The sequence below is a fragment of the Ranitomeya variabilis genome, chromosome 6, assembly GCF_051348905.1.
Source record: "Ranitomeya variabilis isolate aRanVar5 chromosome 6, aRanVar5.hap1, whole genome shotgun sequence".
NCBI lineage: Eukaryota > Metazoa > Chordata > Amphibia > Anura > Dendrobatidae > Ranitomeya > Ranitomeya variabilis.
This window is the reverse complement of record NC_135237.1, coordinates 492,002,337-492,074,425: the sequence shown is the minus strand read 5'-3', so window position 1 is coordinate 492,074,425 and position 72,089 is coordinate 492,002,337. Positions and strand designations below refer to the sequence as shown.

At 42.8% G+C, this 72,089-nt stretch overlaps 1 long non-coding RNA gene across 1 annotated transcript; it reads right to left on the bottom strand.

The window, feature by feature from the left end:
• Positions 1 to 34,329: 34,329 nt before the first annotated feature.
• Positions 34,330 to 50,232, bottom strand: LOC143781393 (uncharacterized). The gene is made up of 3 exons (XR_013216688.1): positions 50,110 to 50,232; positions 47,160 to 47,292; positions 34,330 to 34,357 (listed from the first exon to the last, which is right to left on the bottom strand). It is a non-coding gene; the product is annotated as an uncharacterized LOC143781393 (long non-coding RNA).
• Between the last annotated feature and the right edge of the window lie 21,857 nt (positions 50,233 to 72,089).

Here is a 72,089-nt window from a genome sequence, read left to right as displayed (position 1 = left end):
TCACTATTCTATCACTTAATAAGGCAATTGAAATTTAGGTCTGAGTATTAATCCATTCTCGACATATGAACTATATTTACGTCACATGGCTTGTCCCTGACTAGCCCCGATGCAGAGGCCAGCATCTTTCCCTGCACATAACAGCTGATTTAATCAGAAAATATAATACTCACCTTGCCCCCAGCTGTCTTGTCACCACAACTCTTGGCCCAGTCCACCAATTGCTTGTTTCCTCCCTCCAGGCCAGGTCTTCTCTCTCATCATCACTTTTTGTTGCCTCTAGCACTGACTAGGCCTCCATTGTCTTCATGACGTTGCAGGATAATGCATGTCATGACGTCACATGATGCCTAGACAGCATCAAAGGAGCTGAAGAGTGAAGAAGACAGAAGAGTGGAGGCAGAGGAAGGAAACGACCACGTAAAGACAGGTAGCTGCATTGCCAAGACAGTTGATGGGTGAGGGGAGTATAATAATTTTAATTTTTAACCTTTATGTTTATTATGCTCTGGGCTTTATATCGACCTTAAAGCATAACAATTGAGTTTTTTTAGCATTTAAATTAACTTTAAATTGAATTTCCTAGCTGAATCTCCTTGTGAATCTAGTTAATCGAATATCGGCCAGTTAGGACTGTTACTCTGGAAAAGTTGAGGTTTTCATTCCATTTCATTTCATTATATATTATATTGTATTAACATAAATTTAATTCTTCTAACTATAAACCCTGTTGTGAGTAATTTGAGTCATACAACATGAATGCTGCTTCTTGCTGTTTCACCAGAATCACTTTGTGTGAATGAGTAACACAAAAACAGGCAAGTCAGGTTTTTGCCACTTCTCGTCTTCTAAACAGCCATGAGCAATGTGTATATTCATGATATCACTGACATACTTACAACATGTCATTTGATCTATGTGGCAGTAGAATTTGGATGCTATGTTGACTAGTGATGAGTGAGTGTGCTCGTTACTCGAGTTTTCCGAGCATCCTCTGGTGTTCTCCGAGTTTCTTGGGTGTGCTTGTAGATTATGTTTGTGTCGCGCCGCATCTGCATGATTTGCGGCTGTTAGACAGCATAAACACATCTGGAGACTCCCTAACAAACAGGCAATCCCTGCATGTGTTCAGGCTGTCTAACAGCTGCAAATCATGCAGCTGCGGGGACACAAACATAATCTATGAGCACGCCCAAGATACTCGGAGAAAACCCGTGTATGCTCGGAAAACTCGAGTAACGAGCACACTCGCTCAACACTAATGTTGACATCAATAGGAATAAAATTATAAACCATTCCACCGCCTTCATGTGGGAAGTGGTCAGCATGTGCATTGGGTGATTGTAGTTCTTATTTTATGGCAAGAGAATTTTTTTTAAATACAGTTAATAGATGTGAAATGATATGTCCTATATATCTATATTTAAATCCTACTTCGTGTTATAAAAAAAACAACTATAGTGTATCAGTTCACAGCAAATTTTATATTAATTTTTCTAAATCTAAAGTTGCAGCTCAGCAAAGCAACATCTATAAGTAGCCATTTGTGATTAGGCTTACTGTAAATATATTGAATTGTGCAGTGGAAATGTTGGAAAGCATTCTTGTAGGCTATTGCTTTTCCAGCTTATCCTGGGAAACACATAGAAAACACTCTGAGGTTTCCTAGGAGTGTATTAAACCCCTTTCCAGTTCAAGTAACTTAACCTTCAGTGGCATGTAAAAGTTTGGGCATCCTGGTCAAAATTACTGTTATTGTGAACAGTTAAGCAGGTTAGAGATGAAAAGAACTCTAAAATACCTAAGGTTAAAGATGACACATTTTGTTTGTATTTTAGGCAAGAAAACATATATATTTTCATCTTTTACATTTTAAAAATTACTAAAAGGAAAATGGGCAGATGCGAAAGTTTGGGCACACTGCGTGGTTAGTATCTAGTAGTGCCAACTTTTGAAAGTTGCAAAGCTTGTCAATTCTTTTTTTAGCCAGCCAAGAGTCTTTCAATTCTCGTTTGAGGGATTTTCATCCATTCTTCTTTGTTAAATTCTTCCAGTTATGTGAGATTCCTGGATCGTCTTGCATGCACTGCTATTTTGAGGTCTAGCCACAGATTTTCAATGATGTTCAGATCAGGGGAATATGAGGGCCTTTGTAAAACCTTCAGCTCGTACCTTTTGATAAAGTGCTTTTGTACAGATGATGTTATGTCTGCATCAATAATTTATTGTTATTTCATTTAATCCATTCTTCCCTCTGCCCATGAAATGTTCCCCATGATATTAGCTGCAACATAACCTCAAACCATGCTTAATTGTTGGCAATATGCTGTTTTCCTGAAATTCTGTGCCATTTTTTCTTCACATATACCTTTGATAATTATGGACAAAGAGTTCTATTTTAACCTCACTGGGCCACAGGACTTGTTTCCAAAATGCATTATGATTCTTAATAATTTACATAGCACCATTAATTCCATGCTGCTGTACATGAGAAGGGGTTGCATGCAAAATACAGGTATAATTTACAGTAAACATACTAACAATGATAGACTGGTAGAGATGGAAGAGGACTCTGCCATTGCGGGGTTAAATTCTATAGGATGAGGCTTGTTTAGATGTTATTTTGCATACTTCTGATGCTGAATTTTATGATGAGGATGCAGGAGAGGTTTTCTTCTGTTGACTCTCCAATGAAGGCCATATTTGTGCAGGTGTCTCTGAACAAAACTCCACAGTCTGTTAAATCTTTCTGAAGGTATTTGCAGTCAGGCAGGGGTTCTGATTTGCCTCTCTAGCAATCCTACAAGCAGCTTTCACTGAAATTTTGCTTTGTCTATCACACCTTATCTTGACCTCCACTGTTCCTGTTAACTGCCATTTCTTAATTACATTTTGAACTGAGGAAAGGTCAACTTGAAAATGCTTTGCTGTCTTCTTATAGCCTTCTCCTGCTTTGTGGGCCTTCATCATGTTCATTTTCAGAGTGCTAGGTTAGAAGAACACATGGCTGCTATTTTTTGGTACAAGGTTAGAGGAGGCTGGGTTTTTATAGATCTGGGAAATGTGTGTTACCTGGCATTTCCTAATGATGATCATGAACAAGTCAAAACCCTAACTGGCTAATTAAGATCTCAAACCTTGGTCAAAGTCAAAGCTGAGTACACAAATCTCCAAGGGTGCCCAAACTTTTTCATCCCCCGATTTTCCTTTATGTAATTTTTAAAATGAAAAAATGACAATATTTTTTTTTCCACCTAAAATACAAAGGAAATTTGTCATCTTTAACTTTAGGCCATTTAGAGATCATTTAATCTTCAATTTGCTTAGCTGTTCGCAATAATAGTAATTTTGACCAGGGGTGCAAAAACTAAATTGAGCTCTTTGGATGCCATAATACTCATCATGTTTGAAGACCAAAAGGCACTGCATATCACCCCAAAGACACCATACCAACAGTGAAGTTTCAAGTGGGAATATTTTGGTCTGGGGCTGTTTTTCACCATTTGACACTGGAAAACTTCACAGAATTGAACTAAGAATAAATGGACAAATGTACAGAGACATTAGTAAAATATGCTGCCATCTACCAGGATGATGAAGATGAAATGAGGGTGGACATTTCAGCAAGACAATGATCTCAAACACATAGCCAAGAAAACCCTTAAATGGTTTCAGAAGAAGAAAGTAAAGCTGCTAGAATAGCCAAGCCAATAAGGAAAAAGAAGCGACATGTGCATGAAATTTCAGAAATCTCATTAACCTTATCAGTTAAATGCTGCATTTTTCAAGTCACAAACGAGACATAAAAAATCACTTTAAAACTAGAAAAATGCAATGTGTGAACATATTCTTACACTATTGCAAAATGCAGGATCCTCTTCTACTGGTAGCCATATTGACCATATTTAGCTATGTATAGCTTCTCTCCAAAAGTAGCTATGTTGTGGAGGTCTATCTTTTGATTTCAATATTGAGTCGAATAAAGTTCAATTATTTTCTTAAACTGCTCAAACTACCACCCAATCTCAGTATATTTAGAAATAAAAATAACCCATTTAGAAAACTCAGAAGTATTTATAATTGTAAACACATACATTTAATACAATTTCACACAAACTACATGGTTATTGACGTTTCAAAAGTGAGAATTGAAATTTTGGAGAATTGCTTAAAGCAATGCCTGTGTGCAGTCACAATTGATAAAGTCAACTGGTTACAGCATATAAAAAGGTCTCTGTTCAAAATGAAATTAAAATATACAGCCGGGGCTGTCTAGCTCTATTTCACTCTCTAATATCCCTACTGTGTTGAGACATTATTGTATTGAAGAAGAAAGAAACATAGATAAAAATAACCCAAAGAAAAGCTAGAATTTTTGATGTTTCTGCATGACAGTACGGCAAAGACGGGTCCTGATCACTGAAGAGGAGCATTGCAATTCCCAGATAATGAAGTCTTGAAGCTGAAATCATGTTAGCTTCGACTGACAGACACATTTTATGTCTGGCAAGAATGTTTCCATATTCTGTTATAAAGAATAAATGCATTTTCTTAGGAACAATTTCACTTTGAAATGTTTTCAAACAGGAGCACATAAAGTACAGCACTTTCTGATGTTTCATTGTTTTCTTTCTCGCTTTTGTTGAGCTTATTACTTTTGTCGGTGCGCTCATTATAGTGATATTAAGTCAAGAAAACAGCACATGATAGCAATATTTTATTTTACATAAATTCTGACCATAGACGTAATGTAGTGGATGAAAGTTAATTGTAATTCCAAAATAATAGCAAACTTTCTGAGTAAAAAGCCCAAGATGCACCAGGGTTTTGCTTTTGTTAACTAGGCACAAAGTGGCATAGTTCTTGATCATGGCATAAACCAGATGTTTCCTCCCTGTGTCTCTTCATCAGCCGCAAAATAAAAACTCCTAGCCTGGCCTCACAGCTGCAGGTGAGTGGATGATTACTTATATTAAACGGTCCTACACATTCTATTTCTGATTATTTTTGTACATTTTTAAACAAGTGAGGCTGTGTTTTTTCCCAAAGTTGGCATTAAGTTAACGAGGTGATATCACCAGGTCAAAAGTGAGCAGTCATTGATCTTAATTTATTTAAACTGGTTTCCTTTGTATTTTGTTTTTAGTTTTATATATTCCACTATTATGGTCAAGAGAAATGGGTCTTTTTATTTAGTGCTAATTCTTATAATATTTCTGAGGGAGCATTTCTCATATTGTAATGATGCCTAGAAAACATCGCAAAAAAAAAAAAACAACTCACAAATCTTCCCATTCATGGAGGAGGTAGTTGCCTAGCACTAAATATCCATCCTTTTCCCCCTCATATCTGATCTTTTTAACCAATTATCTGGAGCTAATTGGTTTTCCAAACTCGACTGAAGAGGGGTATATAACTTTATTTGTGTTCATCAGGGTGTCCATGTCATTATTGCCTCTCAAGTTAACCAATGCTCTGGAAGTCTTCCAAATTGTCGTTTTTTGTCTTCTAGTCGGTAGATTTGTGGTAATTTACATGGATGATATTTTGATTTACTCGCATATCAGGAGGAGCATCTTGAGCATGTCAGATTCTCCAGAACCTACGTGATAATAATTTCTATATTTATTTTCTATGGTGGTAATACAGTCGTGTGGGTGGTGGACCATTTTAGCAAGATTGTTAATTTGGTCTCATTGAAAAAATTGCTAACTGCTAAGAGTTTAGCAACCTAATTCATTACTTATATAGTTAAATTGCATGGTGTTCCCAAACACAATATTTGTAATAAAGAGGTTCAATTTCTGGATAGCTTTTGGAATAGCTTTTCTTCAAGATTTGGTATTAAGCTGTCTTTTTCCTCATGTTATCATCCTGAGATTAACCCCTTTCTGACCTCGGACGGGATAGTACATCCGAGGTCAGAAGCCCCGCTTTGATGCGGGCTCCGGCGGTGAGCCCCCATCAAAGCCAAACACCAAAATTTCACCAAATTTTTTTCCCGTTTTCTAGTACACGACATGCTAAAACCAATGATGTCATTCAAAAGTACAACTCGACCCGCAAAAAATAAGCCCCCACATGGCCAAATTGACTGAAAAATAAAAAAGTTATGGCTCTGGGAAGGAGGGGAGTGAAAAACGAACACGGAAAAACGGAAAATCCCAAGGTCATGAAGGGGTTAATAAACAAAAAGGATGAACTAAGAGGTAGATCAGTATCTGAGATGTTGTACTTCTTCTAATCAGGAAGGTTAGGTGGGATTTCTGCCCCAACTGCTTCTTTTTGCTGCTGGGGTTTTCATCCAGTGTTTGGGAACTTTTCTGAGTTATAATCCTCTGTGCCAGAGTAAGATATATTTTCATCCAGATTAATTAAAATCAGAAAGGAGGTCAAAAAGGGTCTTTTGCTAGCTAGTGACCGAGCCAAAAGAGGTGCTAACCACAAATGTAGAAAGGCTCCTGTCTTTAGGGTGAGGGATTTTGTGTGGTTATCCTAAAAATATCTACTTTTAAAAGGTCATATCTATGAAGTTTGCTCCTAAATTCGTAGGTCTTATAAAATGACTAACATTTTCAATCTTGTGACCGATAAGTTGCAGCTTCTGATTACCTGAATAATCAATAATTTCTTCCACTTTTCCCATTTGAAAAAATTTGAGGGGACTCCTGGTCCTGAAGACACAGTTGAGGTGGACTTGGAGGAGGATCAGGAGTATGAGGTTGAGCGCGTTTCTGGGTCAGGCCATCTACAGTATCTCATTTAGTGGAAAGATTATGGTCCTGAAGATAACTCCTGTGTTGATTTGTAAATCTTCATGCGGATCACTTGGTGAGGGAGTTTCATCAACGACATCAGATGATGGGGACTGCTGGACCCTCGTAGAAGGGGTACTGTTGTTGCTCAATTTTGGAATTTGATCCAGTGTCCTTTTTTTCCTCCATGGTTCATTCTCCTGCCTGCTGAGCTATTGCCCTTTTCTTCCCTGTCCTTATGATGATGTTTCCTATTGTCTTCATTTTTCCTTTTTGGGTTTGCTCCTCTTCAGGAGTTTCCATTGTACCATTTTGGTTGCCGTATCATAATCTAGGTTGGACTATATATATATTCTCCCTTCACTACACTTCCTTGCTGGCTATGCTTCTAAGTGGATTAGTGCAAAGGAGTTCCAACCCTACAGCAAAGTTATTTTCCTATTTCTGATGTGTTTGTCTGAGTCCTTGTGTGCCTTTATACACTTTCCCTCTCCTGGTTAGCTGTGCACAGCTGCCTCCCCTCTGTTTCAGCAGGAGATGCAAGAAACCCATCCTGCCTTTCAGGGAACCAGTTCCGAGGTGATGTTTTTAGTTGTGCGGCTAGGGATTGTCCAGTCTGAACAGAGATCAGTAGGTTGTGGATGTGGCTTCTTTGTATTGTAGGCTTTTTCTATTCCCATTACCCTTGTATGAGTGAGTTACATGCATATAAATAACTTAAAAAAATAGGAGCTTACTACATATAGTTTTATTTGTATTCCACTATTCACTATGTGCACAGTTATTGGACAATTTGTATTTTTGATTATTAATTTTTAGTGAACAACAGTGCTGTTAGTCCAAAAGGTTAATAAACCTGAAACCTAAATATTTAAGAAAGTAAAATGGAGGTTTTGTCTTTCTTAGAAGAAAATCTATGTGTGCAGAATTATTAGGCAACTATTAGTGTCATTAATATTTAAGGCCTTTACTGGCTAGCCAAATTGTGGAGACTTCAACGCATGCAATAAAGCATTGTCCTACATAAAAGTCATGTTTTTTTCTAAGTTGAGGTGTGTGTGTCACGGGGATATAAGGAGGGCGAGAGCTAATAACCCGGGCCCCTGCAATTTCCCTCAGACTAGGGAAACCCTGTCTGACCCTCTACCTGAAGTTTACACTGAAGGTGTGCATGTTCAGGCCTCCACCCTCACCCTGACTCCTGATTCAGCCCTAGACTGAACACAACCGCCCACCACCCAGTGAATGCAATAGACCAATACCAACAGTTATAACAAACAAGAATAAAGGAAAATATACACCACGCCGCAGTCAATCAGGAATACACTATAAAGGTGCAGGGCAAAATAAATACAAATATAGGAAGGAGTAAATAAGACAAAGGAAAATACACCACCAGCAACGATACTCCAACAACCAGCTCTCCACTCCGGACCGAGATAACTACGGATAAGACAGAAGCTATAATCGGCGACGCCCAAAGATCAGGAGAATCATTTAAAGGAAATGGGCATGGCCCAGCTTCCAATCCGAGGATCAGATAAATTAACCCCGGAGCAGCCAGACGAAAACTAGCCGACGCCAATGAGCAAACAGTGGTCAAACGCGGAATTACCGCTGTCTGTCAGACGATCTGGTCTGGACAGTGTCCGACATGACAGTGTGTCCATTACTGAGCAGTAGTGATGAGCGAGTATACTCGTTGCTCGAGATTTCCCAAGCATGCTCGGGGGTTCTCTGAGTATTTGTAAGTGCTCGGAGATTCAGTTTTTGTTGACGCAGCTGAATGATTTACATCTGTTAGCCAGCATAAGTACATGTGGGGGTTGCCTGGTTGCTAGGGAATCCCCACATGTAATCAAGCTGGCTAACAGATGTAAATCATTCAGATGCGGTGATGAAAACTAAATCTCCGAGCACTAAAAAATACTCGGAGGACACCCGAGCGTGCTCGGGAAATCTCGAGTAACGAGTATACTCGCTCATCATTACTGAGCAGTGAAAGGCCCATCTATCTGGTATTTTCACTGACTAATCCAATTGGAGTGAAGAAGAATTAATATTAACCTAAATGACAGAATACAAACAAAAGGGGAGAAAATATTACATTGCTATAATTAAATTAAATAACATTTGCTCTCCAATTGATAGGGCACGATACCTTATTGTTTATCACAATCTATTAGATTGTTTAACGTCTGTGCTGTGCTGAAACCGCAGATCTCAGTAAGGATATCACTGGAATATCGCAGTTGACCAGGCACTTTTGTGTGTTTTAATAATAGTATAACGAAAATTTTACATAAAAGTTGTCATTAAAAGTTATGTTTTAATATTAATTCTTCTTCACTCCAAATGGATTACGATACGATACGATACGATACGATACACTTTATTGATCCCGTGGGAAATTATGGTATCACAGCAGCACAACTTACATCATAAGAATCATAAAATGAATTACTTAATTGACATGACAGTGTAGTTGACAGAAGGACATTATACATTAGAATAGGACATACACCGCAGGTAAACTGAAAAGTAGAAGGAATAAAGCAGACATTCACCTTGATGATTTAACTCTAATGTTATTGTTGTACATTCCCATCGCAGTTGGCACAAACGATTTCAGGATTAGTCAGTGAAAATTTAAAATGTATTCTTTTTGGAGAAATTACAAATATTAGTTCCATGTGAAACTATTTGCCCATCTATCTGGTCCATCAAGTGTCACTTTCATCAGTCCTTTCATCAGTTTTTTCCTTTGAAAAAACTGACTTCAGATACTTCTTGGCCCTGTCTTGACATTTCAACTTCTGTGTCTTGTTCAATTGTGTTCGGGTTTCAGCCTTACTATGGCTGTGTCTCTGAGCACTGAACACCTTGTACTTCTGGACACTACTGGAAAGTTGTAGTTCTTGAATATGACAGAACTGGGGTATATTGATATCCAGGTTGCTTCACGTTTAATTCTTTTCAAATCTTTGGCAGTTAATGGGTGTCTTTTTTTCTCAATATGCTGTTTGCGACCCTGCTGACTATTTGCAACAAACGTTTAATGCTTTTGTGCTCACGTCCCAATTTCTTACCAATTTCAAGAGTGCAGGATCCCTCTTTATGACTTGTAACAACTAACTTTTCAGATTCAGTTAAATCACTTTTTTGACCCATTTTCATGAGGAAAACAAGCTGCCTACTAATTCTGCACACCTTGATAGGTATAAAGCCATTTTCAAACATTCAGTATTTGATTAGTATTTTACTTCAGTACTTGTAAGCCAAAACCAGGAGTGGGTAAAAAATGCAAAAGTGGTGACGTGTTTCTATAAAGGTACCTTCACACTAAACGACTTTGCAGTGATAACGACAGCGATCCGTGACGTTGCAGCGTCCTGGATAGCGATATCGTTGAGTTTGACACGCAGCAGCGATCTGGATCCTGCAGTGATATCGCTGGTCGTTGCTGAAAGTTCAGAACTTTATTTGGTCGTCAGATCGGCGTGTATCGTTGTGTTTGACAGCAAAAGCAACGATGCCAGCAATGTTTTACAATGGTAACCAGGGTAAATATCGGGTTACTAAGCGCAGGGCCACGCTTAGTAACCCGATATTTACCCTGGTTACCATTGTAAAAAAAAAAACACTACATACTCACCTTCTGATGTCTGTCAAGTCCCCCTGCGTCCGCGCTGCTGCTCAGAGCTTCCTGCACTGAATGTGTCAGTGCCGGCCGGAAAGCAAAGCACAGCGGTGACGTCACCGCTGTGCCCTGCTACTGCCGGCGCTTACACAGTGCAGGGAAGCGGACGCCGGGGGATGCGAATGTAAGTATGTAGTGTTTGTTTTTTTACATTTACACTGGTAACCAGGGTAAACATCAGGTTACTAAGCGCGGCCCTGCGCTTAGCAACCCGATGTTTACCCTGGTTACCCGGGGACTTCGGCATCGTTGGTCGCTGGAGAGCTGTCTGTGTGACAGCTCTCCAGCAACCACACAGCGACGCTGCAGCGATCGGCATCGTTGTCGATATCGCTGCAGCGTCGCTTAGTGTGAAGGTACCTTTATACTTTTCCTTTGATTGCTTCACTACTGATTTTGGCGTACAAATACTGATGTAAAATACTGACCATATACTGAATGTGTAAACGAGTCCTAGAAATGATGATATGGTCAAAATACTCACTTGCCTAAAAATAGTGCATCCAATGTATAGGACATTTTTTAATGAAGACCTGTCGTGTTGGACGCTATTCACACTAGGGCGTCCGACAGACAGCGGTAATTCCACATTCGTCCACTATACGCTCAGTGGCGCCGGATAGACTTTATCCAGGCTGTCCGGGGTTAATCTAGCTGGTAATCGGGTTGGAGGCTGGGTCACGCGCGTGGCCTTTAAATAGTCATTCTGGACTTTGGGCGTCGACGATTATAGCTTGTGTCTTATACCTGGTGATCTTGGTCTGGAGTGGTGGTCTAGGAGAAGAAATATCGTATCTGGTGGTGTATTATCCTTTGTCATATTTCTCCTTCCTATATTTGTATTTGTTTTGCCCTGTGCACATTATAGTGTTTTCCTGTGAGTCTGCGGCGTGGTGCGTTTTTAGTTTTCCCTGTCTGTGCTTTCTGTAGGGGTTAGTGTGTGGTCTAATCACTGGGTGGCGGGTTGATGTTTCAGCACAGGACTGAAACAGGAGTCAGGGTCAGGCCTGGTGGCCCAGACAAGCACACCATCAGTGTAAATTCTGGGAGAGGGACAGACAGGGTTTTCCCTAGTCTGAGGGATATCGCAGGGGCCCGGGTAATCAGCTGTAGTCTACCCAGTACCCACATGACAAGACCTTTCACCAGTTTGAACATGTCAAACTTGCCACATCATGGAATAGAGGCTACAAAGCTGAATAAAACTTCTATTTTATTTTTTTACTTTCGTATTTCTGTTGTGTAAATATTAACTAATAAAGTTTAGGTTACAAACTATGTTACGCCGAATGGCGTGCTGTTATGCTCTGGTGACCTTGGAGCCGCATGAAAACTTTCTCGGCAGTCGGTGGAACCTGTACTGACCGCAAATCCTGAACTAACACCGCAACCAGAAGTAGCCGTGGGGTGTGCCTAACAAACCCTAGACACCTCGACACAGCCGGAGGACTAAATACCCCTATAGATGGAACTAGGAATGCTATCTTGCCTCAGAGCAGACCCCCAAAGGATAGGCAGCCCCCACAAATAATGACTGTGAGTAGGAGAAGAATAGACACACGCAGGTAGAAAACAGGATTTAGCAAAAGAGGCCACTCTAGCTAAATAGGAAAGGATAGGACAGATTACTAGGCAGTCAGTATTAAAACCCTTCCAAAAATATCCACAACAGATAATACAAAAAATTCCACAATCTAACTAAAGACATGGAATGTATATCTGCCACTCCAGAGAATCCAACAAGACTGAGAAAATACTGACACAGTCTAAGCTGGACAAGAAAACACAAAGAATAGCACTGAATTGTGAAGCACACAGCATGTGAGCCACAGGAAAAAAAAAACAGACACTTATCTTTGCTGATTTGGCAGAAAGGCAGGAGGAACCAGACAGGGGTCCATCACCTCCCAACAACAATTGACAACTGGCAAGGACTAATGAATCCTGCACACCTAAATACCCCAGTCAGAACTGCAATCAGCAGACACACCTGACCAGGACTGCAACCCAGGGACAACTGCATTACCACCTACTACCACCGGAGAGAACCCAAAAGCAGAATTCACAACAGCGTGCTAACAGAGCTTTTTCATTCAGGATAAGTACTAATGTTGACCAATCATAAGCAGGCAGCAACATATTGTCTAAAAAAGAGCACTCCTTATGCCTCCGCAATAGTTTCAAACAGGTTTCTCAGTGTGAGGCATACAGTGTGTGCCTTGCCACAATTCTGTCTCTGAGCTTCTTGGCCAGTTCCTTTGACCTCACGATTCTCATTTGGTCTGACATGCACTGTGAGCTGTGAGGTCTTATATAGATAGGTGTGTGGCTTTCCAAATCAAGTCCTATCAGTTTAATTAAACATAGCTGGACTCCAATGAAGGAGTAGAACCTTCTCAAGGAGGATCACAAGGAAATGGACAGCATTAAATATGAAAAAATCCAAGAAGAAGTTAAACCGCACCCTATGTCCATACAGCCTCCATGTGCAGAAGGGCGCACGTCAACACCAGGTGATCCAACCCGGATACAAGTCCATATTCAAAAGAGAATCAGAAAGACAGCGCCACAATGGACAGTGATAATAATCTTACATTTTAATCTGCCTCCTGCGGCGACGTTTCGGTCCAAGGTCCTTTATCAAGCATTAAATATGAGTCTCTGAGCAAAGTGTCTGAATACTTATGACCATGTGATATTTCAGTTTTTCTTTTTTAATACATTTGCAAAAATTTCTATATTTCTGTTTTTTTCAGTCAAGATGAGGTGCAGAGTGTTAGGGCTAGCGGAAAGCACCAAATAATTATAAGGATGGAATAAGGTGCGTTCGCAGCCCGGGGTCCACCATGCAGAGATGGAACCTGCTGCTGAGTAATGACGGACTATATGGAGGTATAATGTGAGTACACACATGGGTTAGCTTCACCCGGTATGAAGGAAGTGAACCCTGTTGCGTCACAGGGCCGCGGTACCGCACAAAGAGTGCAAGCAAAGAGTCACAGAACTCTGTCCCAAGACTCAGGGAAAGCGTTCCTGTAGACCTCTTGCGCTCGACACTGCTACTGGGGTGTCAGAGATTAATAGAACTAATAATTTACTGCACAAGAGTGGGTGCAGTGCCGCTCTGACGGACGCCACTAACCACCCAGACTTGGGCCAGGAAAGCGCTCTATTAGCGCATGGCACTGCACTGGCGGTCACTGCTATCAGACACTGTAGCGTGTGCTAGCTGTGCGGGATAGCACTGTCAGGTGCTAGGTAGCTTCCACCATTCGCGAACAGTCAACAACACTAGGGATGGGATTGATTCGGAGCTTTCATACATCGGCAGGCATACATCCACACACACGATAATAAGTTTTCACAAGCGCATGGCCATGCGGCCATGCGAACCTTTTATAGCGGAAGCACTCTGGGACCTTCCTAGTGGTCCAATAGGAGCTGCTACAGGACCTGAGCATGTGACCCCCGACCTCCAAAGAGAGGTCGTCCCTTGGGCATGCTCAGAAGAAGAAAAGCAGGACTTAGTCCCAGGGACGCCCGCGTGCCGCTGATCAGTACTGGTTACAATGGCTGAACCTGGAAGGACAGCAGTAACCAGCCGCATAGTATCAGCTTGAGCCAGACGCTGGGACCGACATCTCTGCTGATCAGGCTCCACTGCAGCTGGAGGAGAATGGGAGACCGCAGAGGAGATTGTTAGAGTTTCCCCCTTGCAGCGGCAGGAACTTGACACCTAACACAGAGTATGCATTAATGAGAAAAAAAAATAACTTTTTTGAATTTACCAAATGGCTGCAATGAAACAAAGAGTGAAAAATTTAAAGGGGTCTGAATACTGTATAATGACAGACTGTCAGTTCTCATTGATCTCAAGGCAGATCAATTATAAGTTTCGAAAACAGAGCGGAGCCGAGTGTGATTTACATACACATTCCAGCTTTCATCTCTTGGCAACCAATGGATGAGCAGCTCTGCTATATCCCCCTTCCCGCACACTGACTGCTGTGTGATGAAAAGTGTTTGTAATCAGACTCAGCTTTTCTTTGCTCCTGGCACTTTGTAATCACACACAGATCTGCAATGAGATCAGTGAGGAGTACATCTGTCATTACATGTGTTACACTAAGAAACCTGCTCAATACTCTTTTCTTTTTTCCCCTGTATTTTGCTGCCTAATTTTGATTTGTCAACCTCATGCAAGGAAAGAAGTACACACCCCCAGTGAAACATTTCTGATAACTTCACCTTGAACTTAGTGTAAATTACAATAGAAACTTTACAAGCTAATATCTCTGCAAGATAATATATTTTAAAGAAGAAATTAAAAATAAAAGTTATATTTTACACAACCCTGCAACCACTGTTACATGATATGGCCACTCCATTTTAACATGTTCAAACAGGTAAAAGATCCTCTTCAAGCTTCTTCCAGTGCGGGAGTGCACAACACGTCATGCTACTTGTTGCTCCTGTCTTGCTAAACAGAATCATTGATCATCTGCCTATCTGATCATCTGTGTCTCTGCATGAAGATCCCAGTGATTGGCTTCTGCATGGCTGCAATGAAGGAAATCACTTATTGAGCTCTCTGTTGTGCGAATAGAGTGCCTCCAACAATGTTACAAGAGATGTTAGAGTTTTTTCTATTACTAATACCTCCTTTTAATGTGGCCCATTTTATGCCAACATGTCAACATGTTATCCCTCATTAACCCCTTGGCATCACCCTATGAACGCCTGCTGTTCTGGGCTGTGTCTACACCCATGGTGGAATCTTTTTAATTAAATAAATTTTGTCTTTGGAAGTTGGATCATCTCTTTCCATCTTTGTCCTACAAGTAGTCCCTTGCAGTTCTGTGTTTCCTAGGATGCCTAGCTGGGGTGAGATGGTTAACTTTACTTTTGTTCAGGGCTCTACAACCCTCTGCTGAGGACTGATTACTGCGACCCACAGAGATTCTGAGAACTGGGATTATGAAGAACTCCATGTGTATAAAGTGGAGGTCAATCATGCACATTGCTGCTCCATTCATCTTTATGTAATTACCAGACCAGCCAAATGCACCACTCCCAGTTGCAGCAATAAATATATGTATTTGATGGTGATTTGGGGTACTGTATTAAAGGGTGCACTGCAAATAGTATATTAAGATAAGATTTAAACACAAAGGTAGTTAAGGATGAAATTTTGCTTTAAGAAAAGCATGTCTTGGCTGTTGTAAATTTGTTCCAATGTTCCGTACAAAAATGTTTTTAGTCAATAATAAGGTTAGTGTAACCTTTACAGCTTATTTATCCATGTCCTTTTCCATAAAACATAAATGACTGCTTCCTTCTATTCATTTAGCCCAAGGGTGCGCTACACAGGACGGTTCCTTCTGCTACACTGTATTCTAATAGTCACTAATATGAGAAAGATATGCAGGCAGAATTATAAATACATGTACATTAAAAAATTCAGTAATGTTCTTCTCAGTTCTGGTTTTCAAAATTTTAAAGTCATCAGCAGGTATAGTGCTAACAAGTTGCTATTCCGTAGTTGTGATCTTAGATTTCAGTTCAGTGATTTCTTTCTGTTAAAAATCGATGGTTAGTAGGATAATGTCCGTAGAATACTTGTTTATTATGGCTAGTGATGAGCGAGTACCGTAATATTCATAATCGCTATACTCGTAACGAGTACTTTGTAAAAATCGCGTATTCATTCTGAATATCGAGTACAATGCAAGTCAATGGGAAATGCTAGTAATTTTCTGCTGGACCCTACAGAGGGATCTGGGGGCCTGAGGAAAAGACTGAAATGGATGGAAAGTGATTAAACAGAATGGGAAGAGCCTGGAGAATATGCCTGCATGCATTTTACAGATACACAAGAACAACTACCAAACCTAGATTTCTATCCAATATATATCCCCTATCTCGGTCACAATGTGGGACAACCTGTCACAAGGACCTCCAATGACAAATATTAGTATGGTAGGACCATTCTACATTCAAGATTTGCCACTGCACAATGTGTATAGGGTTTGTAAAAATTAGCCCTATGGGCTGAGTCATGGTTGACGCAGGAAGCCACCATCCCAAGGGCCTCCAAACACAAATAGTAGTTAGGTTGGAGTAAGAATACTGTCCTGGTTTGTCCAATGCACAATGTGCATAGGGTTTGTAAAAATTAGCTCTATGTGCTGAGTCATGGTTGACGAAGGAAGGAAACCGTTTTTTATGGGTAGCGGCTGACGTTAATAGTAGTAGCTTGAATCAGCATTTTTGGTGAATTTAGGTTGCCTTGCTGTCATCTGGAGGAATTTCAAACTGTGGAGATATCCAGTCCTTGTTGAATTTAATTATAGTAAGTCTGTCTGCATTTTCCATGGAGGGGCGAGTGCGCCTATCAGTGATGATTGACCCAGCGGAACTGAAAACACGCTCTGACATCACACTAGCAGCCGGGCAGGCCAGTATCTCCAAGGTGTATAAGAAGAGGTCGGGCCAAGGGTTCAGCTTGGACACCCAATAATTAAAGGGAACTGAAGCATCAGAAAGGAAGCACGTATGGTCACCTAAGTACCCCTTGACCATGTTCTGCAACTTCTCCCTCCTTGGCATTGTTACAGGCACAGACACCCCTTGCTGTTATGCTGGTTTATTGAAAATTGCCCAATTTGTGCACATTTTTCCCCCCACCTCTGTTGGACCTGGTGTTCATGTCTCTCCCCATTATGCCTTGGTGTTGAAAACAGCCGCTACCTCTGCTACCAGCATTGTCTGAGGGTGATGTTTTCAGCAACTGATCTACAACAGCCCTCTTAAACGATTCCATTGTAAAACTCTTTGGTGACTCCAAAAGGAGAGAAGGAAATTTCTCCTTGTACCGTGGATCGACAAAGGTGGCCAGCCAGTATTGGTTGTTGGATAAAATGTGTATCACGTGAGGATCTTGCCACAGACACTTACACATGAACGGTGCCATGTGTGCCAAGCTGCAAAAAGACAAATGTTCTGTGTTCCCAACAGTAGGAACAGTACCCATCCTCTCCTCACGCTGACTCGCCTCCTCCTCCTCCACCTCCTCCTCTCCAGCCCATCCAGGCTGCACAGACATGAAACTTGGGTTGGGTGTCCCCTCTGTAGTATTAAGAGTCACCTCGGTAGCACAGAAAAACAAGTCCTCTCCCTCCTCATCATCACCCAATGTTGTCTCCTCAGAATATTGGCTGGGCTGGGTAGTATCACCCATTGTGAAATCTGGCTCCATACAAACATGCTGAGCACTCAAAGCTTCCTCTTTGAGATTATAATAATAATCTTTATTTCCAGTTCACCACCTGACAGCACCATTGGAGGATGTCCATCTTACCCTCAGTGGGACAGGAACAACAAGCAGTTAAAAGGACCCTCCCCACTCCACCCACCAGTGTTTTTCCTGTCCCACTGTGGATAGGAACGGCAAGCTTATCCTCCGAAGGTGCTGTACAGATGGTGGGGATCATGGGGCCCAGCCTTTCCCTTCCCCACCGCAAGACATCTGTTGCTGATACCTGCCATGGGGGGTCCCTCAGCCTCCCCAGTGTAGCGCTACTCCTGGGGTCAGGTCCGTTTCCTCCATACAGGGGGCTCTTGGTCCGGGCGCCTGTCTGCTGGGGGGTGTATGCGGCAGCCATCTCCAACACGGCGGCTGATCCCAGCATGCGGCCGCTTCCATTTGCAGCAGCCGCTCTCAGCGCGGCAGCCGCTTCCAGCCTCCAGGTCCAGCGGCCGCGTCACTTCCGGTCACGACGAGCGCCAGAGAGTGGGACGCCAGCAGCAGCGCTGGCCTCAGGAGAGGCCTTCCAGCACGGTCAGACCGCGTGGGACACGGTAAGGAGGGCAGGATCAATGGAGGAGTCGGATCAAGAAGAAAGAGAAGAACCATTAGGACTGCTGAGGGGAACTTGGGAATCCTCGGCGGCAATAATATGGGCCAATATAGCGGCAACCTCGGTAGCCCGGTCCATGCTTTTATGGATGGACGATCTGGAAGAACATCTCAAGGCTAAAACTTCTAGAGATGTTATCCTAAAATCCCTACCGTTACTAAAGCTGGCAACAGGTTTCATGGCGGAAGCTTCAGTGGAATCTGTATGATTCGCCGCCAGAAGCGAATCCTTATCCAATGCAGCCAGAAGAGCTATCTGGCTAAAGACTTGGTTGGGCGATATTCAGTCAAAGAATAAACTTTGTGGGATCCCGTTCTCAGGGGGTAAAGTGTTTGGGCCTATTCTAGATGACATACTGTATTAGAAAAAGCCTCAGACAGAAAGAAAGGGTTCCCTGAGGAAAATACTAAAAAATACCAGCCCTTTCGTAGATCCCGGCCTAGTCAGAAGACAGACTACAGGGGGAAAGGGAAGACTGGGAGATGGTCCTATCCCAAAGGTGGAAAAAGTAGAGACTCCATCTTCCAGGGTTCAGGTTCAGGAAAACCGAATAAATGACATCAGAGTGGGAGGTCGATTACAAAGATTTCTAGGGGGTTGGCAGAAAATATCCAAAAACCCAAGAATTCTGCAGTTGATTGCTCAGGGTTACAAATTAGAATTCGCCAGTCCTCCTCCAGAAAGGTTCATAGTAACCAGATCTTATCCCCTCTTAAACTCTCCTATGTGGCCAGATATCCAGGAGTTGTTAGAAACAGAAGCGATCGTCCTAGTACCCATCTCAGAGAGAGGCAAGGGAGAGAGAGGCAAGGGCGATTATTCACACCTATTTTCAATAAAAAAAAAACACCGGGAGACTCCCGGACGATTATAAATCTGAAACCCCTGAACAGATGGATAAGGTACAGGAGATTCAGGATGGAATCTATAAAGTCCACAATACCTCTCATAGACAAAGACATGGTGATGTGCACCTTGGATCTAAAGAGTGCATACTACCATGTCCCAATACACGCTTGCTACCAGAAATTCCTGAGATTCGACCTGACGAACAGAGGGGTAGTTTATCACTTTCAATTCAAGTGTCTCCCCTTCGGCCTAGCCTCGGCCCCAAGGATATTTGCCAAACTAATGTCAGAGGTAGTAGCCTATCTAAGGAATCAAGGTATTGCCATAGTACCATACCTAGATGACTTTTTGATAATGCGAGATCAGAGAAGCTTCTCAAGATCGACCACAACTTCACACTCTCCATTCTACAAGATCTGGGGTGGATTGTGAATTGGGAAAAATCATGCCTAGTTCCAAATTTCAGAATAAAATTTTGGGGGGTCATATTAGATTCCAACGCCAGAACATCTTTTCTACCAGAAGAAAGACAGAAGTCTTTAATTGAGAACATATACCGGTTCAGAAAAAGCACTTCCTCTATAAGAGAAGCAATGAGGGTCCTAGGCTTAATGACGGCCTGTATTCCCTGTAAGAAATGGAGCCAATTTCACTCACGGGGGTTACAGAAGCAGATTCTGAAATCTTGGGACAGAAGGAAAAATTCTCTGGAGAAGATGATTCTTTCTCCTTCGGTAAAGAAGTTTCTAACCTGGGGGGCCATCCCGGAAAACCTGAAGGTGGGAGTTCCATGGATCCTCTATTCCTGTGTCACTGTTACCACAGACGCCAGTTATTATGGATGGGGCGGGCACATAGGAAGGACATACTACCAAGGGAAGTGGAGTCCAGAAGTGTCGGCCAAGTCATCAAACTTCAGAGAACTTTATGCAATTTGGAAAGTGCTCTACCAGGCCCAGTCTCAAGTCAGAGACAGACACGTGAGGGTTCTGTCCGACAATGTGACAGCAGTGGCATTTCTAAGGCACCAAGGAGGCCCAAGACACCCATTTCTACAGCACTTGGCAGACCAGATTTTCAGATGGGCAGAGAAATCCGTAAGGTCCATCTCAACAGTTCACCTGGAGGGTGCCAAAAACCAGGTAGCAGATTTTTTAAGCAGAACGACAGTAGATCCTAGAGAATGGGAATTGAATCCAGAAGTGTTCAGCAATCTGTGCCAGCAGTGGGGGACGCCTTGAGTAGATCTCTTTGCCACCAGGTCAAATGCAAAGACCAGAGCATTTTTCTCTCTCAATCCTCTAGAGGGAGCAGTGGGAGTCGACGCACTGTCTCAACATTGGGGAGAAGGTCTTCTGTACGCTTTTCCACCCCTTCCACTGATCCCGAGAACACTCAGGAAGATACGGGACAAAAGAGCAACAGTAATCCTGGTGGTTCCGTTTTGGCCCAAGAGGAGCTGGTTTTCCAGAGGCCTGTCAGAAGAGGTTATCACCACACTCCAGGCAAGCAGGAAGCCGGTGACTTCAGTGATCTATAACAAGATCTGTAAATGGTATTGCTCTTTTCTAGGAGAGGTCCCAATAGATACCTCAAAACCAGACATTCCTAGAATCCTTGACTTTTTTGGTTTTAAGAAAGGCCTCTGGCCTAGTACCTTAAAAGTACAGATTGCGGCCCTTAGTTTGTCCTTTTAACCGCTTGTTGTTCCTGTCCCACTGCAGGTAAGAAGGACGTCCTCCAATGGTGCTGCCAGGATGGATTCCTGGAAATACAATTACCAGTAGGTCTAATTACCGTTTTTTATATAGCGCTAACATATTCCACAGCGCTTTAAAGTTTGCACACATTATCATCGCTGTCCCAGATATGGTTCACAATCTAAATTCCCTATCAGCATGTCTTTGGAATGTGGGAGGAAATCGGAGTACCTGGAGGAAACCCATGCAAATACGGGGAGAACATACAAACTCTTTGCAGATGTTGTCCTTGGTGGGATTTGAACCCATGATTCCAGAGCTGCAAGACTGCAGTGCTATCCACTGAGCCACCATGCTTCTCTTATTACGCAGTGATTGTTTCAAGAGACACAGCAACATGATGGTTACGCTGATAATAGCCTGATCACCATTCACGAGCTGGGTTCAGTACTCAAAGTTCTCGAGAACCTCACAAATGTCAGCAATCCACACCCACTCGACAGTTGTTATGTGTGGTGGCTGACTCTCAGTCTGACGGGCATGTTGAAGCTGGTATTCAGCTACTGTTCTCTGCTGCTCACTGATCCTCACCAACATATGATAGGTTGACTTCCACTGCGTGGGCAGGTCACAAATGAGTCAGTGACTTGGCAAACTCAAGCACTTTTGCAGCGCTGTAAGACCTGCAAAAGCGGTAGAGGAATGTCGGAAATGGGCACTAATATGGTGTACCTTCTCATGTACGTACGGCAAGGCAGGGTAACTTTTTAGAAATTTCTGAACAGCTAGGTTCAGCACGTGAGCCATGAATGGCACGTGTACCAGCTTGCCGACCTTTTAAAGCCACCACCAGGTTACGACTATTATCACAGATGACCAGACCGGGTTGGAGGTGCAGCGGGGAGATCCACTGATCGGTCTCTTGTTTTAAAGCTTGCCACAGCTCTGCTGCAGTGTGTGGTTTAAGAACAGGTCAGCTTCAGCAGAGCGTGTTGCCTATTTGCCAATGCACTGTCGCACAAGTCTCAGCTTGGCAGTGATGGGGAGGGTACTTCAGCAGAGGATGAGGAGCAAGTGGAGGGGAGAGATAAAGTGAAATATGAAGGAAACCCTGACAGAAGTTTAAGTGGACTAATGTGGACAGCAGAAGACAGGCTGTGACCACAAAACAGTGGGGAAAATGGCCTGGTGCATGCTTGGTAGCAGGCAGTAGAAAATGTTTGGATTACTGCTTTGCGTAGGGCACTTAACGCCTTTTCAAGTGGACTAATGTAGACAGCAGAAGCCAGGCTCTGACCCCAAAATCAGAGGGGATAATGGCCTGGTGTGTGCTTGGTAGCAGGCAGTAGGAAATGTTTGGATTACTGCTTTGCATAGAAAAATATTTAGAATTGAGAGTCCTCAGTGGTTGATACCTTTTAATGGCTAACTGAAAAGATGGTAACAAATTGCAAGCTTTCGAGATTACACAGGTCTCTTCATCAGGCAAAGACTAAAAGAAATTCTGAAGAATCACATATTTATGCAGAACATAGCACAGAAAAAAAAAAAAGGAAAAAACCATGGATAAGATAGGTGACATGAAGCAGAATTACCATGAGTGATAAACAGTTATGTCCATAAATATTGGGCCAGTTGTTAGATAAGGAATGTTTTATTGTCCTCTGATTGGGGTTGGTTCTGTTGTGATGACCCCACATGGTCTGAGGGGCAAGTTCCTTAGTTGATGTAAAAAGACATAAATCCATGCGACACATTCATTCCTGCAGTGAGAGTGTCAAAGGTCGTCATCAGTTTATATTCCCAGACTCTTCTGTCTCTCTGAGATTTGAAGTTACCTTTTAACACAAGCAATTTCATGTCCATAATGTTATGATTTGGGAAACAAAAATGTATTGCCACAGGTAGATCCATTCTTTTTTCTCTTATTGTGTGGCGGTGAGAATTAATTCTCGTTCTAAGCTTTTGCCCTGTCTCCCCTACATACAGACCCCCAGTTGGACATTTAGTACAAATAATTAGGTACACCACATTAGAAGTGACGCAGCTGAAAGTACCTGGCATCTTGTAGTCCTGATGTGAATTGGGGATCTTTATCTTGTCCGTGGTCATTATAAATGGACACCATCTTTTTGGACACCATTATTAAGCTGCAGAACAATAAAATAGAGACATCCCTATATCAGAAGCCAATCGACCGTCCAACATACCTTAAATGGGACAGTTTCCATCCAAAACACATAAAAAACTCCATTGTCTACAGCAAAGCCATCAGATACAATCGTATATGTTCCAACGCAATGGACAGGGATGAACACCTTGGTCGCCTCAGAAAGACCTTTTTGAATCAGGGCTACCATCCAAGAACAATTGAAAACCAGATTACAAGAGCTACCAGAATATCAAGGAATCACCTGCTACATTACAATGCAAAAGAAGAAAATAACTGGGTACCTCTAGTAGTTACCTACAATCCAAATCTGGAGGTGCTAAGGGGAGCTGCACAGAAATTACAACCTTTACTACAAAAAGATGCCCGATTTCAATCCATTTTTCCAGACCCCCCACTACTGTGTTTTAGGCAGCCCCCAAATCTAAAAAGCATCATTGTCAAGAGCTCCCTGTCCTCTCCAACAGCTGCAGGAACCTTTCCTTGCAATCAGTAAAAATGTAAAACCTGTCCATTTATAATGACCACGGACAAGATAAAGATCCCCAATTCACATCAGGACTACAAGATACCAGGTACTTTCAGCTGCGTCACTTCTAATGTGGTGTACCTAATTATTTGTACTAAATGTCCAACTGGGGGTCTGTATGTAGGGGAGACAGGGCAAAAGCTTAGAACGAGAATGAATTCTCACTGCCACACAATAAGAGAAAAAAGAATGAATCTACCTGTGGCAATACATTTTTGTCTCCCAAATCATAACATTATGGACATGAAATTACTTGTGTTGAAAGGTAGCTTCAAATCCCAGAGAGACAGAAGAGTCTGGGAATATAAACTGATGATGACCTTTGACACTCTCACTGCAGGAATGAATGTGTTGCATGGATTTATGTCTTTTTATATCAACTAAGGAACTTGCCCCTCAGACCATGTGGGGTCATCACAACAGCACCAACCCCAATCAGAGGACAATAAAACATTCCTTATCTAACAACTGGCCCAATATTTATGGACATAACTGTTTATCACTCATGGTAATTCTACTTCATGTCACCTATCTTATCCATGTTTTTTTCCTCTTTTTTTTCCTGTGCTATGTTGTGCATAAATATGTGATTCTTCAGAATTTCTTTTAGTCTTTGCCTGATGAAGAGACCTGTGTAGTCTCGAAATCTTGCAATTTGTTACCATCTTTTCAGTTAGCCATTAAAAGGTATCAACCACTGAGGACTCTCAATTCTAAATATTTTTCTATCTACTGGCTAATACTGTACCAAGATATATATCTTTCCTGTGCTTTGCATAGGGCACTTAAGACATTTCTGAACTGAGGCCAGATGGAGTCCAGAGTAACTCTGCTGCCTCATTATAATGAATGCATCCTTCATGAGTTACATCTGAATCAGGTAACTCTGAGATTTAAAGGGAAACCCGCGATATAAGTGCTCAGCGTAGTGCGCAGGATAAATGTGATCCCAAATGTTATGTAAAATGTTCCGAATAAAAGCTTCAACTCAATCCACGAAAAAAGCAAGTTCCTGCTCAGGTCCGTCATCTGTTAATGGAAATATAGGTGGCTTCCATGTTACTGGTAGTTCAAAGGCTGTGGAAAAACCAAATCGCCTAAATAGATTTAGCAAATTCTGTGCTCCCAAATACAAATGCCTCCCTCCCTTCTGAGCTCCACAGTGTGCCTAAACCGAAGTTATTGTCCACATGTTTGGCATTTCTGTAGCAATTAGAGGCTGCTTAATTTACAGGTTCATGAGCTGGGCACACTGTACGGCCTCTACAACAGCATTTTGCAATTTTCACTCAGCAACATCCACTGCTGCTTGTTTCTTGAAAACACGCATAGAGTCAAAATACCGTATTTTTCGGGACTATAAGATGCACCGGACCATAAGACACACCCCTAATTTTGGGGTGAAAATAGCAGAAAAAAAAGATTTTTATAAGATAGGGGTCCGTCTTATTGTCCGAATTTAAAGTATCTTACCTGAGGGCAGGTGGTGGTACAGCAGGGTCACAGGAGGCATGGTCCCTTCCTCAGGATAGGTCCGGTGTTGGTGGTGCTGAGGTTGTGGGCCATGGGGAGTGCACCTTAGCAGGGTCCCTTCCTGCTAAGGTGGGCGATGCCGCGGCCTGGTGTCCATGGGGGGTTGCAGCAGTGGTGTGGTGGCGGCAGAGGTGTGGTGATGCTGAGGCTCGGTGGGTGGTACGGCATGCACCTGAGCAGGGTCCCTTCCTGCTAAGGTGGGCGATGCCGTGGCCTGGTATCCATGGGGGGTTGCGGCTGTGGTGTGGTGGCGGCAGAGGTGAGGTGATGCTGAGGTGCGGTCGGCAGTACGGCATGCACCTGAGCAGGTTCCCTTCCTCAGGTGAGGTGACGCAGCGGCCCGATATCCAAGGCGAGCAGCAGAGTTGGGTTAATCACCAGTTTCTCGGTGGCGGTGGCCAAGTTCCTGAAGCTGCGCATGCGCAGATTGAGTACTCTGCTTCCCGAGGCTTCAGGAAAATGGCTACAGGAGGTAGCGCATGCGCAGATGGAGATCGCGGTGGCCATTTTCCTGAAGCCGAGATCTCAATCTGCGAACTCGGCTTCAGGAAAATGGCCACCGCGATCTCACTCTGCGCATGTGCAGCCTCCAGCAACCATTTTCCAGAAGCCCCGGGAAGCAGAGAACTCAATTTGCGCACGCGCGACCTCAGGAAGATGGCCGCCACCACCTAGAAACCTGTGATTCACCTGGCTCTGCTCTCCGTGGACACCGGGCCGCTGCATCACCACACCTGAGGATGGGACCCTGCTCAGGTGCACGCTGTACCACCCACCGTACCTCAGCATTGCCGCACCTCTGCCGTCGCGACACCACTGCTGCAACCAACCAGTAAGCCTGCATTCGAACTATAAGACACATCCCCCATTTTCCTAACAATTTTTTGGGGGAAAGTGCGTCTTGTAGTCCGAAAAATGCGGTAGTCACTACACCTGTAGATAAATTACCAAAGAGGTATAATTTCCAAAATGGGGTCACTTGAGGGGGAATTCTATGCATCTAGCACTTAGGGGCTCTGTATATGGAGTGTACAAACTATTATAGCAAATACTGAGCTTCTGGATGCCTCCTGTATAACAATACTGCTTAGCCATAAAACGAGACTCAGAAGGAATGGATCGCTGTTTGCCAATAGCACTCCGTCCCTCCTGAGTCCCGTCATATGGTTAAGCAGTAATGTAAAGCCACATATGGGGTATTTCTACATTCAGCAGAAATTGTGGGACAAATTTTGATGCCAATTTTAGCCATTTCTCAGTGTGAAAATGTAAAATGTGGGGCTAAAACTAAATTTTGGTGGTAAAAATATAATTATTTTTTTCTTCATTGCCCAATGGTATAAAATTCTGTGATCCACCTGTGCTGTCAATATGATCACTGCACCCTGAGGTGAATTTATTGAGAGGTGTAGTTTGTAAAATGAGGTCTCTTATGAGGGGTTCAGCTGTACTGGCAACTCAGGGGCTCTGCCAATATGATATGGCATGCTCAAAGCAGTCCAGAAAAATGTGAACTCCAACATGGCGCTTCTTTCCTTCTGAGCTTTGCACTGTGCCTCAAAAGTAGTTTACGACCACATATGGCTTATTGGCATACTCAGGAGAAATTGCATAACAAATTTTCTCCTGTTATCCTCCCGAAAATAAAAAATTGGAGGCTAAAATGACATTTTTGGGAAAAATTTTGTTTTTTTTATTTTCGCAGCTCTACATTGTAAACTTCTGTGAAGCAGCTTGGGGTTTCAAGGTGCTCCCCACACATCTAGATACATTCCTTGAGGAATCTAGCTTCCAAAATAGGGTCATTTATGTTTTTTTTCACTGTTTAGGCTCCTCAGGAGTTCTCCAAATAAGAAATGACACCAGCAGACCATTCTATCAAAGTCTGCATTCCAAAATGTCACTCCTTCATTTCTAAGTCCAGATGTGAGCCCAAACAGTAGTTTTCCCTAACATAAGGGGTATTTACGCACTCAGGAGAAATTGCAAAACAAATTTTGGGGTCTATTTCTTTTTTTTTCCTTTAGCCTTGCAAAAATAAAAAAATTTGGGCCGAAAGTAAATTTTTTGTGACAACAATTTAGCTGTTCATTTTTTCCCTCCACATTACAAAAATTCAGGTGAAGTACTTGAAGGGTTAATAGCCTTTTTGAAGGTGGTTTTCAGCACCTTGAGGGGTTCAGTTTTTGTAATTGTTAATTTTTCGCTAAATGTCAATTTTTTTTATTCACAAATAAATGCAAATTGAATCGAATAAATTTTACCACTATCATGAAGTACAATATGTCCCAAAAAAATAATCTCAGAATCAGTAGGATCCGCTGAAGCATTCCACAGTTATTACCTCATAAAGTGACAGTGGTCAGAAAAAAAAAGGCAATACCTGAAAACAGCATTATGTACAATGTAGCTTGTTTGAGTTTATCAACCTATCAAATAAGAGAACACCTCAGAAACTTATCATGTTTGAAGATGTTTTGTTTAGTTCTTTGGGAAGTTTGTGGTCTATATATTCGCGGTGCCAGATGAAAAAAACCATACCATAAGGTATCATTTTTGTTTTCTGAGGAGGAAGTGGGTTACACTTCAAAACACGTAGTAAAATAAAGAATCTCTTTTTTTTTTACATCTTCTCTGGCATTTGACATTTCTTCATCATCTGGCAGCGCATATATAGACTGCAAACTTTTCATTTTCATTCCTGGTGAAATCAACTGTGGATCTGCAGCAGCAGTACAACCCGGGATCAGGTCAGCATATGTTGATACCTATTCTGATAATCTTCCACCAGATGAGACAATATTTTGTGATTTTTTCTTTTTTTTTTTTTTCTTTCAGTTTTTTATATATTTGTTTTTTTCTTTTCAATAGGGTCAAAAATTTGGTGCTGACAAATTATAAATATAGCCATTGGCTATGTACCTGAGGAAGTGGACAGGACGTCCACGAAATGCGTAGTTTTATAGACTTGAATAAAGCATGCAACTCTTCTAAACTCTGTGGTTTCCTTGCGTGACTCTGGAGGAGCGTGGAATGGTTGGCATCTTGAATATCCTATCCACTACAGCGATGAAAGCAGGCAGTCAAGTGACCACAAGCATGCGATTTGCATACATGAAGTCACATGCTGACGAAATTTCAGCGGCATCAGTCAGTTCACTTGTATTGAGCGAGACCATGCATGTCTGGTCGGGATCAGGTCAGAAGTATGCAAATCGCATACTTGCGGCCAAGCCAGTACCAGAGATTCCTGACAGCGTGCACTGTGCACACAGTGTGCATTGAAAAAATGCAAACTTTCATCCAGAATCTGGACAACCCCTTTACTTGATAAAATTCTGACTGCCTGCAGCCATCCCTTGGTAGCACTTCCCGAAGACACTCAGTCTGTTGAACTAAATCTCTGGCTACAAGTAAGTTCCCTTATCAGAGGTGTATCTAGCCTTTCCTGCACCCGGGGCAAAGGATCAGTTTGCCCCCTCCCCCATTTGAACCTTAACTATATTGAAACTGTATGACCAAGCCAAGGTACATTCCTGAATCCCCATAATGTTAAAATAGATACCAATAAAAGTAAAATTAATTGAGACAGTGGTAGGTTAAGTGTTTTTGAATATCCATATTGAATCAGGAGCCCCATATAATCCTGCATAAAGGTTAATAATGGCCCCATAAGATCCTCCATAGACACATTTGCCCAATATAGTGCTCCACAAACGTAGATTATGACCCCATAAGATGCTCCATAAATATATTTGCCCCATATAGTGCTCCACAAACATTGATTATGACCCCATAAGATGCTCCATAAATATATTTGCCCCATATAGTGCTTCAGAAACGTTGATTATGCCCCATAAGATGCTCCATAAATATATTTGCCGCATATAGTGCTGCAGAAACGTTGATTATGCCCCATAAGATGCTCCATAAATATATTTGCCCCGTATAGTGCTGCAGAAACGTTGATTATGCCCCATAAGATGCTCCATAAATACATTTGCCCCATATAGTGCTGCAGAAACATTGATTATGGCCCCATAAGATGCTCCATACAGACACTTGCCCCATATAGTGCTGCACAAAGGATTATGGCCCCATACAGACACTTGCCCCATATAGTGCTGCACAAACGTTATTGGAGCGCCCCCCAAACGCAGGGCAGCCGGGTACTCGGTACCGGGTCCCTCTGTCTCGGTTCTGGGGATGTCACGGTGGCCCGACCCGGTCCGTGGCCCTGCTAAGGGGCGCCCAAATAAAGGTGTAGGTGAGAGTTTGTCAAGTGTTCGTGACGCCACCTGTGGTATTCGGTCAGGGTGACCGACGCTGCTAGGGGTCCGCTTGGGTGATGGAATGGCAGCTAGATGGTGTAACTTCCCACAGGTGAAGTATGTCCCCAGGGCTTCCCTTGATGAGTAGATGGTAATGGTGTAGGTCGCAGTAAATGACGAGGACACAGGGTTGCAGTCTCTTTACCTTTTTACTGAAGGCTTCGGCATCCACAATCCAGAGCACTGCTAACAGGGCTGGCTGAGACCGGCCGGTCCGAAGGCATATCCAGAGTTCCCTTTGCAGGTGGAAATCAGTAGCCTTCCTACTAGCGCTTGTGTGTTGTAGTACTTCCCTGCTGAGCACCACGGGATAGTCCTCACAACTGTCGTGTATGTTTCTGTTCTTTTTCTCCGTCCCCCAGATGGTTTGGATAGGACGCACACATATGACGGGGTAGGCCTGGAGTTATTTTATAGGGACCCTAGAGACGCCCCTCTCCCACAATTGCCTCCGTTGTCTTCATTAGGTGTAAAGGTGAGACAGCCAACCTAGAGTTAACTGCCCTGCCGTAGTTCAAAGTAATGCGTAGAGCCTATTACTTCCTCGGCGTTCCGGCCGCCGGCTACGCGCCTCAGAAGGATGTTGCCGATCTTGGGGCACGACTCCTCCTGGTTCTATCTCCTTTGTACTGTGATCTCGTTTCTCACTTCTCCACAATATACTTCACTTCGTGTCCTTTCTTAGGATGCCGCCGCAATGAGGTGCAGGCATGACTCCGTAACGATCTGTCTCGTGCTAGGCCACTGCCAGGATCCCACCCCTGACAGGGACCTCCCTGAGTCTTCCCAAGCAACTCTCTCACTAGATGTTACCTGGGCAAAACCCAGTCAGCTTCCTCCTAACTTCCTATCCGACTCCCAGTTTTGCCAGAGTGTGAGGAGTGGCCTAATAAATAGAACCTTTTGCTCCCCCTGGTGGTCGGAGTGTGAAGTGTAGTGTGTGACTGTGATACCTGGTCAGGTGAACTCCTTTAGTGCCATCAGGCGTACCATCACTCCCCCCTTGTGGAAGAGCGACAATACTGCAACGACCAGGACTCTGGGGCGCTGCATTATGGCCCCATAAGATGCTCCATACAGACACTTGCCCCATATAGTGCTGCACATACGTTATGGCCCCATAAGATGCTCCATACAGACACTTGCCCCATATAGTGCTGCACAAACGTTATGGCCCCATAAGATGCTCCATAAAGACACTTGCCCCATTTGCTGTTGCTGCGATAAAAAAAAATCACATACTCACCTCACTGCCGCTCTTGCTCAGGCCCCTGGCACTTTCAATATTCACCTGCTCCTCGTTCCGGGCACCGCTCCATCTTCAGCATCTTCTACCCTGACGTTCAGGCAGAGGGCGCGCACTAACCACGTCACCGCGCCCTCTGACCTCAGCGTCACTGCAGAAGACGGAGCGGTGCCGGAACAAGGAGCAGGTGAATATCGTGCAGCGCTGTGCTCCCCTCCCCGTTATACTCACCTGCTCCTAGCGCTGTGCAGTCCCTGCTTCCCCGGCAATGGCAGCTTCTTTCTGTATTGAGCGTTCACCGTTACCGCTCATTACAGTAATGAATATGCTGCTCCATCCCTAAGGGAGGTGGAGCCGCATATTCATTACTGTAATGAGCAGTACCATGTGACCGCTCAGTACAGGAAGAAGCTGCGGCGTCGGGGAACCGGAGACCTGCAGGGACCGCGCCGCCTGGAGTAGGTGAGTATCTCAGTGTGGGGGCGGCAGAATGCCGCCGACAAGGAGCCTCCTTGGACTGCCGCATTAGCAGGCAGCCCACTGGCGCCTCCCTATCGGCTGCGCCTGGGGCACATGCTGCGGCTGCCCCCCCTGGATACACCACTGTCCCTTATCCCCTTAAAGTGAATCTGTCAGGTGAATTTTCAGTACAGTACAAATGGCATCCTGACATAGGGCTTGGGCAGCCCTTTCAGAATGTCACTTTTATTGCTGTAGCTTCTTCAGTTTTCTTGCTGTAAGCACCTGATAATTCAGTCGTGCACCTGCTAGTCAAGCATATGTAAATCCAAAATTAATATGCTCTGCTCCCCACACCCATAACCCCACCCTCCCCTTTGCACCACTGTAAATGATATTCATTTTGGATTTTCTGTGCACTGCTCCCCACAACCATAGTCTCGCCCACCTCGCCAAACATCAGTGACAAAAAGACACTAAAATTATATATATATATATATATATATATATATATATATATATATATATATATATATATACATATACAGGGGTTGGACAAAATAATGGAAACATCAACAAAAGTTAGTTTAATATGGTGTAGGTCCACTTTTTGCGGCGATTACAGCCTCAATTCTCCGAGGTATGGATTCATAGAAGGTGTGAATTGTTTCCAAAGGAATTTTAGCCCATTCTGCAGTTAAAACACCCTCCAGTTCTGTGACCGACGATGGCGGCGGAAATCGACGTCTAACTGGAATCTCTAAAATCAACCATAAATGCTCAATAATGTTGAGGTCTGGGGATTGTGGAGGCCAGATGAGATGCTCAACTTCATTAGAATGTTCCTCGTGCCATGCTTTAACGATTCTAGCTGTATGAATTGGTGCATTATCATCCTGAAAGATGGCATTCCCCTCCAGGAACAATGCTTGAATCTTTGGATGCACTTGATCTCCCAAAATGCCTAAATAATCTCAGCTGTTAACTCTTCCATGAAGGGATTTCATTCGCCCGGCGGATCTCCACGAAATAGCACCCCAGATCATCACAGAACCTCCGCCATGTTTTACGGTTGGGAGAAGGCAGTCTGGATGGAATGCTTCTTTTGGCTGTCTCCAAACGTAAACTCGGCCAGAGGTCGGAAATAGGGTAAACGATGATTCGTCTGAGAATATCACATGATTCCACTGCTCGAGGGACCAATTCTGGAGGTTTCTACACCACTCTAAACGCTTGGAAACATTTGTCATTGAGAGCAGCGGTTTTCTAATTGCAGCTCTTCCGTGGAATCCAGATTTGTGCAGCTCCCGACGAACAGTTTTTGTGGAAACTGGGTTCTGTAGGTGTTCATTGAGCTCAGCAGTGATTTTCGGAGCCGTGGTCTTGCGATCCTCTCTCACAATTCGCTTTAGAGTCTGACAGTCTCTCTCAGTCGACTTTGACTTTCGGCCGGCCCTGTGCTTTGCTGCGGATGTTTTTCCTTCTCTTTCAAATGCAGTCATTTCTTTGGAGACAGTACCTCTTGACATGCCAAGCATTCGGGCACTTTCTGTTACACTAGCGCCGGCCATACGAGCACCAACAATTTGGCCTCTTTGAAAATCTGAGAGGTCTGCCATTGGTATCAGGTTCTCTTCAATGTTCTTACAATTCCGCAAACCAAACAGTTAATTTACATACACATATCACATAACACAAATAATCAACTACAAAACATTACCATATGTCACGGTTTGCATGTTTATAACATGTTCTAAGATTATGATGCCAAAACGTTAGGTGTTTCCATTGTTTGTCCAACCCCTGTATATATATATATATATATATATATATATATATATATATATATATATATATATATATGAAAAAGCTTGGGCACCCCTATTAATCTTAAGCTTAATGTTTTATAAAAATTGTTTTTTTTTGCAACAGCTATTTCAGTTTCATATATCTAATAACTGTTGAGGGACGCATGGATTCCTCTCAGTATCAGCAGATTCTTGACAATAATGTTCATGAATCAGTAACAAAGTTGAAGTTACGCAGGGGATGGATCTTTCAGCAAGACAATGATCCAAAACACCGCTCAAAATCTACTCAGGCATTCATGCAGAGGAACAATTACACTGTTCTGGAATGGCCATCCCAGTCCCCAGACCTGAATATCATTGAACATCTGTAAGATCATTTGAAGAGGGCTGTCCATGCTCGGCGACCATCAAACTTAACTGAACTGGAATTGTTTTGTAAAGTGGAATGGTCAAAAATACCTTCATCCAGGATCCAGGAACTCATTAAAAGCTACAGGAAGCGACTAGAGGCTGTTATTTTTGCAAAAGGAGGATCTACTAAATATTAATGTCACTTTTCTGGTGAGGTGCCCATACTTATGCACCTGGCAAATTTTGTTTGAATGCAGATTGCGCATTTTCTGTTAGTACAATAAACCTCATTTCAAGGCAGAAACATTACTGTGTCCAACAGTTATTAGATATATGAAACTGAAATAGCTGTTGCAAAAAAAAAACAATTTTTATAAAACATTAAGCTTAAGATTAAATGGGGTGCCCAAACTTTTTCATATAACTGTATATATATATGTGTGTGTGTGTGTGTGACCATAAAGCAACAGGCAGAATTCCAAATAGAAAACGCTCTACACATGGCCAATTAAAATATAAATAATTTTATTAGCAATGTGAGCAGGTTGCAGGATGTAGTAACGGACAGGAGGCAGAGCAAGGGTTAACTATATTTTACTTGAACAGGGGGTTACGCCAAGCAGGGAGAGGAAGGGGTAAATAAAAGTATAGCAGTATAAATACAAAGGATGTGCAGGGTGAGTTTAACAGCAGCAATAAGTAATGAAGCAGTTCTTTAAGGGTTAACTTATCGGTCTGGCGGCTTCCTGACTGTAGTTTTAGGCTCAAACGGTGGCGCCACCACCGTTAGCACGTGATAAGTCCAGTGTCCTGAAGGCGTTGATAAACTGGTTTCTGACGGTGATGGTGGGTCCTTGTCATCTTGGACGGGGTCCTGGGTCCAGGATTCAGTATGCGGTATGAAGTACCATCTCCAACTGTTCCCTGTTGCGCGCTGCTTGTTCTCGCCAGGACTGACTGCTTCTGCGTGCGCTCTGGCCTTTTTAGCTTAGTCATGCCCCCTGCTGTCAAGTGCAAAGGTCGGTCCAGGTATTTAAGCTTTTTCCCGGACAACAGAGGAGACAGCCCCAACAGTTCCGGACCCGGCACAAGGGTGGTACCCCCGGTCCGGTCCCTTTTCTTACAGCAACATAGTATAAAAACAGAATAAAATGTGAGACAAAATACCACAGGTACAGAAAAACAGGTGGGTACACTCAAAAAAATAAATACCCTAGCCTATGTGGCACAGTCAAGAGCCTACTATGTGAGCCAAGAGGGAGGTATAGTTACCTGTAGATAATAACCAGAGACCCACCACAGCCGACACATGTTTCGCACTGAAATGCTTCGTCAGGTGTGGTGGGTCCCTGGTTGTGTTGCGGCAACATAGAGATGAAACAAATAATCTGCAGTGTCCTGGAGTAGCCTACAGAAGAAGGATACAGTGGGAAAGAGAAAGCATTTTACTGTGAAGGAAACAGTATGCAGCTTTTGATGAATCTCGGGACGTTATAGCAAATGTCTTGAAGAACTAACCACAGATCTTCTGTGGATGTTGCTTGAGCAAGTCTTTCTGTGCCTTCATGTAATCCCAGACAGACCCGATGTTATTGTGATTAGGGCTATTTGGGGTTCATATCATCACTAGTGTTGAGCGATACCGTCCGATACTTGAAAGTATCGGTATCGGAAAGTTTCGGCCGATACCGGCAAAGTATCGGATCTAATCCGATACCGATACCCGATACCAATACAAGTCAATGGGACACCAAGTATTGGACGGTATCCTGTATGGTTCCCAGGGTCTGAAGGAGAGGAAACTCTCCTTCAGGCCCTGGGATCCATATCAATGTGTAAAAGAATTAAAATAAAAAATAGGGATATACTCACCTCTCTGACGCAGCCTGGACTTTACCGCCGTAACCGGGAGCCGTTGTACCTAAGAATGCGCGCTTGAAGGGCCTTAGGTGACGTCACGGCGCTCTGATTGGTCCGTAGCGGTCGCGTGACCGCTACGCGACCAATCACAAAGCAGTGACGTCACCTAAGGTCTTTCAAGCGCTTGAAAGACCTTAGGTGACGTCACTGCTTTGTGATTGGTCGCGTAGCGGTCACGCGACCACTACGGACCAATCAGAGCGCCGTGACGTCATCTAAGGCCCTTCAAGCGCGCATTTTTAGGTACAACGGCTCCCGGTTACGGCGGTAAAGTCCAGGAGCCGCCGGAGAGGTGAGTATATCCCTATTTTTTATTTTAATTCTTTCTTTTACACATTGATATTAATCCCGATACCGATTCCCGATACCACAAAAGTATCGGATCTCGGTATCGGAATTCCGATACCCGCAAGTATCGGCCGATACCCGATACTTGCGGTATCGGAATGCTCAACACTAATCATCACTTCTAGGTCTCCTTGTTTTATTTTATGCTGCAGATAATTCTTAGCGAAATTGGCTATATGTTTGGAATTGTTGGAGCCAATCAGATGCTGCCCTGATGGTATTGCATAATGAATATGTTTCTGCCTGATTTTTCAGCGTTGAGATCACCAAGAAATAGGCAACAATTAAGACCGTAGTGGTTGGCTAATGAAACAGTGCAGCAGATCAACATCCCATAACGCATATATCCCTTCAAAATCGGAAGATGTTCAGCAGTGCCATCAGTTCAGAACTGGCAGTAGTCAGTCTGACCCAGCTATAACCATCTACTGTTTGATGAACTGTGTGCAGAAATGGTCTTCAAGAAAGAAATTCACCCAAAAACCACACTTATGACATGCAAACAAGTATAAGTGCCTAAAATATGCACAAAAACGTAGGAATTGGCATGCAAAAAAATGGCTGCAGGTGCTCAGAACATACTGTATTAGTCAAAATGTGAATTATAGGGATGTAACAGAAGACAGTTTGTTTACTGAAGCGATTGAAAGGTGCACAATAATGATTGTATGCAGGCAACAGTGAAGCATGGTGAAAGTTCTTTGCAAGTCTGGGTTGTAATTTCAGGCAATGGAGTTGGGGAATTGTTCAGGAATCAGGATTAATGATGTCCTCAATGCTCAAGACGATACAATCCATTATGCAGTATCCTCAAAGAGGCATCGGATTGTCTCTAAAGTTATTTTGCAGCAGTACCCTAACCCCAAACATACAGCCAATGTTAGTAAGAACCATCTTCAACATAAAGAAGAACAAGCAGACCTGGGAGTGATGATATGGACCCCACAGAGCCCTCATCCCAACAACATTGAGTCTGCTTGGGATTTCATAAAAAGACAAAATGATTTGTGCAAGCTTAGATATGTGGATAGTTCTCCAAGTTGTTTGGAAGAACTTCCCTGCCAAGTTCCTTTAAAAACTGTGTGCATAGAAGTGTACCTAGAATAATGGATGCTTTGATGCTATATTGAAGGTAAATGGCAGTCACACCAAATATTAATTAGATTTCGATAAAGCGCTGAATTTTATTGAAACAGCACAAAGCTTAGTAAGTGACACAACACTGGAATCTTGGTCTCAGCCCCTACATCATTCTGCTCTCAGATTACATTGCAAAAACCTGCTGACAGAATGCCTTTAAAGCTTCAATTTTGTAATGTATTGCTATATTTTTTTAAACACCTGCTCAAAATATTTGCACAGCACTGCATATGATGAAAATCTATGTTAAAAAAATAGAACAAAAATCAGGGGTAGGGGGATATAGGGTAATCCCAGTAAGCATGGCTTGAAAAGGACATAGGTTTAAAGAAAATTATGAATGGATGTCACATTGTGTTCGGGCTGCTTGATAGATAGGTAAGTGTGGGTAAGAATATTCTATTCATAGTGCCCAGATCTTGATAAATTTGTCATTTTGATCTAATAAAATTCTGGAGACTTTTTCATCTATCATAAATTCATACATCCTGAATTGAATTCTTGCAGAGGAGCAGACCTTTTTTTTCTATGAATGTGCAATAGTTTGGCAGCCAGATCTAAGAAAGCAAAGAGCTAAAGTTGTGTATGAGTGAAGTCTGGCTCTATAAAGCATTTTTTTATGTTTTACTATACAATAATAATAATAACATTGAAAAAAATAGTTTGTTTTGCAATATTCTGTGTCAAAATGTTTTGTTAGTTTTTTTTTTTTTTCAGTTTTTTTTTAAAGCAGCTTGTTGTAATTCAATGGAAGCCTTCAGTATTTACTTCCAGTGGATAAAACTGGTCACTGATGCATGTCTCATTATAATTCATTTTCCAGAGCTCTAATGAGATGTTCAGCTTGGTGTCCACCACAAGACCTGGACAGATTTTTATGAAAACGAAATAAATGTAAAACAAAAATGAAGTATTAAATAAAATAAAAATATTGCATAGCAGAATATACTTTAATTTTATTTACAGATAATAAAAGTGTACAAATACATTATATAGCCCATTCAACTTAAAGCAGGGTGCTATTGGTGCCACCTGTGCAGCCACTGAGGGGCACACTTACACATTGTACTGCAAAGGGCACACACACTGTTCTTGGACAGGGGCCCTCTTGTGCCTGTGGCCGCCCCTCGAATAAAGCATTTAACCCCTTAACTCCCAGAGCTTTTTTCAGTTTTGCGTTTTAGTATTTCCCTCCCCTCCTTCCCAGAGCCATAACTTTTTTTACTTTTCTGTCAATATGGCCATGAGAGGGCTTATTTTTTGTGGAACGAGTTGTACTTTTGAATGACACCATTGGTTTTACCATGTCATGTACTAGAAAGCAGAAACAGATTCCAAGTGCGGTGAAATTGCAAAACAAAGTGCAATCCCACACTTGTTTTTTGTTTGGCTTTTTTGCTAGGTTCACTAAATGCAAAAAGTGACCTGCCATTATGATTTTCCTGGTTATTACAAGTTCATAGACATCAAACATGTCTAGGTTATTTTTTATCTAAGTGATGAAAAAAAATTCAGAACTTTGCGAAAAAAAAAAAAATTGTGCAATTTTCCGATACCCGTAGCGTCTCCATTTTTCATGATCTTGGTTTGGGTGAGGGCTTATTTTTTTTTCGTGCTGAACTGATGTTGATACCACTTTTGTGCAGATACGTTCTTTTGATTGCCCGTTATTGCATTTTAATGCAATGTCGCGACGACCAAAACAACTTAATTCTGGCGTTTTGACTTTTTTTCTCGCTACGCCGTTTAGCGATCAGGTTAATCCTTTTTTTATTGATAGATCGGGCGATTCTGAATGCGGCAAAACCATATATGTGTATGATTGATTTTTTTAATTGTTTTATTTTGAATGGGGCAAAAGGGGGTGATTAAAACTTTTATATTTTTTTATTTTTTTCATATTTTTAAAAACATTTTTTCTTTTAAATTTTGGCATGCTTCAATAGCCTGTAGCTGCCATAAATCGATCACCTCTGCTACATAGAAGTGATGCTGAGATCACCCCTATGTAGTAGAATTACAGCATTGCTATGGGCACCAACCACAGGGTGGCGCTCATAGCAATCTGGCATCAACAACCATAGAGGTTATCATGCCAATGCATCGATAACCCCCGATCACGTGATGGGGGTCACCAGTGCATGTATTTCTGGCAAGTGTTTAACTAGTTAATAGGCACGGGCAGATCATGATTCCGCCCGCGGCTATTGTGGGCACATGTCAGCTGTTCAAAACAGCTGACATGTCCTTGGTTTGCTGCGGGCTCACCGCCGGAGCCCACATCAAAGCAGGGGTTCTGCCATCAGACTTACTATTCCGTCCGATGGCAGAAATAATTCTTTCATAAAACGGGTGGGGAATCATTTTTCTGCTAAGGGACATTTGGATATTTATACCATCCTTTGGGGGCTGGACAAACTCCACCCACAAAGTGCATCATGACTGTGGCACTGGTTTCAGGACATAATCTTTCATTGCATGCCCTTCAGTGTTCAGTAGTGATGAGAAGTGTACTAGTTGCTTGGGTTTTCCTGAGCACGCTCGGGTGGTCTCTGAGTATTTGTAACTGCTCGGAGATTTAGTTTTCATCTCCAGCAGCTTAATGATTTACAGCTACTAGCCAGCTTGATTACACGTGGGGATTCCCTAGCAACCAGGCAACCCCCATATGTACTCAGGCTGGCTAGTAGCTGTAAATCATTAAGCTGCGGCGATGAAAACTAAACCTCTGAACACTAACAAATACTCGGAGACCACCCGAGCGTGCTCAGGAAAACCCGAGCAACGAGCATACTCGCTCATCACTAGTAGTGAGCACTGCATGTGTGTGCTAACAGAGCAAGAAGAAATTAATGAGCTGGTTGTAATCAAAGTACACCTCCCGGCCCAAGAATGCGGTCCCTGAGAATCTGCTCGGGGCCTGATAAAAGGTCATCGAGGGCCGTAAATGGCCCTGGGGTCTGAGGTTCCCCTATCCTGCCATAAAACAAAAAAACAAATAAAGAAAGGAATGTGGAAATAAATATTACTTTTGTGATGTGCCCTCAAAGACAGGATGAGAGAGAAAAATTGGTTCCTGTAGCTTACAGTCAAATAATGTTTGCAGGAAGAAAATAGACACAAGAAGTCAAAATGAATTATCTAAACCTGAACTGCAAGAGTCAGAGTGCAAAGCAAATGTCATGTACTTGTCTGGTTCCATTAGCATGTGGTACGAGCGGAGAGAGTTGAAGGTATGAAGGGGATTGTATGCTAATGAATGGAGGGCAAAGATTACAGACATACGGAGAAGTCTATTATGAAAAATTAAAAGACCTCTCTTCTAAAATTCAGTGTAATACTTCATAGATGATGAAAATGTTATTTTGTTTTGCTGCCTCCTCACCCTCACTTTTGTATCTGGTTTATCTATAATAAATGAGCAGACAAAAGTTTTGAAATTTCTAGTTTTTAAAGAGCTTATATTTATTTTTTTTTAATCAATACACCATTTAAGCAAATAGAAGTTATAATCAATACATTATTACTCCATTTGCAGCTATTACAGCTTTACAGAAGTTTCAGGATAATTTACCCAATGCAAAATCTGTAACATATCTTCCACGTACTGTGCACTAGTGACGGATGGATCTGTGGATGTTCGGGTCAATCAGCTTCTGCCGAACTTTAAAAACAGTTTCGTTCGGATACCAGAACAGTACCCAGAACTCAAACTCGACCTCAGAACCCATTCAAATGAATGGGGGTCTGAATATCTGGAGCCTCTCACACTGTCATCTATATAACAGAGCGAGAAACAGTGGCTCTGATCAGCGGTAACCTTATGTTACCGCTGGTCACAGTGCTGCAGTTCCCACGCTGTCACACAGAAGACAGCATGTGAGCCAGCAGCTGTGACTGGGGGTGAAAATGTTACCACCGATCACAGGCATCGGCTGATAAGTTCAACACTCATCAACCTATGCCTGGATCGCTCATAGCGGCGAGAGCAGGTGTATGCTGATGAGAGTATTCACCACCTGGAGCCTGTCAAATAAGCTAATGAATAAAGAAATAAAAGAAGAAAATGGCGTGGCGTCCACTCTATTGTTGATCACCAGCACAGGTAAAGCTGACAGCTGTGGGCTGCAAACCTCAGTTTTAAGCTTTATCTTGGCTGGTTATCAAAAATAGAGTGGTCCCCATGCTTTTAAAAAAAAAATTATATCAATAAATAATTTTTTAAAATGGCATGGGGTCCCCCCCCCCTGTTTTTGATAATTCTCAAATTGGCAAGAGGTCATGTACATTGGCCCTCCCCAACCTAAAATCGCAGCCCACAGCCTCCCTAGAGAAGGTTCATCCACTACATGCTCCAATTCTGGAGATTTGCCAGGCTCTTCCCACTTGCTCTGGTGCAGTGACAAGAAGGGTAATATTTTTGGCATTGATGCCAGCTTTGTAATGTCAGTTGACTAACCAGGGGTTAGTAATGGAGAGGCATCTATCAAACCCCTCCATTACTAATACAATTGTCGAATAAATAAAGACATACACAGAGAGAAAAGTCCTTCAAATGAAATAAACACACAAAGAAAAGTTGTTTAATTGAAATAAACACTCCCCTAGCTGGATATCAAAAATGGGGGGACCCCACACTGTTTTTTAATGATTTATTTAAATAGGCAGTGAGCACATTTTTTGAGTGACATGTCTAACTAATGGGCACCCACTGAGTAATCATAGACAGTATCGGGTTTCTGAGATCTTGCATTGCACTTAAGCACTTTAACGGGTGTTGGTGATGGCTTGGTGAGGGAATTCCTTTCAGGGTCAGATAGGGTCAGCCAACGTGGAGCGGGGGGCGCTACTATGCTGCCCATAGAATGCTAACCTCTGCTGCCAGGAAGGGAAATAGAGGACTAATTTATTTTCCCTTAGATTTATCTTCCATCATCATTATTTGTAATTCTACCCAGACTTCTGATTACTAATAAACAATTTTTTGACCCTGATCTGATCTACAGTGTACTCACTGATTTTTTTTTTTATTAGGTTTGAGCTTTAATAGAAAAATAAGTAATAAAAGCTAATTTTTATACTGTAGGTTCTGTTATTTTCCCTAGTTCTAGTTTTTGCATGTAAGCAGAATTTTTGCTGAAACCATTAACAAGAATTTAGAACCATGCAACATTGATCAAAGGTTGAGGGGATGTGTTACAGACTTACAGCAAGTGCCATGGTTGGTCCATGTATGCCATTTTGATCACTCAACTTTCAATTAGGAGAGTTGAGCCATGTGTAGTGACAGCAATGTTCAAGATTCTTTTTCGCCATTAATTTTGATCTTTCTTGTTAGTCAGCACATAATGTGGTGGCAGCAGTTTAGTAGTAGAAAAACTTGATGAAAGGTTCCTTTTAAGGACATCTTGTAGATACCTATTTTTTATGTTCATTTAGGATAGCTGTTTCTTTCAGTTCCATGGACTTTGAATGTAGCAACTCGTAAGTGGTAGAGGGATGATGGTGGGCATCTTTTAAAAAATATTGTAGGCTGCAGAGACCCTTGGTGGTACAAAAGTTCCCCACTCAGGAATGGCAGAAGGAATGTGAGTGGCCACTAATGATAGATTGACAACTTTTATCACTAGGAGGCAACAAACTTAAAGGGAACCTGTCACCCGCCCAGGGCTTATAAAGGTAAAAGAGCCACCTTCAGCAGCACTAAGGCTGCATTCTGTGAAGGTGGCTCTTTGGTTTAGTATTCCTACGAATGATGAAATAATCACTTTTATAAATTTTGCCCAATACCTGTTTTGCATCAGGGAGGTATGATTTCTGCCTGACTCAAGCGCCCCGCAGCCGTCCATCATCCCACCGGGTGCCGTCTCCTCTCTGTCTTGTGCGTGCTGCCCTGGAACTTACATCAAGTAAGTGTATTCACACTGTGGGGCTGGGAATCTGGCGCTGTGCGCACGCGCAATCTACTTTCATCACTTATTGTAAGTTCCTGGGCAGCGCGCACGGCGCATGCCCGAGAAATAATTGCAGAGCACAGGCGCCGGTGATGGAGCAAGACAGAGAGGAGGCGGCACCCGGTGGGATGATGGACGGCTTCGAGGCGCTTGAGTCAGGGAGAAATCATACCTCCCTGACGCAATACAGTTATGGAGCGAATTTTATAAAAGTGATTATTTCAGCATTCCTAGGGAGACTAAACATAAGAACCACCTTCACAGAATGCAGCCTTAGTGCTGCTGAAGGTGGTTCTTTTACCTTAATAGGCCCTGGGGGGGTGACAGGTTCCCTTTAATGGTTGCAAAATACTACAGGCAATATGGTTGATTATTTCAAATCTCACAAGACAACTTGGCTTGTACAGAAGTAGCCAAATGTCAGATATGTCAGAGGTTGATAATTTTGACACTTCACTGATACAAGCAGTAGTTTCTGGCAATCTCTTCAGCAGCACCTCCTTCATTTTGGCTCTGCCCTGTGTTGCTCTCAGTAGAGCTTGGCAAACATTCACAACATTTTGTCACTGACCCTCTCTTAAGCAACACTGCCCTACATTAACATGTCTTACATTTTGCACACTCTTACAGCCTCAAGTTACTTACCACATCACAGTAATCACATGAAGGCTCTAGTTTCCTACATGTCTCAGGTATAAAAATCCTCTTAACATGCAGGCATGAACTTTTAGACTGTAAAGAGCTATTTTTATCATATTTGGCCCTGTCTGACCCTGTAAGGTCATCAGCTCAGCACCTTAGTACTTGAACCTTTATGGACAAAGCACAAAATTTGTGAGCAGCGCCTCAGTCATATTAACCATTCCACAGTGATACACCATACTAGTAGTTTCTTGACTCCGAATGTAGCTACCATTATTCACTAGTTATATCTTAGCGTTGTTATGGTTAATATTATATGGATTGATTTGTATATCATTTAAACAATTTACATCTATATGGCTAGCTTTAATGTGCTTGTGTCTTTGCATGCTCAGTAAAGTTGTTCATAGAAGTAAATAAGCAAAATATTGGTTTTCTGATAAGCTTTTCTGACAATTGTAATGTGGTTCCATAGAATCATAGGGTGGTGGAATCATAGAGTTAGAGTTGGAAGGGACCTCCAGGGTCATCATGTCCAACCAACTGACCAATGCAGGATTCACTAAACCATCTCAGACAGATGTCTGTCCAGCCTCTGTTTGAAGACTTCCATTAAAGGAGAACTCGTCACCACCTCTCGTGGCAGCCTGTTCCACTCACTGCTCAACCTCAATGTCAAAAAGTTTTTTCTAATATCTAATTTGTATCTTCTCCCTTTAAGTTTCATTCCATTGCTTCTCATGTTTCCATGTGCAAATGAGACTAATGATGATTCCTCTACAGTGTGACATCGCTTCAGATATTTGTAGACAGCTATTAAGTTTCCTTTTAGTCTTCTTTTTTGCAAGCTAAACATTTACAGATCCTTTAATCGTTCCTCGTAGGACATACTTTGCAGTCCGCTCACCATTCTGGTCGCTCTTCTCTGAACTCGATCCAGTTTATCATGTCTTTTTTAAAATGTGGTGCCCAGAACTGGACACAGTATTCCAGATGGAGGAGTAGAGGAGAACAATTACTTCACATGATCTAGACTCTATGCTTCTCTTAATACATCCCAAAACTGTGTTTGCCTTCTTTGCTGCTGCATCACACTGACTCATGTGTAGGAGGTGTATATTTTGTGTTTTTATTTTACAGGGGGGACTATTTCATTTGAAAAGTCATTGTCCGGATAGTGGACAACCCTTTTATGTCTCCCCAGCAATGCGAGGTATGACACTCGGGTCTTCCAGTGAAAGCTGTACCGTCACTGCTGACAGGTGGTTACAGACATATCATAAAGGAGCCATGTAATTTTGGTACCCTACATTTCATACATGAATTACAGGAGATATGCAATGCTAGGTATAACAAAGTATTTATTATGAATGGTAAGGCTTTATGTTAGTATTACATTCATCCTAGAACACTTATCTTTTAGCCCTTAAATGTCTGAGGCAACAAAGTCTCATCCATCTGCATCTAGAGCAATGCCTCAGGTGGATCTACGCTGGCTTGTATTCATTAAAGATTAGTGGTCATTACTTCCTTTTGTATACATCCAGATTGGGAAACACTATTACAGGAATTATCCTACAAGATAATGAAATATCTTTTTCATAATAACATTTAAAATTAAATTACTTCAATTGTTGAGGAAGAGAAATAAAAAATATCCTAGCTAATGAAGCCTGAAATAGAATGGAATAGTTGGATTTCATTGCAAGACTCACATAAGCAAGACAATGATATTAGCAAAGCAACGAGTAAATTATATACACAATCTAATCTCTGAAATGGTTGGAAGGTAAAAGTAGAAATAGATATTAATGTCGCTGATACAATATCTAACCAGCCGTTTTATTGCTTCCATGTTATTGATTATGTATATGTTATGTCTGATGATTAGAAACAAAACTACAAATTAATAAATATATATTTACGACATATTAGTTTAGGATAAATAATAATAAAAAATTCAGGTAATATATATACCGTATTTTACGCTTTGTAAGACGCACTTTATTTCCCCCAAATTTGGGGGGGAAATGTGGGTGCGTCTAACAAAGCGGATATACCGCTTACCATTACAGGCTGGGATGAGGGGGTGTCCGCCGCTGCTACCGCCCGCCGCCGCTGTCGCCCGCCGCCGCTGTCACCCGCCGCCACTGCCGGGGTTGTCCGCTGCTGCCCCGGGTGATGCTGGAGGCTCCGGTGCTGCGAGGGGCTCTGGCGACATTTTGTGAAAGACCAGAGCCCCCCGGCAGTTCGTCCATGCATTCTAGTATGACTAACTCCTGGAAAATGGCCGCCGGAATCTCGGGAGATGAGATTTCAGCACTGAGATCTCATCTCTCGAGATTCCGGCGGCCATTTTCCCGGAGTCAGTCATACAGGAACGCATGGACGAACTGCTGGGGGCTCTGGTCTTTCACAAAATGTTGCCAGAGCCCCCCGCAGCACCGGAGACAGCCCTGGAGACAGCCCTGCAGCACTGGAGACAGCCCTGCAGCACCACAGCCCCCTGTAGTACCAGAGCCCCCTGCAGCACCAGAGCCCCCTGCAGCACCAGAGCCCCCTGCAGCACCCCTCATCCCAGCCTGCAGCACAGCAGCCCCCATGCAGCACCGAAGCCCCCCTGCAGACCCCATCATCCCAGCCTGCAGCAATGCTCCACTCCTGCCTCCAGCAACGACCCTGGGACCCTGATCCACCGCAGCCACAACCCCTGGTAAGCAATAAGACGCATGGATTATAAGAAGCCCCCTCAATTTATTAAAAAAAGTTTTTTCCTATTTTTCTCCTCAAAATTTGGGGTGCGTCTTATAATCCGGAGCGTCTTACAAAGCGAAAAATACGGTAATTCTGCATGCATAGTATTGTTATATAGTTGGGGCTAAATTTAAGAAGACCAGTCAATTCCCCACATATTTTTTTGTGTGTGTTTTTTGCTATTTTTGAGTAATAAAATTTGTATTGATGTGTTAGTCCCCTTGTTTCATTGGATCTTTGGTTAAAATATTTTACATTTATATCTGTGTTTGCATTTTCAAAACGTATTTGAATATTGACAGATCCATATTGTTTGGGTTTGGTTGCTTTGGCCTTAAAGGGATGTCCCATTTGGCCATATGGACAATTTTATAGGTTTACATGTTTTAGCAAATACTTATATTCCTAATGAAATACCAATTATGTAGCATCTTTTTTTGTGCTGTCCCTCTGTTATTCCTCTGGAACTATAAAAATAATTTTGACAACTGAGTGTTGATATTTCTCCGGTCAAAGGGTTGTGTCTTTACACTGAGGCTGTCTGTGACATTATCAGACTGTGTTGGAGCTATGCATAATATTTTCCACCAGATATATGACCAGGATGCTTCTGTTAAACAGCTAATGGTTATTACTGGGCTTACAGCCCTTTCATAAAAGAAACCTTGGATAAAAGCATGGTCCTTCTTCATTACTAACAATAAGTTAAATTTGCTTTTTGTGCATAAACTAATAATTTGCAGGTGAAGTGTCCTAAGAGGTCCCCATTGTCCACTACCTCTCCTACAGCATCACTGTCTTAATAATTTTTTGTCCACATGGTCACCATTTTTCCTTGTCAACAAGGCCCAGCTACAATAGATCTGGATTAACAATACATGAGGAATCTGCCCATATCTGAGAGCAAACTGACCCTCCTTAACTTGGCTATGTCAGATTAAATGGAAAAAATTGGCATATAACCCTTAAAGAGAACCTGTCAGCAGGATTTATCACTATAAAGTAAAGGCATGGCCATAATGGTGCCGTTATGCAATTAAACTGATACCTGCGGTGAAGGAATCCGATCAGAGGTTATTAAATTGGCCTCCAAAGTTTTCTTCTAATGGTGTCTTCTATGCATCAGGGCAGGCCAAGGTGGTAGGGTGGTGGTTTTCTGCTGCAGTCTCTCCATCGGCTTCCTGTGATTGCTTTACAGGTCATTGTATGGGAAAAAAGTTTAAATTGCATAATATACAGTGGGTGAAACAAGTATTGAACACATCACCATTTTTGTAAGTAAATATATTTCTAAAGATGCTATTGACATGAAATTCTCACCCGATATTGGTAACAACCCATTCAATCCACGTAGGTAAAGAAATAAAACCATAGATGTACAGAAATTAAGTTATGTGTCAGAAAAAACTATTGAACACATAAAAAAGAGGTATAAAAAACATGGAAAGTCATGACACCAGGTGAAATCTATAGGTAATTAGAAAGCAATCCTGCTACTTAGTGAAAAATTATATCAGTTGGTTCAACTGATCCCTGTAAAAGGAGTCTCATTACCAAGGTGCCACACAAACATCTCATGACTTGAGAGGTAAAACCTGTGAGCTGTCTCAAGACCTTTGCAACCTTAGTGTTACAAAACATACTGATGGCATTAGTTAGAGATTTTCTAAACTACTGAAGGTTCCAGTGAGCACTGTTAGGGCCATAAGTGGAAAGAACATTATTTCACCATAAACCAGCCATGACCAGGTGGTCTCCACAAAATTTCAGACAGAGGAGTAAAAAGAAATATCAGAAGAGTTATCCAAGAGCAAGGACTACCCGTGGATAGATACAGAAAGACCTGGAATCTGCAGGTACAATTGTTTCAATTAAAATTGTAAGTAATGCACTCAACCTCCTTGACCTGTATTCACATTGACTACAGAAGACTCTAATGCTGAACAAATAGCATGTTCAAGACCATTTACAGTTTACTCAACAATGTTTAGACAAGCCTGTGAAACACTGGGAGAATATAGTCTGATCAGATGAGATCAAAATTGAATTCTTTTGATGCCATAACGCACATCATGTTTGTATGCTAAAAAAGCACTGCATATCACCCTCAAAACATCATACCAATAGTAAAGTTTGGAAGTGGGAACATCATGATGTGGTGCTGTTTTTAGCATATGGCGCTGGCAAAGCTTATACATAATTGAAGGAAGAATGAATGGGCAAATGTACCAAGACATTCTTGATAGAAATCTGCTGCCATCTTCCAGAATGATGAAGATGAAATGAGGGTGGACATTTCAGCAAGACAGTGATACCAAACACACAGCCAAGGAAACTCAATTGTTTTCCGAGAAAGAAAATAAAACTGCTAGAATGACCCAGTCAATCTGACCTGAATCTAATAGTTAATTTATGGAAGGAACTAGAGCTCAGAGTACATAGGAGGAGCCCATGGATCATTCAGGATTTGAAAAGTATTTGTGAGGAAGAACAGGCCAAAATCACATCTGAGCAATGTATGCGACTAGTTTCTCGGTATAAGAGGTGTCTTGAAGCTGTCGCCACCAACAAATGCTTTTGTACGAAGCATTAAATACATTTCAGTAAGCTTGTTCAATACTTTTTACCTGTATGATTTCTCATTATTACTAGTGATGTGCGAACGTGCTCGGATAACATCTTTCCTGACTCCCGAGCACGCTCGGGTGTTATCCGAGCATCTGGGCTTGCTCCTACAATATGTGTGAGTCTCTACACCTGGGGATTGCCTGTTTTTTAGATCAGTCCTAAGCATGTAATAGGTGCTGGAAAAAGGAGGAATCGCTAAATTGTTTTTGTTAAGAAGGGTTTAAGTGGTAACAAATTAAAAAGGTCTGGGGTTTATCTAACATTTAGCAATATACATGACACAGTGAGGAACTGAAGGTAATTTATCTGTGTTGTTAATTCTTTAGGTCATTGATTTCTTTGTTTTCCTCTTATCAATGAACAAAATGTATACAAGAGGTCACTTACAAAGCTGGATCTTGGATTCCAATGATGTAGAAAGCTGCATGTATTTCTTCTTGTGTAGTTTTATTATTTTCCTTACTAAGTAGTCCCCAAAGTGTGTTTAGCAGTGATAACAGCTACAGCTTGCTATGTGTTACTCCAGCAGCAGACGGTCCGGCAGACATACTGTAAGTGCTGCATGTTAATAATCCATGTAAATGGCCAGACTTGTAATACAGTTGTGTGAAAAAGTGCTTGCCCCTTCATGATTTCCTATTCCTGTTTGGATTTTTTTTCCTTTAATAATGAAGGCCTTCATTTATAAACTGCATTTTATGATTACTTGTGTTATCTTTGTCCAATATTTAAATTTGTTATGTGATCTGAAACATTTAAGTGTGACAAACATGCAAAAGAATAGGAAATCAGGAAGGGGTCAAATAATTTTTTCACACAAATGTACATGTACAGGATTTTGCCCATCAGAGTTGGAGCAACTCTTATTTAGTGGTTCTCCACTTCCACTTTAGCTCACAGACTGTAACCTCAAGTTAAGGATTAACTACAAACATGTTTAGATATCCAGCTAGAATATATGGACAGGATTATCTTCATTAGTGCTCATTAAAGGGAACATGTCACCCCCCCCAGGCGTTTTTAACTAAAGGCTGAGTCACACATAACGATATCGTTAACGATATCGTTGCAACGTCATGCTTTTGGTGACGTAGCAACGATCTCGCTAATGATCTCGTTATGTGTGACAGTGACCAACAATCAGGCCCCTGCTGGGAGATCGTTGGTCGATGGGAATGATCAGGATCTTTTTTTGGTCGCTGATCACCCGCTGTCATCGCTGGATCGGCGTGTGTGTGACGCCGATCCAGCAATGTGTTCACTGGTAACCAGGGTAAATATCGGGTTACTGAGTTCAGGGCCGCGCTTAGTAACCCGATATTTACCCTGGTTACCATTGTAAAAGTAAAAAAAAAACAGTACATACTCACATTCTGATGTCTGTCACGTCCCCCGGCGTCCACAGGGTTAAAACTGCTTTCGGCAAGAGCGCTGCTAATATGCACACGCTGCTGCCGAGAGCTTCCCTCCACTGACTGTGTCAGCGCCGGCCGTAAAGCAGAGCACAGCGGTGATGTCACTGCTGTTACTGCCGGCGCTGACACATTCAGTGCAGGGAAGCTCTCGGCAGCAGCGCGTGCATATTAACAGCGCTCTTGCCTAAAGCAGTTTTAACCCTGTGGACGCCGGCGGGGGACGTGACAGACATCAGAATGTGAGTATGTAGTGTTTTTTTTTTTTTACTTTTACAATAGTAACCAGGGTAAATATCGGGTTACTAAGCGCGGCCCTGCACTTAGTAACCCGATGTTTACCCTGGTTACCCGGGTGCTGCAGGGGGACTTCGTTCCCCTGATCGTTGGTCGCTGGAGAGAGCTGTCTGTGTGACAGCTCCCCAGCGACCACACAACGACTTACCAACGATCACAGCCAGGTCGTATCGCTGGTCGTGATCGTTGGTAAGTCGTTTAGAGTAACTCCAGCTTAAAAGAGCCACCTTGTGCAGCAGTAATGCTGCATTCTGACAAGGTGGCTCTTTTAGTTATTGGTGCTGTAACTGCCGAAATAATCAGTTTTGTAATTTGTCCTAAATACCTTTCTTCAGTCCTGGAGGCAGGCCTTTCCTCCTTGCTGCAGACGCCACACAGCCGTCACTCAAATCTTCTTGGCGCCGGGCGCCGCCTCCTCACCACTGTTTTGAAATGAGCCAGCACCTTCGCTCTTTTCTCCTGCCTTGGGCAGGCGCAGTGAGCGCTGCCCATCCTCTGTGCTCATATGCAGTCTAGCTGACTGCGCCTGTGCGGCTGCCCTGCCTGTGAATCCCAGCCCCGCAGTGTCTTCTGATTTATTATCACTGCGGGGCTGGGATTCACAGGCAGGGCGGCCGCACAGGCGCAGTCAGCTAGACTGCATATGAGGACAGAGGACGGGCAGCACTCATTGTGCCTGCCCAAGGCAGGAGAAAAGAGCGCAGGCGCCGGCTCATTTCAAAACAGCGGTGGGGAGGCGGCACCCGGCGCCAAGAAGATTTGAGTGACGGCTGTGTGGCGTCTGCAGCAGGGGGGAAAGACCTGCCTCCTTGACTGAAGAAAAGGTATTTAGGACAAATTACAAAACGGATTATTTCGGCAGTTACAGCACCCAGAACTAAAAGAGCCACCTTGTCAGAATGCAGCATTACTGCTGCACAAGGTGGCTCTTTTAGTTAAAAACGCCTGGGGCGGGTGGCAGGTTCTTTTTAAGATGTCAGTTTTTCACATACGATATTCCTATTTTTAACAGATAGCACTCGTACCTATTATATATATTTTTTCACTAATTTATTGCCTATGTTTGCACCCAATATATTAAGTTTGCACATTTATGTATTATTTATTTGATATATCACCACATTCTTTTGCTATTTATATTTATTAATTCAAATCTTCACCCCCTATGCCATCGGAGTGACACCAACACCTTTTTGGTTCACTCCTTTTATATTAAGACTCCCCCATGGATCTTATCTTTTAGTCCCTGCTCATTTGACTCATTTAACTACACCACAGCATCCTTTTCCACACTCAGCATTTCTTTCCTGGCCATTATTGGTTCTATTTCCACCTGCACATATTCCCTTACACTGCCTCCACTACATTTCGTTCATATATTTTCATATTTTATATGCTATTAATTTCATATTTGTTAGTTCCTGCATATAGGACTCATTTAACTACACCATAGCATCCTTTTTCAGACTTAGCTTTCCTTTCCAGGCCCTTATTAGATTAATTTTCACCTGCGCACATTCCCTTACACTGCCTTCACTACATTCCATTCACACCTTTTCTTATTTATATGCTATTAATTTCTGCTCATTTTCTAGACTTTTTACCCTTCTCAGTAATCCTCCGTGGCTTGTAATTTACAATTTTCAGCTCTTTTCCCCTGTGCATTTGCACTATATATATATATATATATATATATATATATATATATACATATATACTGTGTATATATATATATATATATATATATATATATATATATATATATATATATATATATATATATACCCTGCTCAAAAACTAAAGGGAACGCTAAAATCCCACATCCTAGACATCACTGAATGAAATATTCCAGTTATAAATCTTTATTCATTACATAGTGGAATGTGTTGAGAACAATAAAACCTAAAAATGATCAATGTAAATCACAACTAATATCCCACAGAGGTCTGGAGTTGGAATGATGCGCAAAATTAAAGTGGAAAATGAAGTTACAGGCTGATCCAATGTCAGTGGAAATGCCTCAAGACAAGGAAATGATGTTCAGTAGTGTGTGTGCCCTCCACATGCCTGTATGACCTCCCTACCATGCCTGGACATGCTCCTGATGAGGCGGCAGATGGTCTCCTGAGGGATCTCTTCCCAGACCTGGACTAAAGCATCCGCCAACTCCTGGAAAGTCTGTGGTTCATTGTGATGTTGGTGGATGGTGCAAGACATGATGCCCCAGATGTGTTCAATTGGATTCAGGTCTGGGGAACAGGCAGGCCAGTCCATAGCTTCAATGCCTTCATCTTGCAGGAACAGCGGACACACTCCAGCCACATGAGGTCTGGCATTGTCCTGCATTAGGAGGAACCCAGGGCCAACCGCACCGGCATATGGTCTCACAAGGGGTCTGAGGATCTCATCTCGGTACCTAATGGCAGTCAGGCTACCTCTAGCGAGCACACGGAGGGCTGTGCGGCCCTCCAAAGAAATGCCACCCCACACCATTACTGACCCACTGCCAATCTGGTCATACTGAAGGATGTTGCAGGCAGCAGATCGCTCTCCATGGCATCTCCTGACTCTGTCACGTCTGTCACATGTGCTCACTGTGTACCTGCATTCATCTGTGAAGAACACAGGGCGCCAGTGGCGAATTTGCCAATCCAAGTGTTCTGTGGCAAATGACAAGCATCTTGCATGGTGTTGGGCTGTGAGCACAACCCCCATCTGTGGACGTCGGGCACTCAGACCATCCTCATGGAGTCAGTTTCTAACCGTTTGTGCAGACACATACACATTTGTGGCCTGCTGGAGGTCATTTTGCAGGGCTCTGGCAGTGCTCCTCCTGTTCCTACTTGCACAAAAGCTGAGGTAGGTCCTGTTGTTGGGTTGTTGCCCTCCTACGGCCCCCTCCATGTCTCCTGGTTTACTGGCCTATCTCCTGGTAGCGCCTTCAGCCTCTGAACACTGTGCTGACAGACACAGCAAGCCTTCTTGCCACAGCTCGCATTTATGTGCCGTCCTGGATGAGCTGCACTACCTGAGCCACTTGTGTGGGTTGTAGAGTCCGTCTCATGCTACTACGAGTATGAAAGCACAACCAACATTCAAAAGTGACCAAAACATGAGCCAGAAAGCATTGGTACTGAGATGTAGTCTGTGGTCCCCACCTGCAGAACCACTCCTTTATTGAGGGTGTCTTGATAATTGCCAATAAGTTCCATCTATTTTCTATTCCATTTGCACAACAGCATGTGAAATTGATTGTCAATCAGTGTTGCTTCCTAAGTGGACAGTTTTATTTCACAGAAGTTTGATTTACTTTGAGTTATATTCTGTGGTTTAAGTGTTCCCTTTATTTTTTGAAGCAGTGTATATATATTTTTTTCTCCCTTATCTGTCCAACGCTCGTATGTGAGCATGCGCTGGATCAGCTTCTCTCAATGACTTCCAGAAGCGCACCACACGTGACCGCAGTGTGTTCCACTGTGTGTCATGGTATGCATATCCGGATTAAACTGTAAAGCTCTGCGGAATATGTTGGCGCTATATAAATAAAGATTATTATTATTATTATTATTATTATTATTATTAATTCTCCTTAGCTGCGGGAGTCCAATTCCGGTGGTATGCGCCATGACAACGCCACATGAACATCTGGCCACTATCTTATCACTGGACGCCTGCAATTGCTCTATATAACTCTCCCCCTTACCTTAATACCTTCATTGCCCCAGTTTGAAGAAGCTTAAATGAGAAACGGCACTCGTCAGGCGCAGGGCTGGCCACAGCAGGCTCCCTCCAACTCCTTTCCGTTGCACCTTCTCTCAACACACTACGAAACAGGTAACCATGCCAAATGAAATTTTCATATAGATGAATTTTTTTCATTGCTGTTGTGCTGCTTATTATTATTCCTAAATCACCCCTGATAGAGGCTAATATGACTTCCTAGTAGTGATGAGTGAATATACTCGTTACGTGAGATTTCCCGAGCGCGCTCGGGTGACCTCCGAGTATTTTTTAGTGCTTGGAGATTTAGTTTTCACCGCCGCAGCTGAATGATTTACATCTGTTAGCCAGCATAAGTACGTGTGGGGGTTGCCTGGTTACTAGGGAATCCCCACATGTAATAAAGCTGGCTAAGAAATGTAAATCATTCAACTGAGGTGAGGAAAACTAAATCTCCGAGCACTAAAAAATACTCGGAGGTCACCCGAGCATGCTCAGGAAATCTCGAGTAACGAGTATATTCGCTCATCACTAGTTGCTAGTCATTTAAAAAAAACGTTTTTATGTTCATGGCTTTTATGAAGTTGCATTAACAAAATAACATCAGATTGTTTTGCCATGAAGGTTTGTATATAGTCAGCCTAGATAGTGGCTTATTTAGCATACTTCTAGCCCTCTATTTGTATGTCCACATTGTTTTTAAAAAAATATTTTGATATATAGTAGGTGCCAGGGCCGGCGTCAGCACCCGGTTTACCCGGGCAAGTGCCGGGGCCCTGACGAGACAGGGGGGCCCACTCACACAGTCATAGATCCATCTGGCCGCTTTAACCCTTTCTACCCTTTCAATTTGAGCTGGCACAAGCATCTTCTCACTGTCAGTGCAGGGCCAGGCACATAGGGGTTAAGGACACAGCCAGCGCGACATTGTGGGCGGAGAGAGCACTTCTGCTCTGCTCTCAGTGCTGAACTTATCAGGCACAGGCAGATTCCGGAGGAGACGGAGTTCCTACCAGCACCTGAGTGAGTGCAATGCAATGCTATATCGCTGTATGTTCTGACAGTGTGGGTGATCTGGGGCAGCCATGGGCTGGGCGGCTGCAGCTGACATATATATATATACTACAGCAGCCGCCCAGCTCAGGCCCCCAGCACAGCCTGTATAGATACAGTGTATATAATATATATACAGGACAGGTGCTGGGGGCCTGGGCTGGGCGGCTGTTGAAGTATATACACTGCACAGTACCTCTCCCCTGTATATATACACTGCACAGTACCTCTCCCCTGTATATATACACTGCACAGTACCGCTCCTCCTGTATATATACACTGCACAGTACCACTCCTCCTGTATATATACACTGCACAGTACCACTCCTGTATATATACACCGCACAGTACCACTCCTGTATATATACACTGCACGGTACCACTCCTCCTGTATATATACACTGCACAGTACCACTCCTCCTGTATATATACACTGCACAGTACCACTCCTGTATATATACACCGCACAGTACCACTCCTGTATATATACACCGCACAGTACCTCTCCCCTGTATATATACACACTGCACAGTACCTCTCCCCTGTATATATATACCGCACAGTACCACTCCCCTCTATATATACACTGCACAGTACCGCTCCTCCTGTATATATACACTGCACAGTACCGCTCCTCCTGTATATATACACTGCACAGTACCGCTCCTCCTGTATATATACACTGTACAGTACCGCTCCTCCTGTATATATACACTGCACAGTACCACTCCTCCTGTATATATACACTGTACAGTACCGCTCCTCCTGTATATATACACTGCACAGTACCGCTCCTGTATATATACACTGCACAGTACCGCTCCTCCTGCCCTGTATATATACACTGCAGAATTTACAATAGCTATCACTCATGTAAGAAGTGAAATCTGGCATTGTACTATACCTATATTTCTCTGCTGTATCTGGGCATCATGAATCGTGGTATGTGTTAAAGGGGGGGGGGCCCACTGAGACTCTTTCGCCCGGGGCCCTCAAAAACCTGGAGCCGGCCCTGGTAGGTGCATGTCTTTATCAATTTTTTTGACTGCTGTGCCCTCCCCTGGTTCTTTGGAGGTTCCTTTTCCCCGGTCTTTTTAACAATTTTTAATTTTTTATCAATAAAGAATCATTGTTTTTATTTGTATATCCTTTCTAGTCACTTTGAACCACCATGGCACCTTTCCATGGTGTTTTTTGTCAATTCGTATGTATTATAGTCTTTTTGTTTTCACCCATGCCTGATTGTCCCCTCGAACCAAGTCGTTCACCGATAAGTACGGACACTTGTCTGATATTGATCTGAGTGTTGGATCCAATGCAAGTCTAAAGGCCCCGTCTCACATAGCGAGATCGCTAGCGAGATCGCTGCTGAGTCACTAGTTTTGTGACGCAACAGCGACCTCAGTAGTGATCTCGCTATGTGTGACACGTAGCAGCGATCAGGCCCCTGCTGTGAGATCGCTGGTCGTGTCGGAATGGCCTGGACCATTTTTTGGTCGTTGAGGTCCCACTGACATCGCTGAATTGGTGTGTGTGACACCGATCCAGCGATGTCTTCACTGGTAACCAGGGTAAACATCGGGTTACTAAGCGCAGGGCCGCGCTTAGTAACCCGATGTTTACCCTGGTTACCAAAAAAAACAAACAGTACATACTCGCCTTTCGGTGTCCGTCAGGTCCCTTGCCGTCTGCTTCCTGCTCTGAGTGCCGCCGTACAGTGAGAGCACAGCACAGCAGTGACGTCACCGCTGCGCTCTGCTCTCACTGTACGGCGGCTCAGTCAGAGCAGGAAGCAGACGGCAAGGGACCTGACGGACACCGAAAGGCGAGTATGTAGTGTTTGTTTTTTTTGGTAACCAGGGTAAACATCGGGTTACTAAGCGCGGCCCTGCGCTTAGTAACCCGATGTTTATCCTGGTTACCCGGGTGCCGCAGGGGGACTTCGGCATCGTTGAAAACAGTTTCAACGATGCCGAAGTCGTTCCCCTGATCGTTAGTCGCTGGAGAGAGCTGTCTGTGTGACAGCTCCCCAGCGACCACACAACGACTTACCAACGATCACGGCCAGGTCGTATCGCTGGTCGTGATCGTTGGTAAATCGCTATGTGAGACGGTGATGAAATCAGATGCCACCAGCATGCTCTCCTTTTCTCAGGCTGTTTGATTGAAAAAGCTGGAGAAGCTTTTATTTTCCTTATCTGAGAAAAACTGATGAAACTCAGGCCAAGCTCTGATGACCCTCTGATCAAAAACACAGATTAAACTTGGACTGTTTTTTTTCGTGAGGCCACATTGAGTGAGGATTCTAATGCTCCTTCTTATTCTCTGTAGGTTATATATGCTTTCATTTGAAGGGATCTGTGATTGAATTGAAAACCTGTGTGAAGTACTGCAAATCACCCTCCTCCAAAACCAGCTTCCTTGACCCATATTTCACAAGTGGTCACTTTTCAGATGACTACCTGATCCAATGACAACTCAATGAAGACTTCTAGTCTCTCCAGTCCACAACAGTTTCCGGTGTTCTAATGTGCATCAGCTTTAAACACACGAAAATCCTCCCAGAAGGAACAAGCTTTAGGCACGTTCAACCCAATGACACATCCACACATGTACAATGCAAAACTAGTGTATCAGATAACAATAAGGTCAACCATTAGTAGAGAATACACTGGGTCTATGTGCTGAAGGCCAAGAGCATAATTGCTGAAATCGGAATACCCCTTTTATCTTTTAACCCTATCCTTTATTACGGTTACGTGTTGGAAAAGTGTTCCGCAAAGCGTTAGTCGTCTGGGGTAATGTTTGTAGGAAGCTAAAATTTCAGATTATGCAGAAAAGTCCTGGTAGACCTTTTTACATGCTGGATTATCCCTAAATAGAGTATATTGTTTCTTTAATCAACAGTCTATGCCTTCATTTACCTTCCGCTTTACTCACTGAGAATGTATATTAGTAATTGGAATAGCCAGTTACATTATTACCATTTTTAAACTCTTGTAAGGCACATCATTTATTAATAGCTTGCTCGGATTTCCTATTCATTTACTCTCATTAGTGTTCTGTCTATTAGATTATGGTAGGACTGCAGGTTCAGCAGTTTTCCGTAGGCTTATATACACGTAATGCCCTTGGACACCTCTACAGATTTCCAGCTGCAGTGCATTAGCAAAGAAAAAAAACATGTTGTCTCATAAAATTGTATTGGAAAAATGCAATTGATCCAATAGCGTTTTTAAAAAATATGTATATGTAGCGCCCCCACTGCCGCAGGGCCGAGGGGTACCCGGTACCAGGCCTCTGAGTCTCTGCTCTGGGGTTGTCACGGTGGCTAGACCCGGCCCGTGACCCTGCTGAGGGGCGTACAGTGATAGATGTGGATAGTGGTGGTGGTGCGGTGCAGTAAATAACGAGGACACCAGGTTGCAGTCTCTTTACCTCTTTACTGAAGGTCTCTGGGTCCTCAGTCCGGAATACGGTTCACCAGGCTGCGCAAGTCCGGCCGGTCCAATGGCACCTCCAGAGTTCCCTTTGCAGGTGGAAATCTGTGCCTTCCTGCTAGCGCTATGTGTTGTGGTCCTCCCCTGCTGTGCTTACGGGATAGTCCCCACAACTGTTGTGTCTGTTTCTCGTGTTCCCTCACAACAACTCGATTAGATGATGTTCTGCTAATCCTCCGTCCCTCCCGGTGTTATGGTTGGGACGCACCTATATGACGGGTAGGCTCGGAGCTCTTCCGGGACCCTAGAGTCGCCCCTCTCCACAGGTTGCCCCCTATGTCTGCATAGGTGATTTAGGTGAGACAGCCCGCCTGTGACTGACTGTCCTGCCGTTGGTTTGAAGTATTGCTTGGAGCTAGATATATGAATACTTCCTCGGCGTTCCGGCCGCCGGCTGTGCGCCTCAGTAGGATGTTGCCTCGGTCTTACAGCACGACTCCTACTGGTATTTCTCCTTTCTGCTTTGATCTCGTTTCTCACTCAGCACAATATATCTCGCTTCTGATCCTTTCTTAGGGCACTGCCGCTATGCTGAGCAGGCACGGTCCCATGACGTTCTTTCTTGTAGCCAGGCCTCTGTCAGGGTCCCAAACCTGACAGGGACCCTACCAAATCTTCCCCCACAACACCCTCTGCCACCAGGTGTTGTCTGGTTCCAACCCAGTCAGCTTTCTGTCTAACTTCCTGCCTGACCCCCAGTTTACCCACACGGTGAGGAGTGGCCTAATAAATAGCACCCTTAGCTCCCCCTGAAGGCCCGACTGTGAAATGTATTGGTGTGTGTGATACCTGGTCAGATGAACTCCTTCAGTGCCATCAGACGTACCATAGCCCCCTTTAGCGGCGGAGTCACAGTACTGCAACGACCAGGGCTCTGGGGCGCTGCATATATATTAGACCCTTTGTGATTTTTATCGGCACATTTTTGGGCTCATAATAAATCTAGTTATTTTTCCACTTTAAGGTCTTCATGTTAACATTTGTTTTTGATGCATATGTGGCGCCCTGAGGGTCCAGTCGCCATAGAGGTACTGCATCTCAGTTGTAAATCAAATATTGATATGCACCAGTCTATTAAATTGTCAAAAAGCAAGGTGTGACTAATAATATAAAATATAACTTTTAATATATATATCTAATAAAAAGTTGGTGTGTCCAACTATATAAAAAACACACAAAAGACTCTACAAAAAAATCCCCAAATCAGGGGAGTAGTATAAGAACCTAACCCTCGAAATTACTACACACCCATCAGTGCATCAGCAATACAAAGGGTACAATATGCGCTCCAATCTCGGAGTGTTAGGGTTAGGTTCTTATACTACTCCCCTGATTTGGGGATTTTTTTGTAGAGTCTTTTGTGTGTTTTTTATATAGTTGGACACACCAACTTTTTATTAGATGTACTGCATCTCAGCCAGAGGTATGGTGCTCCAACTCTCTGGTAAGGCGGGGACTCTGCACAGAACCCTAACACTTGCACCCATCACTAGACCTCTCTGGGCCTGGGAGGGATTAGGTAGAGGGTGTGGGTGGAGAAAGTGTACAAGGGGAGGAGAGAGTTAGTATGTCAGGCAGTCTGTGGGGAGGAAGAGAGAAGAGCAGGCATGAGAGAGAGTTGGAGCTGGGACTGGAGCTGTGAGGAGCTTGTCCCAGCATGAGAGAGAGTACAGGAGAGAGAGAAGTGAGAGAAGCTCCCAGTAGAAACAAAGGGGTCCTAGGGGCATGGGAAGTGTGAAAATCACCCTTGGGGCCCTCATCCACTCTGACCATCACCAGGTGGAGGGACCAGGTCGCAGTAGGGGAACTGGCCCTGATCTAGTGGAGGAACTACAAGTCCCAGCTAGGAAACCAGAGGCTGTCATGTCTGCAAGAGCAACAGCCACATGCACATCTATTTTGCTGAAAAGGTAGACACGGAGGGTCAAGGGGACAGTGAAGATGTCACCCGACAGGACCCGCGACTACCGGCTTGGGACACTGGGTGTGAAGCGCAGGGCAGGAGAGGCGAGAGCTAGCACAGTGTGTTGGCCAGGAAAAGCACATATTAAGGGGGTTTTGGACAAGTGCCCCAAGTTACTGGAGAATTGGCAGGACGACTAACCCGGAGGACACAGCACCCAGCTGGATACCGTACTCGAACTGTGAGTAAAACGTAAAGACTGCACCCTGCTGTGTCCTCTCAGTTCTTTCCTGCATCACTTCCCCTGCACTATATCCAAAATCACCATCTTTAATAAACTGCCCTGGGACTAAGCTCTACCTGTGGAGAGCTGTAACAACTCTGCTGCATTACCATCAGCCCCAGCGGTCTCTTTAAGCAGCATCAGCCATCCCTAGCCGAGTACCACAGGTGGCATCACGAACAATATAAACGTTATTCCCATTATCCATTCTTTATCTTTAATTGCGCTCCCAGGGTCACAGATCGGGTCACCGCTGCCATGACCAGCCCTTTAAGAACCGTCTGACCCGATTCCGAGTACCCCATGGCCCTAGCGGGTGTTGCACATACACGGTGAATAAGAGTCACAGGTCTATTCTTAGCTGATACAGATTTTCCCTAAGTAGAAAGGAGCTGTTGTTGTAAATTAGGGCAGGCTAACGATATTCATTATACATAGCTAAACGAGGAAGCTCTGGAGCTATCCATCCATAAATTGTGCAGGCTAATCTCTCTTTTAATTCAGAAGAGAAATACATGTATTATATGTTACATTATCTGTTAAATATCTGGGAATTTACAATACCGCTAAGACCTGAGACATTTTACACTGCTGATTTTATAATGTCTTGATTTTCCACTGAAGTTAAAGTAGTATTATTTAGTAATATACTTTATGCTTCAAGCTTGATGCAGAGCTATGTTGGTCTGTCTGTCTCCCAGACATCTTATTTTGCTAGGGATTCCCTAATCTGTGTTCAAGAGAATCTGTTACCCCCAAAACTCAATTTAGGAAATCATACAGGGGACTGAGCAATATAAAAATTATGTCTGGTAGTTTTGTCTGACTTTCATGTACAGATGATCTTTTTGTATTATACAAATGAGGGTGACCGGTGCACTCTTGGCATAACCAAGCACCCGGTTCCCCATTCTAGCCCTTTATTAGCACGCCTCACCTCCTACCCTATGTAGAGTGATGGTGCTCGCTTGCCCAAAATAAGAGCTATCTTTACTTAAAAATCGGCAATGTGAGAACACAGACATTGACAATGCAGTCCTGTCAACATTCACTCTGAGCAAGCAAGTGCTGGTAATCTAAGCAGGAGGAGGCGGTGAGGGATGGTAATTGAGAGGCAGAATGATGTATTGGGCACTTTGCCAAGACTGAACCAATCACTCTTATACTGTATGTACAGTATATAAAGATCATTTTCTGGCCAAATAACTCAAAGGAAACTACACTTCTGTCATGTTTGTTACAGAAAATAAGTCACTTATCTCACTAACTTAAATAGAAATTTGGGGTGACAGACTTCTTTTCAACTTGCTTGTCAGTTTAAAACCCAAAGAGACCCAAAGATTCGATCTCTACTTCACAGTGGCATAACTAGAGTCGAATGGGAACCAATGCAAAATTTGGACCTCGGCCTCCACTTACATGATAGTCAGATGTATTAGCCTTTGTAGCTTTCCAAATACTATAAAGACTTACATTTTCCCCCATAATATCTAATTACATCCATCCTGTGCACCTGGTATAATGTCCTCTATCCTGGGCCCTTTCAAGTAATAATGTTAGCCATGCAGTGCCCCCTTCCATAAGAATGTTCCCCATTGTGGGCCCTTTCCATTTCTAATGTCTAACATCCTGAGCCATTCCTGGTACAGTGTCCCCCATACTCACCCCCTTCCACCTATAATGCCCCCGTTATACTATAATGTCACTTATCTTGGACCCTTTTCAGTAATAATTTATTGGGCCCTTTGCTGGTATAATGTCCTCCATCTTGGTGTAATATCTCCATCCTGGGCCACTTCCAGTAATAATGTCCCCATCCTGGTGTAATGTCCTCCGTCCTAGCCCCTTCCTGTAATATATGTCCCCTATCCTTGGTCTCTTCCTGATATAATGTCCCAGCTCCTGAGCCTATCCTGTAATGCTCCCCACTCTCTGCCACTGTTCTCTAACATGTTTAAAAAAAACTATTTATATGGCCAGCAGCCAGTCACAATTGGCAAAAAACAGTGACGTCATGCATTGCTCACAGCAGGCACATTGATGTCAGCTGCCAGCCTCTGAAATATTCCTTAGTGTTAACAAACCCCCCTTCCCACACAGGCCCGGTCGTGGTTGCACCCTCTGTGACTACGATCATTACGAATCAACTTTTTACTACTTTGAATTCACGTTGAAAATATTTACCTTTTCCAACTTATTTCTAAATGGGCTTTTCTCCAACTTTTGATTTAACTTTGAATCCTTTCTGGTACTTCTGCACAACTGCGACCATCTTTCTGGCATTGACCTCTTAGGCTACTTTCACACTAGCGTTTTTTGCAATACGTCGCAATGCGTAGTTTTGGCGAAAAAACGCATCCTGCAAAAGTGCTTGCATGCGACGGTTGCGCCGTGTTGTGGCGGACCGTCGGCTGCAAAAAACATTCCATGTAACGTTTTTTGCCACCGACGGACCGCCATTTCCGACCGCATATGCGCGGCCGGAACTCTGCCCCCACCTCCCCGCACCTCCCCGCACCTCACAATGGGGCAGCGGATGCGTGGAAAAACAGCATCCGCTGCTCCCGTTGTGCGGCGCATTCACTGCTAGCGTCGGTACGTCGGCCCGACGCTCTGCGACTGGCCGAGTACGACGCTAGTGTGAAAGAAGCCTTACTCTCTTGTTACATACATGTCTGTACATTCTGGGTGTGTGCAATCTGATTCTCAGATGCAAATGCAGCATTCTGCGCTTGTTTTCACCTGTCGAATCAGCATGAGAAAATAATTGCAGATGTGAGCTGCCACATAGTTTAACATTGGGTCGAGTGCAATCTGATTTTTTACCGGATTGCACTTGTCCCATTACATCGCAAGTGTGAGTGAGCTCTTACCATATCACAAACAAAAAGCTGCCTCTGGTAATATGGAACCTTGCTTAAAATTCTTCCCAAAGGGAGAGTATATAAATATTGAAAAAAAAACAGTGCCCAGTGTGAAAATTGCTAGAGAACTTACCGTATTTTTTGGACTATAGTCCCGGCGTGAGAAGCAGTAACTACAGGTGCTTCTCACAAAATTCTAATATCATCAAAAAGTTAACTTATTTCAGTTCTTCAATACAAAAAGTGAAACTCATATATTATATAGAGTTATTACACACAGAGTGATCTATTTCAAGTGTTTATCTCTGTTAATGATGATTATGGCTTACAGCCAATGAAAACCCAAAAGTCATTATCTCAGCAAATTAGAATACTTTATAACACCAGTGTGAAAAATTATCTTAAAATCCAAAATGTTGGCCTACTGAAATGTATGTTCAGTAAATGCACTCAATACTTTGTCGGTGCTCCTTTTGCATCAATTGCGGCATCAATGCGATGTGGCATGGAGGCGATCAGCCTGTGGCATTGCTGAGGTGTTATGGAAGCCCAGGTTGCTTTGATAGCAGCCTTCAGCTCATCTGCATTGTTGGGTCTGGTGTCTCTCATCTTCCTCTTGACAATATCCCATAGATTCCCTATGGGGTTAAGGTCAGGCGAGTTTGATGGCCAATCAAGCACAGTGATATTGTTGTTTTTAAACCAGGTATTGGTACTTTTGGCAGTGTGGACAGGTGCCAAGTCCTGCTGGAGAATGAAATTTCCATCTCCAAAAGGCTTGTCGGCAGAGGGAAGTATTAAGTGCTCTAAAATTTCCTGGTGGATGGCTGTGCTGACTTTGGTCTTGATAAAACACAGTGGACCTACACCAGCAGATGATATGGCTCCCCAAACCATCACTGATTGTGGAAACTTCACACTAGACCTCAAGCAGCTTGGATTGTGGCCTCTCCACTCTTCCTCCAGACTCTGGGACCTTGATTTCCATATGAAAAGCAAAATGTATTTTCATCTTAAAGCAATACCTTGGACCACTGAGCAACAATCCTGTTCTTTTTCTCCTTGTCCCAAGTATGGCGCTTCTGGCGTTGTCTATTGGTCATGAGTGGCTTGACACGAGGAATGCGACACTTGTAGCCCATGTCCTGGATATGTCTGTGTTTGGTGGCTCTTGAAGCAATGACTCCAGCAGCAGTCCACTCCTAGTAAATCTCCCCAAAATTTTTGAATGGCCTTTTCTTAACAATCCTTTCAAGGCTGCAGTTATCCCGGTTGCTTGTGCACCTTTTTCTACCACACTTTTTCCTTCCACTCAACTTTACATTAATATGATTCTTAAGCAATGACCTTTTGTGTCATCTATCAAGTCAGCAGTTTTCTTTATGATTGTGTAGTCTACTGAAACAGACTAAGGAACCTTTTTAAATGTTTAGGAAGCCTTTGCAGGTGTTTTTTGTTAATTATTCTAATTTACTAAAATAATGACTTTCGGGATTTCTTTGGCTGTGAGCTATAATTATCAACATTAACAGAAATAAACACTTGAAAGAGACCACTCTGTTTGTAATGCCTCTATATAATATATAAGTTTCACTTTTTGTATTGAAAAACTGAAATAAATTAACTTTTTGATGATATTCTAATTTTGTGAGAAGCACCTGTATATTAGTATAGTGGGTATATTAGTATATTTATTAGTACAGTTGATATATTAATGTTTATATCTTGGAGAATGCTATCACTGATCAACACACTGAAGCTGCTGCCTTCGTTGTCAACACAGGCACAAAGACTTGTTAGATTGGGCTGCTATATCAGGTACCACAGCCTTTTTGAGACTGAGTAAGGTTAGCTGTAGCAACAGGTACAGGACCACCACTGTGTCTGTGTAAATAATAAAGAATTTTCGTAACTCATTTATTATTCTGATTCTTGGGAATCTTGGAGTTTGTTTTTGGAAAAGTCTTGAGAAATCTCTTCAAATAAGCTCATGTGCATGTAGGGAACCTGTCATCACCTTTATCTTCCCTCTCAGTTCTATTACCCACTTGGCCTCAGAACATGTTATTATTAAAGATGAGTGAATATATTTGAGTGGCATTAAATTGCGTACATTTTACAAAAATCTGCATTCACCAAATTGTAAATATTATGCAGTTCACTTCAGAGCAGATTAGACAAGATTGCGGCTTCTAGACACCATTTTTCTGAACTATAAAGGGACAGAAAAAGGTTAAAAAAAAGGTTGAAAAAAAGCTTATAAAAAGCTTATACCCACTTTACTGCTCACCTCCCTGACCCCTCCACTCCTCACCTGACTGTCACCCATTTTGTCCTCATCAAATCTTCGGACCACTGCCATGAATGCTGAAATTCCCAGGCCACTCACGCTCTGAGGAAGCCCGGGACAGTAATTTGCATGTGTCCAAGGTCACATCCCTCACATCCTTCTGTAGTCAGGACCTGACAGGTAATGTGAGGAGTGGAGGAGCCGATTAGGTGAGCGTGAATGTGACTATAAATAATTTTCTTTTTTCCAATTTAGACTACTTTCCCAACAATGAGCTTTGGATGTTTCAGATTTTCTGCACCATTTCTGAGCCCATTAAGTAAAATAGATTACTTGCATTCGCAGTGTAAAAAAACTCACCAAAACCTCATTGTGGAAAAGTAGCTTAACGCTTATTATGCTATGGGGTTTGGAGAGTCCCAGCACTAAAGGACATCAAATTTGTGGAGAATTACTTCTCCTTGAATTGAGTCTCCCAGGAAAATCCACGCAAACAGGCCATCTAAATTTTGCCTGATCTGCTCATCTCTAGTTGTTATCTAATGTCACTTGCCCTCACTAAGACACAAGATAATAGGTATGGTAAGTTTCTCTACCTAATTTACTGATCTGTATTGTTAGGAAATCACTTTCTGTGTCTTAAAATAATTTACATCATTTTACACGATTGAGATAAACATTAGCCTTACTTCACGTGTCGCGAATATGTATAGGATGATAGTAAAGTATATCATGTTCTACAATTACTTTTCCCCTTTTGGATTAATTTAATAGCAATGCTGGGACTTTGCACCGCAGTAATCCTCTCTAATATTCATGAGCAACGCTAATTCATCTTTCCTCTTGTTTTGCTTAGAATTGCAGTTTTGTATCCTTATAGTTGTACATACAAATGCAATTGCAAGATTATTGTCTTCTAATATACTAGCCAAGATATACATTAAAGTAATGTCCTACGCAGACTAAAGCATGAAATATGTATAATGTTCCCGTATTAATGCTAAGCTAAAATATATATGTTTACCGAAGCTGAAACCTATGTGTCTGTGCACATAGTTAATGAAGTCCGAAGCATTCATTATCCAGTGTGGAGCTCATTTCTTTTGCCAAATAAGCACTGTATTATCCAATTCATTGAGCCATTTCACTAAGCACTGCTGTTGCTGACCAGAATATTCATGTGAACAGTCTATTTAAGAGTCTCTGGACCATTAAGTGGTGTTACTCCTGCCTCCCCTCCTAATAGAGATTTATATGTCAGGTTTAAGAACAGCTTCTCCACACTGGACAATATAAGTTATTTTTGCATAGATCCACATGCCAATAGGATTTACATGATAAACAATGCAGAGATAAAATGTATTCTACATAGCTGAAATGGCAATATGCAAACATAAAATCAGAGATATTCTTGGGCAGGTAAATCCATTTGCTAATAGAAAACATTCTGTAAATACAATTAAGCTTTAACTGACAATAACCATGTCTATTAGTTTATATAGGTTTACTACAAAATCTAGCAAAGACACAATCAGGCCCAAGAGGAAAAGTAGAAACAACCTGCAAACGTCGCTGCATCAGAATTATTAATGGGTTGTCTGGTTTAAAAAATCCTTTTCTGCTCTAATAAAGAATACTGAGCTAATAGAGAAGGTCATCTCTGTAATTTTCTCATCTTTTGACTTGTCATGATGTGCAAAAGCTGGTACAGGACCATGTAAGGGAGCCACAGAAGCACAAGGAAGGGTGGGTATAGTGGATTTGTGGCAGCTCTGGGTCTGCTGGAATTTAAATGTAGTTTTTTCCCTTTGGTCCAGCAAGAGATAATGTCAGTCTCTGGCTGGCAGCTTCTTTTAGGCTGGTCAGCTGATGTTGGTTGGTAACCACTCCATTACCTTTCATACTAGGTTGCCTGCTGTTCATCGTGGAACGGGGGCATTTTTTTACTGTGTTCTTACACATTACATTAAAGTCTGTTTATCTCGCGTCAAGCATGTTATTCCATATCATAAACTGCGTTCCCCTGTTTGTGTGGTGGAATACCACCAGGGTGTGTACATTTCCTCCATTTTTACATCTCCATTTACCATTTCTGCTGAAATAGTGGTTAGTGGGAAAACTGAGACCATTCCGGTTCTTGTGGATAGTGGAGCTGGAATCAGTTTGGTGGATTATCGCTTTGCTCAGACCCATGGTCTAATTGGTAGGTTGCCAGCGAGATCAATTCCTTTTCTTGCTATTGATTCTGCTTCTTTCAGCCAGAAGAGTTTGGCCCAAGTCAAACATAATGTGAACTTACACGTGGGAACTCTTCATAAAGAGTTCCTGTCGTGCTACGTCTTTGAGGATCTGCCTACTCCCATTGTTTTAGGCCTTCCCTGGCTGAAGAAACACAATCCAGTCATTGATTGGCAGTCCAGAGAATTAATCAGTTGGGGCAATTTTTGTAAAGGCAGTTGTTTGGGTACTACTATCTCTGCCGTCTTTGTTAAATCTAACCCTTCTTCTAAGGTGCTACCGGAGAATAGGGGCAAGACTCTACCCACACCCCAGGTTAACTCTAGACCTCAGTGTCCTCCTGGGATAATTGGTCAGGGGAGGGTGGTGGCTCACACTGAGTATCCTGAGGATAAAAGTTTTGTGACACTGGGGAATGTCTCTGTTGTCAGTCCTTCAAGGAGAGTATCATCTTTTTCCAAACATACGTGTGGCAATAAACGTTCAGGTCCGGACTTGTGTGTGAATGACTACGTGTGGGTGTCCACTAAAAACAACAGGTGCAAGTACGCATCTGGGACTCTGAGTTCTAGGATGATCAGTCCACATCGGGTGGTGGCCATTCTTAGCCCTATGATCTTCCAGTTGGAGCTACCCTTGTGATGTTTATCTATGTGTTCCACAGGTTGACGCTCAGAAGATTTGTAGCGCCTCCAGAGCCTGCGTTATCACCATCACTGTTGGTCTGTGTTTGTCATGGCCTTGAGAACCAGGTGACTCTGAAGGTGAATGTGAGTGTTTTTATGCTTCCTTGCCGTATGTTTTTTACTGGACATGTCTGGTCTTAAGGGTCCTGAGGCCCCTCGTAGAAAGGTGTGTGCTGTCACAAATCATTAAGAGGTTTGTGCCAGCTCTGAGTCTAAAGGAACTTAAATGTAGTTTTTTCTTTGGTTCAGCAAGAGTTGATGTCAGTCTCTTACTGGCAGCTTCTTTTAGGCTGGTCAGCTGATGTTGGTTGGTAACTACTCCCTCCTCCCTTGAAATAGTCACATGACCCATCAGCTGATCATCGGTTATAGAGTTACTTCTATACAGACCAGCTGGTGTGGAGCTATCCTGTTACTGTGGTATTGCCACTGTTGGAGTCCTGTTTACCTGATTCCACTTACTCTGCTGCTGTGGAGCTTAGCTGCAGATCCTGAGCTGAATTGTATCCTTTCTGTTAGTCCCTTGTTTGTCTCTTTCCTTGTGCTATATTACATGCAGTGGCAAGGCTAACAACCTCGATGGCCAGTGCACTAGCCAGGCTTAGCACAGGTGACAGCCAGGAACTAGCCATGTGATGGCAGGGGTGAAGGACCCACATAGGGCATTGGGGAAGCTTAGGGACAGACATAGGTTGGTGTCAGGAAGTGTCCTATCCCTCGCTCCCTACCGTTAGTGCCTTCCTCTCCCTTATCATCCCGTTGTACCTATATGTTGGGTCATCTGCCGGACGTACCCATGTGCGCACATGACAGCTAGCCACTGAGCCACCGTACTGCACACACTCGTGTGATGTTATAGCAGGCAGCCGATGTGTTTCTATGACAGCTGAGGACTGGCTGAATGCCCACATGCCTGTCATCCTATCTCTTCCATAACGTCGAGCCTATAGCTTGGCGCCATATAAAACAGTGATTTTTACTGTGTAGAGCAATACTGTGGTATTGCTGTACATAGTACAAGAGATCAGGCAATCTTTTGTTTAAGCCCTAAGGGGCTAACAAATTACTTAAGTAAAGAGTATAGAATAATGGCTTTTGAAAATGGGAAAAAAATATAAAAGTTATAAACAGTTAACAATAAACTAATGTAGAAAATTAAAAAAGCACATATTTGGTATCAACATCCGAACTATCTACACATAAAATTATTTAGCATGATCTGTAAACAAATTAAAATGGCAGAAATTGGTTGCTATAACACTACAAAAAAGTGCAATAACAAACAAAGTATTGCTTCTATCCCAGAATAGTGTCACTTAAAATATCAGGTCACTCACAAAAAACAAGCTCACACACAGCTCCTTCAAAAAAAAAATGGTCCAAATTTTGGAAAATGGCATCTCAAGCAAAATTTATTTTTTACAAATTTCTGAATTTTTTTCAACGCTTAAAAAAATTATAACCCCTTCATCATGAGTGATTTTCAGTTTCTTTTTTGTTTTTTCCTCCCCTTTTTACAAGAGTCATAACCTTTCTTTCCGTTTACATGGCCATGTGAGCGCTTGTTTTTGTTAGATGAATTGTACTTTTGAATGATATCATTCATTTTATGAAAAGCGTGATAAAAAAAATCCAAGTGGGTTGAAATTGCAAAAACAGTGAAAATTCACAGCTGTTTTTGTTTTTTCTTTATTCATCATGTTCATTATATAGTAAAACTATAATTCCCTATGTCAGTATAAGTACACAGATACCAAAAATATGTAGTTTAATATTAAAATTAGCAATGTTTTCACTTTTCAGGATATAAAGCTGTGTGATGACTTATTTTTTAAGGTCCGGGCTGACATTTTTACTGATACCATTTTGGGGTAGAAACGATGCTTTGATTTCCTCTTATGAAATTTTTTTCAATGTTGATGAGGCCCAAATATTGTAATTCTGGAATTTTGTGGGGTTTTTTTTAGATTTGGCTATCTTAGGAGGATATCTGGTTGTGCAGGTAACTATTAGGCTGGAGTCACATTGCCATATTTCTCGTGCGATAATCGCATCGCACTGCATGGACTGGCCGACACCTCTCCCGACCCAAGCATGACAGCGTGATGGATTACTATGCAGCTGTCAAGCTCAGGTCAGGAGAGCTGTCAGCCAGTACAAGTTTAGCGATGCGATTCTCCTAGGAGAAATACGGCAGTGTGACTCCAGCCTTACTGTGCAGAATTATTAGGCAACTTAATAAAAACCAAATATATTCCCATCTCACTTGTTTATTTTCACCAGGTAAACCAATATAACTGCACAAAATTTAGAAATAAACATTTCTGACATGCAAAAACAAAACCCCAAAAATTAGTGACCAATATAGCCACCTTTCTTTATGATGACACTCAACAGCCTTCCATCCATAGATTCTGTCAGTTGCTTGATCTGTTTACGATCAACATTGCTTGCAGCAGCCACCACAGCCTCCCAGACACTGTTCCGAGAGGTGGACTGTTTTCCCTCCCTGTAGATCTCACATTTTATGAAGGACCACAGGTTCTCTATGGGATTCAGATCAGGTGAACAAGGGGGCCATGTCATTATTTTTCTTCTTTGAGACCCTTACTGGCCAGTCACGCTGTGGAGTAGTTGGAGGCATGTGATGGTGCATTGTCCTGCATGAAAATCATGTTTTCCTTGAATGATACCGACTTCTTCCTGTACCACTTGATACCAGCCCATACCAGTACCCCACCTCCACCTTGCTGGCGTCTGAGTTGGAGTGGAGCTCTCTACCCTTTACTGATCCAGCCTCTGGCCCATCCATCTGGCCCATCAAGAGTCACTCTCATTTCATCAGTCCAGAAAACCTTTGAAAAGTCAGTCTTAAGATATTTCTTGGCCCAGTCTTGACGTTTTATCTTATGTTTATTGTTCAAAGGTGGTCGTTTTTCAGCCTTCCTTACCTTGGCCATGTCCCTGAGTATCGCACACCTTGTGCTTTTAGTTACTCCAGTAACATTGCAGCTCTGAAATATGGCAAAACTGGTGGCAAATGGCATCTTGGCAACTTCACGCTTGACTTTTCTCAATTCATGGCAGTTATTTTGCGCCTTTTT